Below are 66,899 nucleotides of genomic sequence, written 5' to 3' on the forward strand. Positions count from 1 at the left end.
ATTGTCGACCACCATGAGGATGTCAAAGAGTTGGTCTTCAAACATTTGTCCGAGTCATAGTGATGTCTTGCATGGCTTGCTAAATCCATTTTGTCTCACATGGGTACATGTGCATTGTAATGTAACGTCTTGTCAAGTGTAAGTTCAAGTGTTGATAATGGGATGTAAGAATCAAAAGCTAGATGAAGAGTCATGAGGGTAGATGAACTGTCACAAAGGGAAATGTAAAGGGCCACCCCAACCTTTGCTATAAATAGTCCCTCATAACTCATTGTATAGGAGTTTGGTCAGCCAAGCTTTCGATAGGAGTATCATAGAGAAAGTTTGGACAGTATGGTAAAGTTCCTTGGCTTCTCCACTGCGCAGAGCTAGTATATCTCTTTGGAGGAGGAGGCGGTTGTGGTTGTAACGTTCCACTATCAAAACTAGTGGTTGGACATGGATTTATTGTATGACTGGAACTTACACTTCTTAATATAATAGATCCAGCAAGTTTCATGCATATGTCGTATTGTATTCCAGCTATCCTGTTTACTCTAAATGTGATATGTATCTGTTTGCTTATGCATGCATGTATGGACTATTATGTATATGTATGTACGAATCTTACTGAAATGTGCTGATTGGTTTAACCATCACTTTTCATTATTAGCTAACTTTCTTTCTAGTTTGTAATGTATCTTTGCTCGTGTGTTCCCTTCCAAACCGCGTGCTATCATAGGTTTCCAAGGGACGCACTCACCCCACTCTCCATGTGTTAGAACCGTTAACGCACCCTCCTTGTCTTCCCATATACGTCACACTCTTGCTACCAACATGGAAATCTTACTTGCCTCTGTGCGAAACTGTGGTCAAGGCATTACCATACAACCCACAGTTGGGGCTCCTATACCAAATGGTCTGAGGTATAACTCGGACTTCTTTCTGGGGAGATCCCCTGACATGTTGGTAGGTCCAGCACCGTCAACATTTCTGGTGCTAGAAGGAGGACCAGATGACAAGTTTTATCCTCTCATCTTATTTTGAACCTTTTCATATCTATCATGGAGTCTTGCACTCTCCTCCCCCCACGATGTTTTCCGCATTCTAAATTTGTTACCATCACGAGGGAGTTTTTTGATCTCTTGTCGACATACACGTATGATGGTGAAGGAGAATTGGCTTGGCCTAAGTTCTTACATGACTTCCTTGCCATGCTTCATGAGGAAGATGGATGTTCTAACGAACAGGTCAGTCTGATGCTTGCATACACACTTTGCGAATCTCCACATTGGTGGCTATGTAGCCTACCAGGTGACAGCGTGCACTCACTTGAGCACTTATGTGATCTCATTGAAGACACTTTCTATCATTTCGATCTAGAACATCTTGATCAAAAACTGTCACAACAATGGAATGCTCTGCATGAATCGCCTATGTATTTTTGGCAGCACTTCCGTGATTTGCAATTTCAAGCTACGAAGACCAGATGAAATTTTCTATCTTTGGGACAAATTTGAGTACTGTCTTAAGAAATCTACTCATCCTAGGAAGAATTTTGAACTCAAGCCTCACTCGGTATTCTTTAGTGATGGAACACTGCAATCACAGAAAGATACGATCACTGTCACAAGTGATTGTTTGTCGTTCCCTCATCAAACAGCTCCACCACTACAGAGTGATGTGGGAGATCATGCTCACACCTCTGTTCAGATGTCACATCCTCCCAACATAACTTCGCTTAATTTTCACACATATTTGGTTGTGATTCCATCAAGTTGTCATATGTATTCTATACCACAACCTCTGTCTTCATATTCAGTTGTTCCTCCGGATGATACTTTCATGTGTTCTTCCATTCCGGACACTACACTTGTTGTGAGCAAGGATCAAGCAATCGACGGAGGTTGTGTTGCACAACCAACATGCATTGTCATTCATGAAGAGTATGACTAGGAGCTTGAGCGTAAACACTCGGAAAAGGATGACTCCCTTCCGTCGGAGCCTCCTCTATTCTTTCCTGACATATTTGGTGAACCTGTCATCCATGATTTCGCATGTGTATCTTCATCTATGGATACACCCATTTTTGATCACTTGCAGGACACATCGGATGTCAATCCATCATCTGAGAACGGAGAGGATAAGATATTCATTGAAAATCCACTTGACCTTTCATCTGCCTTTGTTGGAAACACAAAGGATGAATTTATCCACTTTTCGTCTACCCCTCTATTTGATTCATTAGATCACGAGGATGTCGATGAAATCATTGATTTTTCTGATCATGGGTGTCATGATCCATTTACTCCCATATTTGATCGCGATGATGATTCTATCGTAGTTGATTTTTTGAAGCCACCAGTTTATGATGATCTATCTGAAAACAAAGCAGAAACCCCCTAGACTATCGAGGCACTTCAGCCTAAGCTGATGGTTATGTCAAGCCCTTGCTATCTGAAAGTTCGTTTCACTTTTGATCAGGAAATTATTCAATCACCCGAGGCTCCTCATCACTCATCTGTATGCATGAAGATCAATCTCACATAAACCATGCTTCCTCCACTCGAACTGCATGATCCCATCACTCATGCATTGGAGGAATCTTACATTGCAAGCACATGTTCATGATGCAAGTTGTCTTTGTTTCTTTCGTTTTCTTTCATGTCACAGTCAAGAGTATGCGTATGCCTCAAAGTTGCACGCAGTTTCGCACAACACCATGACAAGGCCACAGACCGCATGTCATGTACTTGCACTCACTTATGTCCTGTGGACACTTTTAAACATGAAGTGTGTTGGTCTTCATTGTTATATGTTTCTTGTTTACTGATTCGTAAAATCGGGTTTCTCATAGACCAAGCTTCACCAACATGGGTCAACCAATGCACCAGTGGCTGCATTGGCAATATCACTTCACGTGATCAAGCCCATGCATCGTTAGCTTAGGAGTAGGAGTAGTGTTTTCTTGCATGCTTGTTTGCTTACTTGCTTTGCTTGTTTGTTTGTTTTATTGCTTGTTTGTTTACTCGCTTTGCATTTACTTCTTCTTCTTCTTTTCTTTGTCATTTGTTTGCTTGTTTTGTTCGTAGGTTAGTTTCGCATGAAACCATGTATGACCTTAAAACAAGTTGGGTAAAGTACAAGAGGCCTTGTATAGCTATCACTACTTGTTTATCTATCAAAATGCCTCAGTATGAAGAACATGTTACTTTTAGTCAATGATACGTTGATGGAAAATATGTACTATTCGAAGTGAACCTTGGTGAAAAAACAATGCTTGCATGCTAACTAGTGTCACCTACTCTAATCGGTTGTTTTTGGGTTAACCCTTTTCAGCTCAGTCAAGTAGAGTAAGGTGAGGGGGAAACCTTAACAGGCACATCAGAGGTATATAATAAACTACTTCTTTGAAGGAAAAACCTCTTCTGCTCTCAATAAGTTGGGATCCCTCTTCCGCCTCTTAAATGAATAAGTGTTATGCACAGTTATAAAAAAATAAAAATAAAATGATGAAAAAATGAAAAGTAATAAATAACAAATGAATAAGGCGACAGAAGAGAAAGGATTCCTACGTAGAGAGGTGATGCAAGTAACTCCAACGGGGTACTAATTAGACTCACTGGCAGCGAAGCGATGCTTTTGTTCCCGTGTGACTTCGTCGGGGTATTTTCCAGGCCTACTGGCAGCGGAGCAACACCAGAGATGAAACTAAGACACTGACGACTATACTGCTTGTGCACCCATATACCCCTCAGCCGAAATTGAAACAACTGTGTTAACTTGGCTTTGAATGTGTGTCGACTGACCGAGAGCTTGGCAAATGCTACACCTTACAATCAAGCTAGTGTAGAAACCATGACGAACTGAGAATTGAACAATACTTCCGGAGGTTTTAGACTTGCTTTTCACAAACAAGGTAAATTCAGAGAACTAGAGTTCTACCAGTGTGTCGCCAAGTGTTGTAGTGGCTACAACCACCCTCCATAATTTTTCCTTAGCTTCATTTTGGAGCCTCCCTACCAACCTTTTGCAGCAGCATGTCTTGCCTTTTCAAGTACACAAGCTTCAGTGATTTTCTTGCATAATGATAGCCTATCCATGAGAGCTTGTTTCATCCCCCTCGCAAGCTCTTTCTCCAGACTTGGTCTAGCTACAAGCTGAGCAACTCCCTCAAGAAATTGCATAATTTTGTCTAGAAGCCTTCTGGGCTCCAGAATTGTACAAATCTATCTATCACTATTCACTGGAAAAATTGTGTAATTCCTCCCAGCAGGACTGCTCAGCCCAAAATTTGCGTAATCCTGGGCAGCAGTCAGTTGCTCTGCCCATAAATTATGCAAATATTATAGCCAGCGAGCCCATCTCCCTCCCAAAAATGTGCATTTTCCCCTCCCAGCTGAGCAGATTGTTTCATGTGCAGTTGAGTTGACTAGTTCCACCTAGGACCAAGAAAACTTGACTTTCATGCATGGGTTGCTTTTTCCTGGAATAGCAAAAAGAAACATACAAAAAATATCCCTAGATTTTAGGGAGTTATTTTTAGCAGCTGGAGGTTACATGCAAAGATCGTTTTAGAATCTTTCCTAAAAGTGTCTCTTTTTCCTATATTTGTGGCATGCGCATCATGAGCCTCAAACTTATTTATTTGACACATCAGAGCTCTTTTATTCACATCGATATTGGAGCTCTAACATCCCAAAACACATCTAGGAGTCTTCAACACATCTAACTCAGCTATTCATGGGTAAGTCGACTTAACTTGTCTTTTGCAGCATTTATGTCTCTTTTTGTGTTTTCACTTGTGTGAGTGTTGGTTGCTTGATTTCTATGAACGCTTTTTGTCGTTTACATGCATAATAGCTTATACTAGCACAGTTTCATTTTTTGTTAGCATCTCACTATTGTCGCATGCATGAAATTGTTTTGTACGAATGGTCATCAATCTAGCGACTCGCTTCACCCACATGCATGTTGTTTCATTTTCTGAATCTTTCATTCAGTGTTTGCATACCCGATCATTCACTCATTCTTACACTTAGTATCTTCATGCATTCACAATCACATTTTCTTTCAGTTTCCCGTCGGCATGTCTGGGCAACCTTGGCCCAGACTTTGCCTCACCAAGATAGCATTGCGCAATCCTGAGAAGGAAGGATCTGTCTTCCCCTCAGGAAATGTGAATTTCTTCCCAATAACTATCCTTCAGTCTTGCATTATGAAATTTTGAGGGACAGTAACTGCTCGCCCAGAAAATTGTGCAATGCAGTCACTGGGCCTGCAACCAATGCCAGCTGAAATTGTGCATAGCCCAATTCCAGTAGCCAACAGGATTGCCTGGATTGTGCATTGCACAATTCTAGCAGCCATCCAGCCTCCTCAGACAACTCAGACTACCTTTTATGCAGTTTTGGTAGCCAATTCCCCAACCTCCCAGAAGAAATTGTGCAATCCTTTCCAGTCAATCCCCAGGTATGTTGCATGTCGTTCCTCAAGTTTTCTTTGGTTTTTTCTAAAAAATTTATTACCATGCATGTCGCTTTGTCTCCAGATCTAGCAAGTGTTCATCCACCTCTTAGCAGTTCAGGATCGATGGCCTCCAAGAAAGAAAGATCACAGGACACTAACAATAGTGAAACTAGAGCAGCAGTTGAGAAAGTGTCTGCAAGGCTACCGATCTATGAAGATACCAAAATGATTGTAGACAAGGACATCAAGCTGAAATGACAAGACGTCAATGATGCATTTTCAAGCACATTTGGGGAATACCTCGAAGACCACCAAGTCTATGTGAACATCCACAAGTCCAGTTTGTACCGGATTGCATGCAGGTATCTCGTGCTCCCATGCGCGGACATGATACATTGGATTGTCCCGCACACTGACCTTGAGACGATGACATTGAGTAGTATCAGCGGGACGGAGATTGCTACCTTCAGGGCACAGGATTACGATGAGATGTATCAGATGTCGGAGCCCGTGATCATCATGGAGACACCCTTCAGCTTACCCAACAACAATGCCAACTCCAGAGATACCTTAAAGAACTGGGTGAAGGAGCCAACTAAATTTAGGATGACACCCAACCAGATCTACAAGATGAAGATACTACGGAAGGCATATGAATACTTGGTCATATTTTCATGTCAATTGTATGGCCAAGAAGGCACAAAAAACCTTCCCACAGAGTTGCATGATCGCATTGGAGCAGCTGGCCAGAGAAGGCAAAGCATGCAATTGGTCTGACATGTTGGCTCATCAGCTGAAGGAAAGGGTAACAAGGGCTAGACAGCCGCCCAAAGTTATGCAAGAAGAAATCTACATGTCCACCTACATCTCAGATGCAATCGCTACCTGACAGGAATTCCCAGGATTGAAGTGGGCATGGACACCGATCGACACTGTTGTGAACACTTATTATAAGATGTTGTCTGAATGCAACTTTAGAGGAGTTATCATGCAACTGTTCGATCATTTTTTCACCTTGGTTTACAAGATGATATTCGAACAAGATCCACCCTGCATGTTGAAGGCACTCAATGGAGGCACTAATTGACATAGCTAATTGGTATGCCTCACCGTCTGGCACCTTCATACGGATGTACAGCACGGAGAAGCCTCCGCATGTTCTAACGAAGTTTTCCTTAGACAAACTAATCATGTTGGAAGTATCATATCACATCTCGGCAGGATTGAATGCTAGGCTTCATGAGAAGAAGAAGGCAACTTGACCTTCTCTTACATTGCAGATCAGGTTATATGAGATACAGAGTTTCAAGTATATGGATGTCGAAGCAAAGCAGATGAATAAATATCCATTTGACCTCCAAAGTTACAATCTGTATGGCCCGCATTGTCTTGTGAAATATCATTGCACGAGAGTATAGTTCAACTAGATCCACGAGGCATGTCATTGGGTGGAGGAGTACCCATGGATATATTGTTACAACTCCTCCAGACTCAATTAACCCATTGGCCTCGCTGTGGAATGGATAGTGAAGCAGCGTGAAGAAGCATCCCAGAGAGCACCAAAAGTAGCAGTAGCAAAGGTGAACATACCATTGTGCGACAAGGGCAAGAGGAAGATTTTCGACTGAATTAAGGAAGAGTAAAGCTCCAAGTTCAGAGCAGAGCCACTTCTGTAGAAAGGAGCTGTGGCAATAGAGGCAAAGAGGCAATAGTGTGACAAGAGAAACATGCAAAGGCAAAGAGAGAAATGGGGAATGGAGGAAACAGAGAAGGATTTGCATGAGTTGAAGGAGAAACTCCGTAAGGAAGAGGAGTTGCATAGACAGGAGAAGGAAGTGCAACAAGAACATGTACAGCAGGGGGTGCAACATGTACAGAGAGATGAAACTGCACCCATATAGGTACTAGACTCATCAGAATAGTTAGCATCAGGAAGACAGGATGAAACATTGCAGGAGCAGGACTTTTCTCAAGATATAAATAGAGCACTTGAACATATGGATACGGATATGGAGCAGCAGGAGTTAGAGTAAGACATCGACCTCATGCCTCACCACCAAGAGGTCAACCAACCAGCTTCACTACATCTAGAAGACGAGCAAGTCCCAAGCATCCAAGGAGACATTGAGATCCTTGGAGATCAACTAGGACAGATGCACAACATCTCATTCGACAAGTCTCAACATAGAGTTGTGCAATCTCACAGAATGTCGACTCCAAATGATCATACATATCTTGCGCAATTCAAGGAATGAGTGATCATGTCTGATGTGCACAAACATCTAGCAGTGTTGGCTGATGCTACCATAGCATATGCCAAAGCCACTAGCTTGAGTTTTTGCTTCCTGATAGTTGAGAATGAGCGAATGGCTAAGGAGCTACATACGGCCAAGCAAGGAGGAGTGTTAGTTACAACATCCACCTGAGAAGAATTGAAGAAGGCAATACTGGATGAAGTATTGTCCCTTGACACAGTCATGCTGGAGTTTTATTCCAAGTTTGGTACCATGCATAAGGTATTCGTCCATCTCAACAAATGGCAGCAGTGATGTGCTAGAAGAGCATGTATCTTGTCGAATGTGCATGTTGTTGTTGATTACATGAAAACATGGATGATGAGATACAAGGGATCCCTGCTTCACTCGCCTAAGATGATGAAGTCCAAAGCATTGAGCTGGAGGCACGCATTCGAAGTCAAATCCAAAGCTACAAAGAGCTCCATTAGCTCATCACTAGTCTACATGCTTCCCATGCACTTGTATTCAAGACTATGGATGTTGTTGTGCGCGCAAATGAGATCCCATCTATTGGGACTCTCACCCAGGCGAAGACAAAGGCACAGGCATGACTAGAGCTTGACTCATACTTTGACAAGTTGATGTGCATAGCCACCAGCCCAGACTAGTCAATCAGTACAGAGACCATGGACAAGTATGTTGTTGGTCCGGCCGCGTTGAAGACAATGATGCGCAAACTATCAGACGAGTTGGATAGAGGAGCCCGAGAAATGTACCCAGATGCTATGGAGGCAAGAGTTAGGTTCTAGAAAGATGTCACCTTGGAGTACACGGACACCATCGTAGACTACTGAGCTTGGCATTGGTTCACTACTATTAACCACCATGAGGATGTCAAAGAGCTGGTCTTCCAACAGTTGTCTAAGTCATAGTGATGTATATCATGGCTTACTCAAGCCATTTTGTCTCACATGGGTACATGTGCATTGTAATGTAACGTCTTGTCAAGTGTAAGTTCAAGTGTCGATAGTTGGATGTAATAGTCATAAAGTATATTAAGATTAATGAGGGTAGATGAACTGTCACAAAGGGGAATGTCAAGGGCCACCACAACCTTTGTTATAAATAGTCCATCATAACTCATTATATAGGCTTTTGGCTAGCCAAGCTTCTGATAGGAGTATCTTAGAGAAAGCTTGGATAGTATTGTAACGTTCCTTGGCTTCTCCACTACGCAGAGCAAGTATATCTCTTTGGAGGAGTAGGCGGTTGTTGCTGTAATGTTCCACTATCGAAACTAGTGGTTGGACATGGATGTATTGTATGACTAGAACTTACACTTCTTAATATAACAAAGCCAACATGTTTCATGCATATGTCGTATTGTATTCCATCTATCTTGTTTACTCTAAATGATATATGTATATGTTTTCTTACGCATGCATGTATGGACTATTCTGTATAAGTATGTATGAATCTTACTAAAATGTGACCATTACTTTAACCATCACTTTGGATTGTTATCTAACTTGCTTTCTAGTTTTTGATGTATCTTTGCTCGTGTGTTCCCTTCCAAGACACGTGATATCATAGGTTTCCAAGGGGCACACTCACCCCACTCTCCATGTGTTAGAACCATTCATGCACCTTCCTTGTCTTGTCACATTCATCACACCCTTGCTACCAACAAGGACATCTTACTTACCTCTATGCGAAACCGTGGTAAAGGCATTACCGTATGACCCATTGCTGCGACTCCTACACCAAACTGTCTAAGGTCTAATTAGGACTTCTTACTGGGGAGATCACCTAACATGTTGGTGGGTCCAGACTGTCAACAGGCTTCCAGTACTAGTAACTCAACCCACCAAATGATTCTAGATATTTTTTCCAACCAAGGCTTCTAGGACTAGTAACTCAACCCAAGGTATTATAGGGATTCCAGAGTGTTTTTCCTACCAAGGCTTCTAGGAACTAGTAACTCAACCCACATCCATAAGGAACATGAGAACAAATTAGAAAAAAAGAGGAAAGATGCCCACAACACCATCGTTATCCAGGAAATGGAAAGGCTAGGAAAATCCATCATCAATCTAGGAAATCCTCCATGCCAATGACAAATCATAACCAAGAAACCATGTGCATGTGTCATGGATTCCAAAACTAGCAAGGAAATCATACATGCAACTTGGTACCTACAAGCAGAAATCGTTGTAGTTGTTGATCACAATGTCCTCTTGAAATTTCCTACTCTTCCTTTTCCTTCTTACTCCAAATCCAATGTATGCCACACTCCTCCAAGAGTGCTCCAAGAAAACTCAAAGTTTTTAAGAGTATGGGAGAGAGAGAGTAGAAAATGAGAGCTCCAAAATTGAATTGACAAAAAGCTACAAAGTGATCCTCATATGTCTTTTTATTAATGAGGCCTCTATTTCTTCAATTTTCCATTATTTTCCTTCATCTTCCTCCTCACATGCCATTTCCATTGCCTTTGTCAATTTTCATAGCCATTAATTAATCACAAGTGATCCCCATCAATATGTTTTTGCCCAATATTTATCCTCAAGGAATACGTTTCCCATGACCATGGTTATTATTTTTTTCCTTTATTAACTTTATTACACAGTTTTTGACCAAGGTTGTTACAGAACCCCCCCCCCCCCCACCCTTGGGGGAACACTGTCTTTGGTATTCAGTGACACCTACAACTAGTAAGACTATTGAAAATAAAAACATACTACCCATGGATCTTTATAACTTAGCTCGTTGCAATATTTACAACCATCATCCTGCTAAGAATCAAACCAACATGAGAAACATAACCACATGACAACCATAACGACATGACACCCATACTGCTTATTGGAGCTTTATAAAATAGTTCATGGCAGTATTTACATCCATATACATATATACATATACCAAACATCACACCAAAACATATGCCAAAAAATTTTTATTAAACTAGCGAATAGAGAAGGATGCATAGCCAAAATCTTATCTATCATCTCCCATGTAGCTTCATCGCACCTAAAGTGCTTCCATCGCACTTTAACCTGCTTGATTGCTCGATTCTAAAGCATGAGCATCTTTCTCTACAAAATGCACTGAGGTTTTGGCTAGAATTCTCCTTCTAGTTCCACCTGCAATACAAACCATTCAATCACATGATCAACATATTTAACATACTTCTTATGCAAAGAAACATGGAAAACATCATGGACCTTCACTATCAGAGGTAGTGAAAATCGATAGGATAATATTCCAATCCTCTCAAGAATCTTGAAAGGTCCACAATATAGAGGTGACAACTTAGCACTTGATCCAATCCTCAAGGATATCTTCATGGGCTTAATGCGCAAGTACACATGTTCCCCAACCATAAAATCCTTAAAAAGCTTGTTCTGATATGCATAACTCTTTTGTCTATCTTGTGCTTCCTTTAGATTATTCTTTGTTCACCTGCATTTCATGTTCCATCTCTGCCAACCTCTATGGTCCAATCAACACCTTGTTCACTAGACCACTCCAACTGATAGGAGTATTACAACTCCACCCATATAATGTCTCAAACGGACTCATCCTCAAATATTCCCAATACCCAAACCTGCAAATAACTCTTTCTAGAATATAAAAGTGAACTTGGCATCCCTGTCTGACACAATTTTCTTCAGTGCACCATGCAACCTCACTACATCTATGATGAAGACATGTTCTACATCATTAGCTAAATTAAGCTTCACTAGAATGAAGTGTGCTAGGCTTTGTCAACATGTCCACCACAACCATGATAGATTCATATTGTCTAGATGTCCTTGAAAAACCTGTAATGAAGTCCATGGAAATGACCTCCCGTTTCCACTTTGGAATCAGAATTAGTTGTAGAAGACCACCTCGATGCTTACACTCTTCTTTTACCTGTTGACAATCCAAGTACCTAGCCACAAAATCTACCACTTATTTATTCAAACTCGGCCAATAATAGAACTTTTTCACTGCTGCCAATGTCTTCAGATATCCTGGGTGACTTGAATATGGCTTAGAATGAAATCCCTTCAAGATAAGCTTATTGAGCTCACTGTCATCTGGCACATACACCGTCCAGAAATTTGACCAAGACATCTATTGTGAGATGATATTCCACATATTAATCACATGTACCTTGTTTTAACCTATGCATAAGCTCCATATACCTATCATCTTGTTGTCTTGCCTGCAATCTCTGATCATGTAAATTTGTCACATAAGAACTCATAGTTGTTATGTGATTTACTTGTATGGACATGCTAAGAGCATCTACAACCCTATTCTATTTACCTTTAATGTACTTGATCTCAAAGTCAAACCCATTGATCATGGACAACCATCTATCTTGTCTGGAATTCAGATTTGGTTGGTCAAATAGATACCTCAATCCACTGTGATCACTCATCAAGATGAATTATCTACCAAGAAGATAGTGCATCCACATCGTCAAAGCATGGATGATCACTACCAACTCAAGATCATGTGTCAGATAATTCTGCTCGTACTCACTAAGTTTCTTTGATTCATAGCATACTACATGTCCTCCCTACATAACTACTCCACTGTAGAATTCTTGCAGAAACTCCGATAGATCTAGAATTCTAGTTAAATTAAACACAAGTAATTTGATGATATTCAAGAGAGGAGAAAGGATTTGCTCCATAAAATCAATGTATTAAATTAATGAAAAATAGTAATACATGAGCAACCAAACCTCTAATCCAAAAGGGAAGTGGTTATATAGAAATTCCTGAATCTAGAAAACTAGGAAAAGACTCGTAAAAAACTAGAAAAGGCTAAGAAAAGCTAAAGGGAGGTCTAAAATAGCAACAATGACTAAGACAACCTATGCCAACTATCAGACATGAGGAAAACATGAGGGGCACATTTCCCAAGGAAGGCAACTTTAAAACATGCTAAAATGGTATGGGGGACCAAATCCCTTTATTTAAGGGGGAATGTTAATGTGGGGTGTCAATCCTCAAATAACTCAAGTGGATGAGGTGTGGTTAGGTATGAACATGCACTTAGATGTCTAAATGGTTTAGGAAAGTGGTTGGACCAATATTTCCATAATATTAAGCCTTTAAAGGCAAAAAACAAGGGAAAGTTGGTCCACCGAGCTAGTTTACCAAAAACCAAGTGTGAACATGATTTTTAGTGCATTGGCTAAGTCAAGGATACTTAGGCTAAAAAATAAATGTAGATGTTAGGATTATATTCCAACACCCCTCCTTCACCCTAACTCACTTATCTAAACTGAGTCTCGACCAAGATGCCATGTTAGGTACTCAGGTAGAATAAATAAAATATCCTCATAAAAATGAAGAAAGAGGGAAAACCTCGTGGGAACCACCCCCCCCCCCCCCCAAATAAAAAAAAAGAGGAAAAAGGGCTAAGTGGCTAGAAGAGCCTACTCAGTTTTCTCCACCACTCCAAGCATAGCTCTCAATTCTGGAAATTTCTTTTCAGTGAAAGACTTGGTGAAGATGTCAACAACCTGCTACTCATTGGGGCAGTATGCAGTGATATGACTCGATCTCGGATCAGCTCGCAGATGTAATGCATGTGAATCTCGATGTGCTTGGTCCTCTACCTCTGAACTGGATCAATTGATATCTAAATGGAACCCTTATTGTCACAAAATATGACAGTCGGAAGGATACTGAATACCAAACTCGAAGAGAAGCCCCTGCAACCAAACAGCCTGTGTAGCTACATTTGTTGCACCTCTATACTCTGCCTCGGCTGTGGATAAATAAATCATGGATTGCTTCTTACTAGACCAGAAAAAGGTCCCTGAACCAAAGCTGAAAACATAACCAGAGGTGGACTTGGGGTCTGTACCATCGCTAGCCCAATCAAAATATGTGTACCCAATCAATGAAAGTGGGCAATCTGTAGCATAAAAGATACCAAAACTGGAAGTACCTTTAACATATCTAAGGATTCTCTTTGCAGATTTCTAGTGAAGCTCATGGGCCTCTTGCATATATCTGGAACAAACTCCTACTGCAAAAGATATATCAGGTCGAGCGTGAGTAAGATACAACAAACTTCCAACCAACTGTCGATACAGTGTACTGTACACCAAAGGTGTAGTACCTGCATCCTCAAATCTGATCCCCGAGAGAAAGGGAGATGTTGTTGGCTTGCATTATGTCATCTGAAAGTGGACAAGAAGATTTGATGCATACTTAGACTGTGCCATCTTGATCCCTGAAGTAGACTGAGAAACTTCAAGACTAATAAAGTAGTGTAACAACCCCAAATCTGTCATGGAAAATCGATCATGCAATGATGATTTTTCCGAATCAATAGCTGAGGTAAGGTTCCCTGTCATCAGTAAATCATCTACATAAAGTACTATCAGCAAAAGGGAATCATCATGTTGCAGAAAATAAACATTCGGATCAGATTTGTATCGAATGAATCAAATGGAAAGCAAGAAAGAATCCTTCTTTTCATACCAGACTCTGGGAGCCTGTTTTAGGCCATACACAGATTTCTTTAATCTGCAAAAGAAGGAAGAGTTATAAATGTGTCCCTGTGGTTGCACCATATATATATCCTCCTTGAGATCTCCATGAAGAAATGCACTCTTCACATCCATGTGATGAACTTCCCATCTGCAAGAAGCAGCAATGGCTAAAACTAGTCGAATGGAGTCCATTTTTGCAACAGGTGCAAATGTCTCTGTGTAGTCTATGCCATGTACCTGTGAGTATCCTTTTGCAACAAGTCGAGCTTTGTACTTGCTAATCTCACCATCTGTAGCAATCTTTGTTCGATAGATCCATCGGCATCGAACAAGCTTTCTTCCTTTCGGAAGTGGAACCAAGTCCCATGTGTTGTTTTCCATGAGAGCAGAGTACTCTTCATCCATGGCAGCCTCCCAAAGTGGGTTTCCAGCAGCCTCAGAGTGTGACTGTGGATCTAAACCAAGTGTCATATAGCAATGTATGGGAAGCAATGGTTCGATGGCAACCAGTGCTTGAGGAGCCCAAAAAAATTGTGATCTAGTCCTTCTCGCATCCGAAGGATCACTGACTAGTTCACCCGCATCTTGCAGGGTTTTCTCTACCCAAGTTGGCAGCTGAGTTGGAGCAGCCATGACCTACTCCTCATTCTTTGAATCAGACCCAAGAAGCTTCTCTGATGGCTGCTCTGAAGTCCTTGAATAAGTTTCGAACTCCTCATCAGTGGCAACAAACGGTTCCTCGGCAGGGTCTGCTGAAAAATCATGTAGTGATTCTTCTTCAAACTTTACACTTCAAGCTACAAGGAACTTTTGAGTGTGAGAGTCCAGCAATCTATATCCTTTGACACTGTTAGGATATCCAAAAAAGATACATTCAACACTTTGAGGCTCCAAATCCTTCCTCTTATTGTCGAATGTTATCCCATGCTCGTGAACCAAAAATGTGAAAGTGTGATACTTCCGGTTTCTTACCAGTCCAACATTCAAATGGAGTGGTGCCTTTGAGTGCTTTGTGAGGAATTTGGTTCTGATTGTATGTTGCAAAATTAATAGCTTCATTCCATAGCTTAGGAGCTAATGATTTGGATTGTAGCATACAATTGGCCATCTCTTTTAACGACCAGTTTTTCCTCTCCACGACACCATTCCGTTGTGGTGTATATGGCACTGTGTGTTGTAGCTGTATACCTGCATCAATACAAAGTTGTTGCACATATTTGTTGACATACTCCCCCCCCCCCCCCCAATTATCAGTATGGAGTATCTTAATCTTACACCCAGACTCATTCTCACCAAGTGCTTTAAATTCTATAAGGCATTCAAATACTTCCGATTTTAATTTCAGAAAAAATACCCAAGTAAAGTGAGAGAAATCATCTATGAAGGTGAGTACATATCGAGCCTTACTGATTGAAGGCTGCTAGAATGGGCCCATGATGTCACTGTGAATCAGCCTAAGAGGTGAAGAAGCTCTCTGTGCCTTCCCTTTGTCAAATTTTTGCTCTAGATGCTTGCCAAGAATACATCCTTGACATACACTTCTTGTGAATTTAATAGCGGGCAATCCCTCTACCATGTTTTCCTTGTTGAGTTTATGCAAGTACTTATAGTTTAGATGGCAAAATATTTCATGCCATAACCTACTCATATCATTATATTGTGACAGAAATATAGTGCTAACAGATTTAGGAATAAATTGTGAGAAGAAATACAAACGAGAACCATGATCTGCAATTCTATGTGCAAGATGTGAGCCCGTGGAAATGTCAGTAACCACTGCGGGGTCTGGAGTGAACATGAAGCACATTTGTGAAGCAGCCCCCTTCAAGGTCTACAATTCCTTCTCCCCACACCTTTGCGGGTGTGGCATCTCCCAAGTAAATTGGGGGTCTGGTGCTTTCTTCGATGGAGGAAAATTCATCTTTTGATGTATGGTTTGACGCACCTGAATCAAGGATCCAAGTTGATGGAGTGGATGTGACAGCCATTAAAGCATGACCATATTGTGCTCTCCCTCTCCCATCTCCTGTTCTGTTATAATCCTTATTCTTTGCATTCTCGGGCACAGTGAGATTGTGTTATTGCAATTGCTTGGCCATCTCATTGATTGTTTTGCTCATGCAATTTTCTTCAAGAAGAAAACCTTTGGAATAGTAGCTACAAAGTTTTCTTTCCTTCTTCTTCTTACCCTTAGGCAAAGAATATCTCTCTAAAGATTGTATGGGTCTCTCCTTCTTCAATTCATTAAATTTACCCTTCCCTTTTTGCTTGTCCCTTCCACTGCTCTTTGGAGCATCAGTAGCCACAAGTGCTTGGTTCTTTGAATGCTTGATGGCACCCATTTGGACTAACTTAGCTTGCTCTTGAGTCAATGCTACAATGAAGTCATTCAATGGAGGCATTTTCCATTTTTCCCGAGTCAATTTAGATGCTTGAAAAGACGATACAAATACAGAATATTCAGGGCCTAATTTCGAGAGAATCGAAAGGATGAGTTGATCTTCCTCTTTCTTGAATCCACAGGGATCAAGTTCAATGAGGAGAGATTTAAACCTGGAAGTATTCTTGCAGGTTGCTAAAATTAGTTGGACTGAGGGATATGAGTTCATTCTCTAGTTGATGCACTCTCATTTCATCCTGCTTGTCGAATAGTCCTTCCAATGTGGTCCAGACTGCATCAGGAGTAGTGGCTCCGCTGACATGAAAGAGGAGTTATCTGGAAACTGATAGGCATATCAGCCCAATTGCTTCATCTAATTTATTGAAATACTTGATCTTCTCCGCTGCAGAAGTCAGTTCAGTCTCCGTTCCCATTGTTACCCTGTAAAACCCTTTGCTTCGAAGGAGCAGAGTGATATCTGTCTTCCATTCGAAGTAATTGAAAGGATTTAGAACGAGTTTTGTGGGCTGAGAGATATTATCCATTGCTACTTGATGTGCCTCTTGATGATATATACCTACAAATAAAACCATGTACAATCCACTAGATTCGAACTAGCTCTGATACCATGTAGAATTCCTACAGAAACTCCGATAGATCTAGAATTGTAGTTAAATTAAACACAAGTAACTTGTTGATATTCAAGAGAGGAGAGAAATAATTTGATCCATAAAATAAATGTATTAAATTAATGAACAATAGTAAGACAGAGCAACCAAACCTCTAATCCCAAAGGGAGGTGGCTATATAGAAATTGTTGAATCTAGAAAACTAGGAAAAAACTAGTAAAAAACTAGAAAAAGATAAGAAAAGCTAAAGGGAGGCCTAAAATAGCAACAATGACTCAATACAACCTATTAAAACTATCAGCCATGAGGAAAGCATGAGGAGGGGCACATTTCCAAAGGAAGGCAACTTTAAAACAACTAAAATGGTCTAGGGGACCAAATCCCTTGATTTAAGGGGGAATCTTCATATGGGGCATGAATCCTCAAATAACTCAAGTGGATGAGGTGTGGTTAGGTGTGAACATGCACTTAGATGTCTAAATGGTTTAGGAAAGTGGTTAGACCAATATTTCCATAATATTAAGCCTTTAAAGGCAAAAAACAACGGAAAGTTGGTCCACAGAGCTAGTTTACCAAAACCCAAGTGTGAACATGATTTTTAGTGCATGTGGCTAAGTCAAGGATACTTAGGCTAAAAAATAAATGTAGATGTTAGTATTATAATCCAACAAGCACCAAGCCCTCACTTGCAAGCATTTGTATATACCACAAACTCTTTATTTGGATTTTCAATCTCTAGAACTGGAGCATTTGTCAACTACTACTTTAACTGCTCAAAATTGGTTGCACATTCCTCTGTTTATTCAAATTTCTTACATTTCCTTTAGGATAAACAAAATGTGAGAATTTCCTGATAAACCTCTAGTTGTAACTTGCTAACCCCATGAATGATTTTACCTCATCCACATTTCTAGGAGCTTCCCACTCCATGATAGCCCTTACCTTTTCTGAATCCACTGTTATTCCTTCCTTGGAAACCACATGTCCCAAGTAATGTACCTCTATCTGGAAGAAACTGCATTTATTGAGCTTAGCATACAATTGATGCTCTCTCAGCAATCTCAATACCGCTACTAAATGTTCGACATGTTCTTCCTCATTCTTATAATATACCAATATATCATCAATGTTACAATAACAAACTTGTCTAAATAAGGACGCAACACACTATTCATCAAGCACATAAAAGTAGTTGGAGCATTAGTCAAACCAAATGGAAATACAACAAACTTGTAATGCTCATACCTGGTCCGAAAAGCAGTCTTGTAGATGTCATCTTCCTTAATGCATACCTTATGATATATGGATCTCAAGTAAATCTTCGAGAACACCACTTCTCCCTTCAACTAGTCAAATAAGTCATCAATCCTCGGCAATGGATACCTTTTCCTAATGGTCACTTTTTTCAACTACTTATAATCAATGCATAACCTGGGATTACCATCCTTCTTCTTTACGAACAACACTAGTGCACCCCAGGGTGATACACTTAGCCTAATGTATCCCTTGTCAAGTATCTCCTTCCACTGCAACTTCAACTCCACCAACTTTGGTGTGCTCATCCTGTAAGGTATCTTTGATGCTGGTGTTGCCCCTAGTACCAACGCAATAGAAAATTTCACTTCCTTGTGAGGTGGAAACTCTGAAATATCTGTCAGAAACACATCCTGAAACTATTGTATAACTGAGTACCCGCTCAAGGAATCTACATCCTCAACTTCCTTACCTTTGTCACTAGAAATATTCACTACAAATAACACACACCATTTCTTGTGATTGCATTTCACTTGCATAGTTGTAACCATTCTAACTGATTTTGACTTCTTGTTACCCTGCAAGACTCTTTGTTCTCCATTTTCATCCAAGCACTCAATAGCCTTATCATAACAATCCACATTAGTTCTATGAAGATACAACCAATCCATACCCAACAACATACTGTGTGATCCTAATGGAAGTACATTCAAATGTGTTGAAGTAGACATACCATTCACCTCAAATGCATAAGCTCCTACCCAGTGATGAACTCTCTTCTTTGTAACTGTAGCCAACTTCACTAACAAAGATTCTACATGCACTTATTTATTCAAACCACACTTCACCAGTTCAGGATTAACATAATTATAATTAGATCCGGGGTCAATCAAAATAGAAACAACTTGATCACAAAATTTATCGTCCATCTTGATAATAGACGCTCGGTTATCTGTGTGCCTATTCTCCAATGCTACACAGATACAAGTAATATTATGTCCAAAATATCCCACTATTTGTGCCTCCTGAACACTGTAGATCTGCAGTCTACCACCTTGATGTTGTGGACAATCTCTCCTACAATGTTCTCATCCACAAGTCCACCACTGCAAAGGCTTCCAACTTGCACCCTCGTTCTTCTCCTCAGACTGAAATCCCTATCCTCTATGAAATGCATTGAACTTCTTATGCGGTGTCACATTCTCTTTGTTACTTGTATCTTGAGGTCGTGTTCACTTCTTGTCCCATTTTCCTTTATTATTTGCATTACCTTTCCAGTCTTCCTTCGTCTTATATTTGTACTTTGATTGCTCAAAAAAATGTTTTAGCTTCTGGATGGCCTCTTTCAATGATCTAGGCTCATCAAAATCAATCTTGTCCTTGAATGCTACTGGTAACCCACTGATGAATCGCTAGATCTTAGCCTTCTCCTCCTTGAGGTAAGGCACATACCTCAATAACTCCAAGAATCTGCTAGTGTACTCCTTATCAGTCATAGATCCCATGTTCATCTCATAGAACTATTTTTCCCTATCATCATAGTATCTCTCTGATAGATACTTCTTTCTAAATATTCCTTTCAAACTCACTCCAAGTCAACTCCTCTTTATGAATGCCTCTGACATTATTTACATCTTCCCACCAGATATTTGCTTTACCTTTAAGACTGAATTTCATTATCCTAGCCTTCATGTTTACTAAGTAATCGTGCAACCTGAATAACTTATTCATCCCAAGAAACCATGCTTCCGCATCCTGTGACTTATTCATTTCCCCATCAAATGTAGGTGGCTTTGCTTTCTTGAAATCATCCAGAAAATATCCCCTATCACTCATCTTGTAAGGATGATAACGATGATGACCATGATACATGTCTGAACCATAACAAGAGTAAATTCCATGTCCGTTGCCTCGTCTATCGGGTGTATCCAAGAATCTATCATCTCTGACCATGTCATCTCTATCCAACCTATGCCCACCTTGTGACCTGCTACTATATGCTCCATTAGTCTTATCCTCTTGTCCATGACTGATTCAAAGTGGTCCATATCTCTCCAAGTCATACAAGCTCTGAAAAATCATTGCATTTACCTCTACTTATTTCTCTTATGCCTTAGCATGTATCTCTTGTGATTGAATTATTTTGTCATTATCTTCTTTGCAACTTCTTATTTCTACCTTCAAACTTCTCAGAGTGTCTTCTATGTCAAGAGAATATCCATCACCATGATGCTCATTTGATCTATAAGGGGAATCTCATGAATTGCAGTCTACCATCTTGCTAGTCATCTTTGATCTTCTCTTCTTGCAAAGTATATCATGTCAGCTAAACCAAATCATAAACAAACCAATGTACCTTAGTTTAGTTCGAGGGAGGATATCTCATCTGCAAGACCAACCATATTAGCGCAATACATATATAAACATAATCATATCAACATTTAATCATCATTTCAATCATTATCTAATCATCAATGCATGGCCATACCAACCACATACCATGACCTCATGCACGAAAAATATCACCATGTCAATGTATTCATAACAGCATATAAACACTGACATGCATGACCAATGCACAACCAACATGCACTCATGACGACCACATCCAATAACAACACCATTAACTTTCTACATGGTGACACCATTGCAACTATGACCAATGTCATGCATATTGTCACACGGAATTTGTCAAGGGTGCGGACACGACTGACCTTCCTAGAAGTCTAAGACATTCTAATGACAAACAAGACAAAATGGAGTGATCTTTCTCTAAATACACCTTTTACAACATGAAAACTACAAGTGTTTAGGCTTACCTTATTCCAAAACGCTGTTGTTGAAGTCCGTTCTTGACGATCCGGATGAGCTCCTCCTTCAAGTCAATTCCTGCAACCACAAACAATCAAACAATTACCAAGCACTTGCATTTCATATAATAAAACATATATTCAACATGCAGACCAAGGAACACATGAAATAACTCATTAACACAAGCTATTGAGAAAAATAAACCAGTTTGTATTAATAACGAAACAAAGAAACTCTTACAACCTGGCCTTGGTGTTGTGCAAGTTCCTCCCAGGGTCCATCAAGGGTTTTCCTCTACTTTGACAAAGCTCACCCTCTCCCAAGTAGAATCAAGTGAAGACAATCTCTCCTCACAAAGGCTCTAATGGAAGACCTAAATCCTGCAGCATTTACCCAAAGAAAATGTATAGCTCCAACCTCTTCTCCTTCTGGCTCAATGCCTTTATTTATAGTGCTGTAAAGAGGTTATTCAGGTCCACTATCAATGGGATCATCCCCCTCTTTGGGTGGGATAGCTCCCTTATTGATGGGATAAGTTCCCCCTTAATAGAGATACATGAACCAACTGGAGGCGCATCCATTTCATCAAACCGACCTCTAGAATGTTCTAGAAGTAACCACAAGTAACTTTTTCAAGATAAAACTCGCGCATTTTGCCTTTTACAGAGGGACGCACCTGTCCCTTAACATACAGAGCGTCCATGGACGTAGATTTTGTGAACATGGTCAGCGTCCCCGCAGGTAAGGCTAGAGAGAACCTGCGACCCCAGAGATAAACATAGTTTTTACAAGACTTTCTCTCTTCTTTGAGTTTGAGATGGATAACAGAGGCATGAGACTTGCCTAAGAGGGTAGCATGACTGTTGATTTGAGCCATACTAACTGTAAGTAGTCAAGGTGACATTTTTTAGTGTAACAGATTGCCCCCTAAAGTGCGAAGCCTGGAATAGAGTAGGGTTTTGTAATTCTAGGAAGGGTGAAGCGCTTTATCATTTCAAGGATTGTCTTGTGGATGGCCTGGTTGGAACCTGCAATTTTCAACACAAAATACATGGATAAGATTATATCATCACTGAGGTAGGCATTCCCATACTCAGATTCAAAACTTTAACTAATGGACTAACTATTCTGATACAGGAATGATCTTGCAGTACATCATTTTAATAGACTTTTGTAGACACAGTATGGACGCAGCCATCTGTTTATGATTAGTCTACATAGATAATGAATACAAAACTCCTCGCAGCCTGGATGGTAGAAACTAGATCCAGGGTCTTCACTTCTACTTCCCGAATTGGTACGATTCTAGCCATGTGATTAAATGATTCGATGTCGAACATGTTAGAAACCACTTGATTACCAGTCGATGATGTAAACCGTTAACAAGCATGAGAGAGACCACCAGTAATGTCAATGGTCCTCAAAGTACCAAGCACAACCCGTGAAATGTGAATAGATGTTTTGATGTCGAACATTTCACGGAATCCTTTGATCGAAAGTCAATGATGTAAACTGACGTCAAAGGCGAGAAACCTGCCATTGATGCATGCAGACTTCAAGGTACTGTCGATTCCTAAGTCATCTTTCTAGATAATGTGTCGATGTCGATAGAAAGCGACCCGTTGCAGGCAAGCCCGCAACACAAAATCATTGTTCAAGTTGAAGAAATGTTGTTGAAAGGACTGACTCAGGGATGGTCAAATGGATGACAAGTATTTTGCAGATGAAAGTTTTGCTTGCAGACCTCTTGAACACATAACGACACAACAGATGGCTTGGTGACGAATAACTCAAAGTTAATCCCCGAAACCCGGTTAAAGACTTTCAAAGTGATTTGGTCAACTGTGAGGTAAAAGATTTCCCAACCCAGGTGAATGAAAAGTGTCGTGTTCAAGAGTGGTAATAAAGTTTCTTCTGAGACAAAAGGTGACAAACAGGTTCATTCTTCTCTCTTTTCCCCCACCATTTTTGGCAAGTACCTCTTTATTTTTAACAAGCTTGAGGAGGATAACATATGCTTGATTATAAGCTCATCCTTCGGACGAGTCCAACCTAGTTTAAATTCGAACCCTAGGAAGGAGTGGTTCGTTCCTGTTTGTAATTGAACAGGTCCTCTACTGTAAAAGTTTAACGAGCCCAGTATAGGAGAAACTCGGCGTTTTTCAATTTTAGAGAGTCTGAAAAAACTAAAGGAGACTCCACGTTGAACTTTTTCGTATATTTGTGTCCCTCAAGCCCGAAAAAGTATAAAATAATACCTGGGGGAACCGCTTGATCTTGCGATCAAGGAGTACTTTCATAATAGTGTTGTTGACCTGAAAAGTAAAAAGCGATCAATGACACATCGTTTTATTTCCTTATCGAGTTTGAAACGACAAAAACCCGGCAATCTTTTCCTGATTTTACGGTCAGAAAAGAGCTAAAAGGGGACCGTCTTTTAATTCCGTTTTAACGAGTGAAAAAGAAACACTCGGCGATCTTTTCATGTTTTAGGAGTCAGAAAAGGGCTTAAAAGATGACTCTGATATTTTTGTTTGTGAAAAATTACAATTTCCCTCGAAATCCCTTTGTCCTGCACAAAAGCGACACATTACTCATACCTGTTTAAAATAGGCAAAAATACATTCAAAAACATCTTTTCATGGTAAAAAATGAACTAATTCATCCAAAAAACCTATAAAAAGACCTTTTACCATGTCATTTTTACCGTTTCACTGTTGAGGTTGAAAAAGGAGCTTTTGACAAGAAACTTCCCGTGGTTGCTGCGGAAAATCTGACCGTTGGAATCGAACGCCGTCTCATCCAGGTATTTTACACATCCTACTCTGCATTTCTATCCGTTTAGAATCAATTTTTAGGTTTTAGTTTCATTTTTTGGGGGGGTTTGGTTTTGGAATGCGCCTCTCGGCGGACGCAGGTGCCCTTCGGGTGACCTGCGTCCCCCGACTTTTTCTCATACGGGAAAACGGTCGGAAGACGCAGTCCGCCTTCAGGCCAGCTGCGTCCGGGCGCCCTGTGCTACAAAGCCGGGGTGCGTCCTCCAAGAAACACGCATTTCAAAACCCCAACTCTCTCAAAAAACCACCAAAAATTCCCAAATCAATTTCTAATTGCTATTTTTGATATGCAGGGCATTAATCATGTTAGACTGGAGAGAAAGAGAGCATGTAGAGGAAGATGAAGCTGCAATAAATCATCAACCTTCCCTGGATGCCCTAAGAGCATGCGGATTATACAAATATTGGACCATACCGGGCATGAGGGGCCAGGTAAGATTCTTGGAATGGCTGGTTGAGCGATGGAACGTACAAGAACAATGCTTTTACATAGGAGGGCACCAGCTCGAGATAGAGCCCTCGGATGTATACTTTCTCACTGGCTTGCCAAACAGAGGTGAGCAACTTAGTCTTGCGGGGACTAGGCCGGGTGGCCAATCCCTTGATAGTCTCCGCGAGGATTGGTGCACACGTGGGGCTCACCATTCAAAAGGCATAGAGATAAAACACATCACTCTACCGGAACTCAAAGTCATAGCGTTCACGGTTACCAGAATTTGCGGCGCGGCCGCTTTACACATTGCTTCCGGATCCCAAATGCGGATGGCAATTGACTGTTACCAAGGCACCATTTTCAACTGGTGTGAAGCTGTGTCGGCTCATATGAAGAGCCAACTGACCAAGGCAAAGAACGGACGACTAAAGACTTTTGGATATGGGCCTATAGTCGTGAGCTTTGCCTTGGAGAGAATTCCAATGCTGATCCCTCAGCAACTCACTGTTGATATCTTAGGTCCTCGGCAGCCAAAGCTGATACGATGGGTTGCGGTGATGGCCCGGCATCCTGACGAGGGCGCGACAGTAGTTCGATTCTCAGATAGTTATTTTGACTGGTTAGAGGGCCAGCTTTTTGTGATACAGGACTTTCCGTATGCCGGAATGGATTTCAGAGGTGATCCGGACATGGTTCTTCCACAGGGAGAACAATGGGACGACAGAGGTACTTTTTATTTTCACAAGTTTTCTAGTTATGTATTTTTTGTATTTTTTATATATATCGTCTCAAAATTAATAGTAAACTTTTTTCAAAATGCAGATGTTGGTCCACAGCGTCCAGCCAACCTCCGGCCTTATGATAGACTACATCCAGCTGCACCGGTACCGGCCCCACAGGATGCGACAGCAGAAGTACTAGCTGAGTTGGAGCATGATCTAGAGCGTCTCACGGCAGATATACCTGAGACTACTATGGACGACATTCCTATCAGGCTTCAGCGCTTCGTAGTCGCGGTCCCTGGACCGTTTAGGAGATTTTTGCGTAAGGTAGCCCGCGCAGTGGTGTCGTACAGAGAGCACCACCAGTGATTGACTAGTCACTTTTGTAGTCACATGTGACATTTTTGACTTTGTGTACTATCATTTTGCCGATCATAAGGTGTTTTAAACCTATGATCGAAGACGATGTATATATTTTTTGACACACTTCTATCTATATATATCACTATTACCGGCTTATCTTGTTTAACATATGTGATGAAATGTTTTTAAATTTACTTGCATGATTATCGTAAATGTCTGTCCAACATTCGAGAAGCAATTGCATCTGCTAATGTATTCAAAGACCTTGGAATATGTTGATATTCAATGTAATCAAATTCACGTTCCAAGAGACGCACTCTCAAAAACAACCTTAATAACACAGGATTTCTAATGGCATAAACTCTATTAAGCTGTAATACAACAAGTTCAGAATCTAACCTCACTATCAAACGTCGAATTCCAAATGAAATAGATTCGGATAATAATTCAACCACCGCACTGTATTCTGCAATGTTATTCGTTGTTTGACCGAGGCTTACCCCATGCATAGAAACTAACTCGTCAGAGGGCGAATAGATAACCCAAGCTGCGGAAGAGATATTCCGTGTATTACGACAAGCACCATCAGCAAATCCAATGTATGTTTGGAGAGGCGTCGACATCTACAATATCAAGAGTAAAACCAAGATAAGCCAGAATAATGACGAAAAACCACACTCACTAAGCTAAGCACACTGACTAAACTAACACACTTGCTAGCTAGAAAGGAAATCTAACCTATCTAAAAAATTCTCCATACCCATCATTTTAAGCATAATACCTCTTTAGGTAAAGTCCATTTCTGGGTTTACCCAAAGAGTCCCCATCAAAATCAACTAACTCATAAGCCCCTTTTGCTAGCTTTCGCTTTACAATGTAGGGCCCATGCCACATGGGAACGAATTTTCCGGCACCTAGCTTATCATTAGCTTGATCATATAATAGTACTAGGTCTCCTTCCGAAAAACTTCGAGGGGTTACATTTTTATCGTACTGAGCTTTCATTCGTTTCGCGTGAGTCTCGATAGCTAAAGTAGCGTCACGTCGAGTCTCATCTAATTTAGCCAAGTATAATAACCGTTTCTCCTCTTCGGAAGTAGCTGGAAGTAATTCGACAGCCATTTGAAGTGATGGGATTTCGCATTCAATAGGTAACACAGCTTCTAAGCCATAAACTAGCTGGAAAGGGGTGAAACCTGTTGAATTTTTCACTGAAGTTCGATATGCCCATAGCGCCGAAAATAACATGTTATGCCAATTCGTTCGATGGATACCAATGATCCGTCGAATCATGATGACTAGAACTTTGTTGATTGACTCAACCAAACCGTTGGCTTGCGGATAATAAGGAGTAGAGCTATCGTGGCGCAAACCAAGCTGGCTTGTAAGCTCAGTCATCATGACGTTTCGAAAATGGCTCCCATGGTCAGTAATGATTGCTTGTGGGACACCAAACCTAGTTATGATATGATTGAATACGAAAACTGCAGCTGTCTTGCCGCTTGCGTCGAATGTAGGCATCGCCTCGGCCCATTTTGTAAAATAATCAACCGCGAGGATGATATACGCATGCCCCCCGGCCGAGTGAGGGTTACAAGTAATAAAGTCAATGCCCCATTTGGCGAATGGACCAGCGGAAATTATAGGGTGGAGAGGAGCAGGCGGAGCGCGCATCTTTCGATCAAACACTTGACAGTTGTGGCATGTTCTGACGGCAAGGATACAATCTTTAAACATAGACGGCCAGAAATAGCCAGCGCGCAACACCTTCTGAGCTGTGGCATACCCAGACATATGACCGCCACATGCTCCAGAGTGACAATCATTCAAAACTCTCTCAGCCTCTTCATGAGTTAAACAACGTCGAAAAACTAAGTCTGCCCCCTGGCGATAAAGTGTATCTCCAATAATTCTGTATTGCTGGGATCGAAACCGAATTTTTCGACGGTCTTCCTTGGAAGCTTCAGGCCGAAAGGTTTGGGTTTGGAGATAGATGATTATATCCCCATACCACGGATCTAAAGTGCTAATAAGAAACAAAGATTCGTCCGCAATGGACTCTTCTGCCACAGTCTCTGTGTCAGCACTCGGGAAATCACACATCAACTCCGCAAAAACTAAAGATTTCTTAGACTTGGACTTTTCGAACTCCAAGTCGAACTCTTGCAGGATAACAATCCATTTAGAGTACTTGCCCCCTAGCAGTTGTTTTGTCAAAATATAAATCATAGGGTTGCAATCCGAAATAACCGTAGTTTTGCGAAGAAGAATGTAGTGACGAAAACGCTGGACAGCTTGAACGGCTGCCAGGGCCAATTTCTCCACATGCGAATATTTTAACTCAGTGGGATTTAAGGTTCTACTAAGATAATATATCACATGCTCTGCTTTGAATTCATCTTCTTGAACTAACACCATTCCAATGGTGGAATGCGAAGCTGCGAGGTATAAGAAGTAGTCCTGGTTGTAGTTGGGAGGATGCAATAACGGTGCATGGGTCAACGCGTGTTTAAGTGCATCAAAAGATTGTTGGGAAATCTCATCCCAAAAGAATTGTGCGTTCTGTTTCAACAACCGTGTAAAACCTTTAGTGACCTCGGCGTAGTTTGGGATGAATCGGCGTAAAAAGTTCGCTTTCCCTTGCAAACTTTGGAGTTGGCGCAAACTCGAAGGAGGAGGCAATTTGATGATAGCCTCGACTTTCGAGGGATCGACGCGAATGCCGGCTTTTGAAACAACAAATCCCAGCAATCGACCTGTTTCTATACAGAAAACACACTTGTGGGGATTCAACCGAATTCGATAATGCCTACACCTCATAAAGATTGCTCGTAGGTGGACAAGGTGATCAGCTCGACGTAAAGAATGAGCAGGCAAATCATCGAGATAGGGTTGCACAATGTGCTTGATGTCATGAAATGCATAGGACATCGCCCGTTGAAAAGTGGCCCCGGCATTCTTAAGTCCAAAAGGTAATTTGCAATAAGCAAATGTCCCCCATGGACAAATGAATGTCGTTTTTGGTTGATCGGCAGGTAGAATATTGATTTGATTATAGCCTGAGAAACCATCCATGAAGGAAAACATCTCACTTCCGGCACAATCATCAATTATTTGATCGATATAAGGCGTAGGATAGTTGTCTTTTGGACAAGCTCGATTGATATCCCTATAGTCGATACAGATTCTTATTGTTCCTTGTTTTTTGTTGACGGGAACAATATTCGATACCCAATCCGTTAACGGGATCGGATAAATGAAACCTGCTTTCAACAGCTTTTCGACTTCTGCTTTAATCGCAGCTCCTTTTCGAGGGTGAATCTGACGCAACCGTTGCCGAATGGGTTTAGCATCCGGGTAGGTCTTTATTTCATGAACAACAATGGCAGGATCAATTCCCGGCATTTCCTCGTAAGACCAGGCAAACACGTCGCGGAATTCTTGGAATAGGGCCTTGTAAGTTTGGATTTCTTCTTCAGTACATGCGGCACCTATATGAATGTTCTCCTCGATTCCGGGCTTCACTGAAATATCAATGGGAATAGTACGAGAAATATTCCCTAAATTCAGCTCTGAATCAGAATGTTTCGTTGGATCCTGAGCGTCTTTGACATATTCAGCGGTAAAGATAGATGAAAAATCATTTTCAAATGCATCATCCTTAGGTAAAAACGAAGATCTGTGATGGAGATCTTCCCATGGTAGATCGTCTACACTTAGGATTTCGCGAAGTTGTTCGTCAGATGACACTTCTTCGGGAAACGTTATCCATTCTAAGGGTGAGGTGAAAAGTGACTCTTCACTGACCACATTCATTTGGTCGACTTCAGTTGAATGAAAATCGGTAAAAGACATAAGAGCTTCATAAGCAATCTCATACGGACTCAACGGCATAACATCACCGAGTGAGTCTAGCTCAGAGTCAGATGGAACATACCAAGGATCATCATAAATAATGTTTTCTGACGTGATCATATGAATCGTTGCAAACGAAGGGTCTGCATTGAGTGGAGGGAGAGGAAAAGTTCCCAGTAAACCGGAATCCTTAACTAAACCTACACCAATGTCCCTATAAGGGATTGTCGTTTTACCAACATGTTGAATACTCTCTGAAGAGGCTGGATCGGATGAAAAGTATGTCAGCTGATCAATAGTCACGATCTTACCGTTATGTGGAAACTTAATGACTCTGAAGACCGATGAAACGACCGCTGTCATAGCATATGACCAACTTCGACCCAAAAGAAGGTTGTAGTCTAGAGGGGCATCAACCACTTCCACATCCAGACTAACGGTTTTACCTTCGACCCCTATAGGCAATTCTTGTAGAATACCAAACGGACGGAACCCACGGCCATCAAAGGCCTTAAGGATGGTGGGGGATTGGTTCAACGAAGGAGAACCAAGCGATCTCCAACATTGAATTGACATAATACACGTAGAAGCTCCCTCATCAATCACAGTCCGATGAATAGGCCTGTTTTTTACTATCACTGGAATTTGGAAAGCCATTTGATGGGGGAGACGCGGTGTACTATTTTCTAGATCAAAGATCATTAGGTTCGGGTCCTGAACATCGACAGCTCCGATAGCCGACAAAAGCAATTTTCGTTGCGCTGGACATGATTGCAGCACTTCGAGTGCCGACATTGCTGAAGGTGAAACAGCTAAGTCTTCAACAATGTTGTAATTCTGGGCTGCTCTCGCATGTGGATTGAAAGCAGACCTTCGAAGTACACCCTTGGCGGGCGACTTAATCACTAAGTCTGGGTTAGGTTTTTCGATCTGTAGTGGATCGGAACCAGGAGCTGAGGTTGATGGGTTAGAGTGAGAAGATTCTGCTTCCTTACCATCAACAGGAGCCTTACTACCATAATCTTGCGATCGAGTCGCAATCCTGACATGAGACATCATCAAAATGGGTTCTTCACTGGCATTCGAAGAAGAACCTATCATCTTATTCTCCTGCTCTGGAAATGGATTTTTTAACACAGCAGGAGTGGGAGAACCTTTGACTATTTTCACTACCTCGGCCCGATGAGGGCAGTCTCTCGTAAAATGATCTTCTTCACAAATAAGACAAGGATATCGAGGTTTGCGCTTTTCGTCATTGGTTTCCGACTTTTCCGTTTTCTCCTTTGGAGCCTTGTCTGCTTTGGCCTTCTTCTTTCCTTTCTTCTTTCCACCGTTTTTTGATTTGGCCGTAGATGACTCTACAGCGTGAATGTCGGCGGTAAGTTCAGGAGGAGAAGACTCTCCTGTCGGAGAATCAGGCAAAGTGATAATTGGAGTATTGGAGGCCTTGGAAGACTTCTTCTTACTCTTCGTAGTCACGATACCAATCATACCATCAGCGGCATGAGATCCCGAAGGAGCAGCAGCGATTTGGTTTGACTTTGGAAGATCCGGAATTTTCTCATGTAACGTACCCGACTGAGTGTAAACTAAGTCAAGGTATTGTGCCTGAGCAATGACTTGCTCCTCAGTAACTACTCCGGCCTTAGCTACATCTTCAGTAATTCTTGGTAATAATGATTTGACAAACCATTCAGCTAAGATTTGGTCCGGGATAAAAACTTTCACTAATCTTCTTCGACGTCTCCACTCATGGATGTGATCAGAAATGTACGTGGATGTCGATTGTTTTAGCGAAGTTAATAATTCTGTACCATTATCGTATCTGACTGGTAACTGAAAATGAGTTAAGAACGAGGTAGCTAACTGGCTAAAGTTGTAAAAAGAGGCCCGTGGTAACTCAATGTACCACTTGGCTGCGAGACCAATGAGTGTACGCTGGAAAAGACGTAAGCGGATGGAATCATCTGAGATGGAATTTGATGCACACCAGAGGTGGTAAGTCATCACGTGATTAGACGGATCCTCTCCAGACTTACCTTCGAACTTGGGTATATCGCTGGGCAACTTATTTGGCATTGGCGGCCAGAACTGAAGATATTGAATTGGATCGTTCGTTAGGCGCGTCAAGTCGGGTAAATCTAAAGTTGCAATAAACGGTAACTGCTGGTTAGGATCTCTAAAACTCTGAGTCACAATACCAGCCCCAGGAGGAGGATATCCAGGATAACTAGGAACAGGAGTCGCATTTGGGATATTATATCCTCCTGGAAAACCAGGATTAACCGGACCGTACTGGGGTTGCTGAGGTTGTTGATAAGTGTACCCAGGATACGGTTGATACTGGTAAACCGGTTGTTGGGCAGCTTGCCCAGGTTGATACTGTCCCTGGTACGGAGGTTGAACAAATTGAGGTTGAGTAGTAACAACCGTACTTGTACCAGGTTGGCCTGCAGGCATCTGGACTGTGGTTTGAACCGTGGGTCCAGACAACGGTACAGATGTCTGAGGAGTGGTTACAGGGACAGTAGAAACCGGAGCTGCCGATACTCCAGAAGTAAGCATGGTAGATGAAGCGGTAGTTGCTGCAGCCGTGTGAGGTGGAGTACCAGGTGAAATTGGCGGCTGAGTAACTACGGAAGTTACAGGGGTCTGAACACTTGACTGGACAGGTTGCGGTTGCTGGGGTGGACCAGGAACTGCAGGTTGTCCTGCTTGAGGTACCGACTGTATACTTGGTTGCGACATCTGTTGACCCTGTGACGGATCCCATGTTAACATTCCAGGGTATTGACTCGTTACAGGTTGAGGATACTGAGATCCATAGCCGTATTGAGGATAGGGTTGATAATTGTAAGGTGTAGTCCCATATGATTGCCCTTGAGGTGGTTGATAACCTTGACCAGGGTATTGACCCGTAGGTTGATAACCTTGAGGTAAATACGAATACTGGGGTTGACCTTGACCTTGAGGTTGGTATCCTTGAGGTTGATACCCTTGGGGTTGATACCCTTGGGGTTGCCATCCTTGAGGTTGCCATCCTTGAGGTTGATATTGATACTGAGGTTGACTTTGGGGTACATATTGAGGCTGGGGTTGATACCCTTGGGGTTGATACCCTTGAGGTTGCCCCCCAGTCACGAATGAAGTACCTTGAGGTTGCCCCCCATGCATTAACGAAGGTTGCCCCCCAGGCGGTAATTGGCCACCTTGAGGTTGGTTAATGGGAGTTGAACCTGACATCATATAAACGTCACCTATACTCAATGGTACATTACCACTGTTTCCAACTAATAACCCATGATCAACGGGTTGAGGAGATGCTCCCGCAAAGGTACCAGAAAGTGATTGATACCCAGTAGGAACAGAAGGACCGCCATGTAAAAATGATTCAGGACTTTGTGAAAACACAGATGACTGACCAGACATATTTACAGGAGAATGAATTCCTCTAGGTGGAACCGGAGTACGAGGTGTAGAAAAACCTACTGAGTTGTCTAAAAAATTGGTTAATGCAAGGTACCAAGATTCACTTCTAGGAGGACTGTAAAAGATGGATTCACGCTCCCTTAGATCAAGGGTAATTAGATCTTCAGAATCAGAAACGCCTATTTCTTCCTCTGGAACAAGTTCTTCTATAGCAATTAATCCAACAAGAAGATTTTCGGTGATAATTCTTTCTATTCTTGGTGAATCAGGAACACTAGGAGTTGGAGTAATAGGTTCGGAAATTTCAGGTTCTTCGCCTGTTTCACTGGCAGATGAAAAACTACCAGCAAGCTCGGAAACTGTAACAGCTTCGGGATTGTAACCTGTTTCTAAACTTTGGTAATCTGGATGGACTACCAAGGAAAACTCTCCTTCTTCAGGTGATCCTACTCTACTGCCACTAGGAGGAGTTACAAGGACCTTTAACCCTTCTAAATGACCCGGAATGTCTTCAGGAGATTCACCCCGCGATTTACGGAGTTTTCTTAACAAATCTATTCCGGTAACAATCTCAGGAGACTTGCCCCGAAGTCTACGGGACTGTCTCGGTAATTCCGCCACAATTAAAGATTTTAACTACAACACACGAAAACAAAGTAAAAAATTTCAAATCAAACCACCTAAAGTCTTCTAAAGAACCAAACAAATTTGAAGCACACGCCTAAATAATCTAGAGCGTCAAACCACACACAAACAGTAGTCTTCCGGACCAAAAGCGCTAGTTGGTGATTAGGCCCAACCTCGCAGGATTCAGTACAGAAATGGTGGGTGGAACAGTTACCCCGGCAACCTGCTTAATGAATAGACTGGACCAAGTTCCTCCACTTTAACCGTCTCGAAGTGAAGCGAACCCCCCAGAAAATCCAAGTGAGTATAACCGACGTCTGCTCCAGGTACAGTGGGACCTTCCCTCCACCGTCACCTTGGGTAGAATCCTAGATATTATGGCCGCTAAGGTTACCAATCACAACAATTACACCTGGGGGAACAGTCTAAACTCCGACAGCACGCAAGGGCAGAGTAGCAAGCTCCAATCCCCTTACCGGCTCCTTGACAACAATCCAAGGTTTACCGATAAGTGACCCCTGGCTCCTCGACAATGGTTAATCCGAGGTTTACCATTTGTAATACGTACTGCCTGGCGTCGTTCCCAACGAGGGAGGAATGATCCCCTCACTGGTTCAGACACGAGCTCGTGCTTCTCCTTTAAGAGGAGCTTTCCCAGAATGTAACTGAAACAATTGGATTTGTTCTACTCAAGATAGACTATCTGTTTGGTTTTGTAGTCTTGGAGAGTTAAGTACTCACCTACTCCAAGACCCTAGCCTAAGCTATGTTGGTGCTTCAGAGCCCTAGAAAAATAAAAATTACTAGATTGATTTTAATTTAAGCGTTACTTTTAAGGTTGTTTCTTAAGTCAAAAGGTGATGGAAGTGAAACCAATGGTGTGTTGACTCGACTCGAAACCACTACAAAATGCACCTAGAATGATTTATCCACTACTTTACTTTTTCGATGAATTGCTTAACTAAAAAGTTGAGAGAATGCAATCTTTATAAAAGCAACTTCTTAATTGAAGACAATCAAAGAAACAATTCGTTTTTCTTTTCCAAGTATAAAAACATAACTTCTCTTTACATGCACGAAAAAACTCTTTTCTTCTTTCAAAAACAACAAGCTACTTGAAACAAGACTTTTTAAGAAGATGTTTTTGTATTTTTCTTTTAATAAAGCAAATAAATCTAATATAACCAAAAATCAATCTTAACGACTATTAAAATCTATGAAAATGCACTCATAAGCAAACTAAAGGCAAATTTATTCTAAGCAATCTTAACGAGGCCAAAACTAACAATGATTATTTCTAAGGTGTTTTACTTGATCACAATCAAATCAAGGACTAGCTTATTGCAGAACCAAAAACTAGTCAAAACAAAATTCTAATCTTTTTGTTCTTTTTGTAAAATGGAAATCAATACTTTATAAACAAGCAAATCGAAATTTGACCCAAAACAACTCAAATGGCAAGTTGCTCACACAAGGAGACTTTACGACAGGCCCGACTTCTAAGAAGGTTGACTAACCAGAGAGATCTAAGGCTGGACAACTTTCTACTATCAAAGTCACTACAAAACCTATCCAAAAATCAAACCCTAGGTCTAAACTTCGTTGAAAACCACTAAAACACTCAAAGCTCACAAAACAAGTTCAGGTGAAAATTCTTGACAGGGTACTAAAGGATCTGGGCAGAAAACACTAAGGAAAAACAAAATCTAAAGCAATTTAAAGCAAAAATGGAATTTTCTTAAAGTTTACAGGAAGACGCAGGCAACCCGTTGTCACAGGTGCGGCCCCGCTCTGTGCAGATGGCAACAGCGCGTCCAAAGACGCACTGTGCAGTACTCAGAGGGTGCGTCCTTCTGGAAAAATGAAGAAAAACCAAATCTAACTAAATCTAAAGCTAAGCCACCCAAATACTAATTCTCACAGTCAAAAACCAGAAAATAAAATGATTTTCTCAAAGCAAAGTTCATATAAAGGAAAAGACTCTCTCATTAATGGATTCCCCAGCGGAGTCGCCAATTTGTCACACGGAATTGGTCAAGGGTGCGGACACGACTGACCTTCCTAGAAGTCTAAGACATTCTAATGACAAACAAGACAAAATGGAGTGATCTTTCTCTAAATACACCTTTTACAACATGAAAACTACAAGTGTTTAGGCTTACCTTATTCCAAAACGCTGTTGTTGAAGTCCGTTCTTGACGATCCGGATGAGCTCCTCCTTCAAGTCAATTCCTGCAACCACAAACAATCAAACAATTACCAAGCACTTGCATTTCATATAATAAAACATATATTCAACATGCAGACCAAGGAACACATGAAATAACTCATTAACACAAGCTATTGAGAAAAATAAACCAGTTTGTATTAATAACGAAACAAAGAAACTCTTACAACCTGGCCTTGGTGTTGTGCAAGTTCCTCCCAGGGTCCATCAAGGGTTTTCCTCTACTTTGACAAAGCTCACCCTCTCCCAAGTAGAATCAAGTGAAGACAATCTCTCCTCACAAAGGCTCTAATGGAAGACCTAAATCCTGCAGCATTTACCCAAAGAAAATGTATAGCTCCAACCTCTTCTCCTTCTGGCTCAATGCCTTTATTTATAGTGCTGTAAAGAGGTTATTCAGGTCCACTATCAATGGGATCATCCCCCTCTTTGGGTGGGATAGCTCCCTTATTGATGGGATAAGTTCCCCCTTAATAGAGATACATGAACCAACTGGAGGCGCATCCATTTCATCAAACTGACCTCTAGAATGTTCTAGAAGTAACCACAAGTAACTTTTTCAAGATAAAACTCGCGCATTTTGCCTTTTACAGAGGGACGCACCTGTCCCTTAACATACAGAGCGTCCATGGACGCAGATTTTGTGAACATGGTCAGCGTCCCCGCAGGTAAGGCTAGAGAGAACCTGCGACCCCAGAGATAAACATAGTTTTTACAAGACTTTCTCTCTTCTTTGAGTTTGAGATGGATAACAGAGGCATGAGACTTGCCTAAGAGGGTAGCATGACTGTTGATTTGAGCCATACTAACTGTAAGTAGTCAAGGTGACATTTTTTAGTGTAACACATATGCAACAAGCACATAGACCACAAGCATAAGGAACACATATGTAATTGACATGTATCCATGACCAACACACATCACCCATCCAATCCAAGGGGTGAACTTAGCTTTGATACCACTCTGCAATATCCTCCTCCCACATTTACCCAAGTTAACCAGTTCATTGGGGAACATGTGACAAGATTCTACTATGATGTGATTCAACTCCCCATGTATAGTTAAGGAAGTGGAACCGATAAAACAAAACCATTCTAACCTTCCACACATGCTACAGAACCTTCAGGAACCAACCAATCCTTCCAGGTGACCAACCCTTGAGACAACTTGACATTTCAATGATCTCAACCCTCAATCACTCTTATGACAAGCCATGCATGTGACTGATACCTTCTAGCTGCTCCCATAGCAAAGCATGCCAGCAACTGTGGACTTTTTCATCCAGTTCTAAGCTAGTGACCCTGGATTCTGTGCCACTTTTTCAGGGCCAGGGCTCAGGCCACTACCCAGAACTTCATGAAACTTTCAGAAATGATAAATAACAATGGAATAAGGCTACTAATGCAATCATTGGTACAAGTACTTGATCTGACCCCTACTATCCATGACAGGCATTTCGTCAAACATGTCACAAATATGAAATCTACAAGTCATAACAATGGATCTGAGCATAGGGGTCTCATACTTATCTGAGATTCATAAGGAAGCATTGATGCCTTATCACAATAGTTGCATTATCATCTATTAGGTCATATATTCATTGTTCATTTTTTTGCTAATCAAAACATGATGAAAGCCATACATCAAAACTATCATAAAACATCCTCTTAACTAGCATATATTCAAAAGAAATAACAAAGATATAACAGCTATAAAAACCGCATATGAACAAGTATATTTACCCATAAAATACAAGAGGAAATGAGCTCTTAATAATATATGCAAAATGCAACCAGGTCTGGGACTTCCACGTACCACCCAACCATAGATTGGTTTAACCAAATCTTTCTTTCAACTAATCACCCCCATGCCATATTCCAAGCATGAATGTGGGATCTCATGGAATAAATCAAGAATAATGAAACCAGGGCTTCCATAGGCCAAGCCACCTCAACCCTCAACCAGTGATTCCACCTCACAGTCAGACATCACTAACCATCACCAGATTGGGCTCTACCCAAGTTTTCCAAGGCTCCAGAGTGTTTGCTCCAACGAGGGATTTCAGGACTAGTAACTCAACCCACAGTTGTTGTTTGGCTTCCAGAGCATTTTTCCAACTAGGGCTTCCATATCATTTGTCTAACCAAGGCTTCCATGTTAGTAACTCAACCCAAGTTGTTACAAGGCTTCCAGGAACTAGTAACACAACGCACAACCATAAGGAACATGAGAACCAACCAGAAAACAAAAGGAAAGACACCCACAACACCATGGTTATCCAAGAAATGGCAAGGCTAGGTAAATCCACCATCAATCGAGACAATCATCCATGTCAATGATGGATCATAACCAAGAAACCGCATGCATGTGCCGTGCATACCAAAAACTAACAAGGGAATCATACATGCAACTTGGTACCTACAAGAAAAGCCCATTGTAGCTACTGATCTGGATGTCCTCTTTCACTTTTCTGATCTTCCTTTGCCTTCTTGCTCCAAATCCCAAGTATGTCATACTCCTCCAAGAGTATTTCAAGAAAATTCAAAGTGTCTAAGAGTATGAGAGAGAGAGAGAGTAGAGTATGAGAGAGAGAGTAGAAAATGAGAGCTCGAAAACTGAACAGACAAAAAACTACAAACTGATCCTCATAAGCCTTTTTATTAATAAGGCCTCTATTTTATTCAATTTTCCATTATTTTCCTTCATTTTTCTCCTCACATGCAACCTGTGACCTTTCACTTTCATTTTTTCCTAATTTCCATTATTTTCATAAATAAAATATCAATTTGTGTCACTTTGACTTTCCAAAGTCTTTGTCATTGCCTTTGCCAATTTCCATAGCCATTAATTAATCACAAGTGATCCCCATCAATATGTTTTTGCCCAACATTCAACTTGGAATACATGTCCCATGACCATGGTTTTTATTTTTGTCTTTATTAACTTTATTACATGGATTTCAATCACGGTTGTTACATCAAAAGTTTAAAAACGATAGTATTTTTTTTTCATTTTTGCTTAATTTAGTATTATGTGCTTTTCAGACCAAGTAGTTGATTTGTAAAGGGAGTACTATAAATTAGAAGTTAAAAGATGACTATGTATTTTCTTTGCATTTTTGCTCATTGATTTAGTATTTGGTGATTTTCATTGTAGAAACAAAGAAATATTACTCACTTTATGAAATTTATTTCAACACAAAATCATTAATTAGGGATTAGCACATGTTGATTCAAAAAAGGAGTTGCAATCTTTTTTAATATTTTAGTGCATATTATGTTTTTTTGTTTTTGTTTTTTTAATAATAATTGGAAAATTTATGTTAATAAAAAATTTGTGTTCGAAGCATGCTGTTCAAGTACATTGGAAAAAGTGGTACAAGGTATGTTTGCATCAAACCTTATAAAAGGGAAAGACCATCAAAACAAAAAACAATCCTCCTTTCGACAAAATGATAAAGGGTGTAGATCCAACACTTAACATTCTATCACATGATCTTATTGTTTTGGGAGTACAATAGTAGAATCTTACAAATTGATACAAAAACAAAACATGACTAATATTAGACTGAAACCAGCACCCTACTAAATCTAAAGGAGTCAAGAGATTGTTGGGAATCAAATTTTAGAGATCTCTTTCTACGATTTTCCTACCTCTTGTTGTTAGAAAATCAGAAAGGCAGAAATATTTTCTTATCTTGATAATTACTTGTGATTTATTTGAATTCTTATTATCTTCTTCTTATATGTTCTTTTATCTTCTTATCATCAAGCAACTGCCAAAACATAAATGCATGAATATCAAAACAAGAAGGGAACAGAATGTAGGCTCTTAGTGAGGGCAAAAGCCCTCTTCTAGGGGAAAACCAAAAAAAGTCTCTCTTCTTCAAGAACCAAATCAAATGAGACAACCAATACCCTTTGACCAAGACATATACCTCCTCCAATCCACCAAGTCAACCTCCCAACAAAGTCCTTCCAAAATGACAAAAATTCTGATTCAAGTCAACGAAAGTCAACTTTCGTCAAAATTGCTTTAATCACAAATTTTGGCCCTCCTGCATCATATTTTTGGCTTCTACTACAAATCTGTAATTTTCAGCCCCTCCTCCAACTCAAAATCTTTCACATGTGAGGGAAAGACAATAAAAATTGAGCTTCTATTCTTCATTAGGGTTCCCCTTAATCTGGCTAGGGTATTTCCTTCTTCTTTAAGCCTGATTCACTTCTTTGCACCTCCTTTTGATTGCAGATCGAACTTTATTGGTGAGTGTACAAATGAGGTTGAGTAACTTCTTATTTATAGTGGTTGGATCACCCCTTGTTAGGCCTACTTGAAGCAAGGGTTGGCCGACTTGATGGAGGAGGTTTTACATGACCATTTTACATTGAAAAATAATAATAATAATAATAATAATAATAATCTTTCTTTGACATAATAAGCCCACGAAAGGTCTAGAACATAATGAAAATGATGATGACTCATGACACAACCCTATAAGCACTCAATGGGTGCTTTGACCTAGAAACAAAATAAATAAAGCATGAAACTCATGCTTATAAATAATTTTCTTTTACACTAATTTTTATTTTTCTTTTGCATTTGAAAAATACATAATAATTACAATCAATTATGAAGACGGATACTAATTACATTTCTCAACACTCCCTCTTAACTAGGGAGGTATTCATAGTTATTCAACTAGTACAAGGTTGACCTCAATTTGAAATGTTCCAAGAAGAGTACAACTGCATACGCAATGCTAGGGATACCAAACTATCAAGGAATCCTCCCAATATGGACTAAGGTGTCACCAAGGAAACTTGTCACTATATGTACCATCAGGCTATAACCCTAGTATCAATCCAACTGGATATAGATACCATTTAAGCCTCCATGCCAAGATACCAACCCTTACAGGGATCTAGGTATCATCAAGGTCAAACACTAAAAAGGAGCTCCATCAGACCAAGATACCCACCCACGCCGGAATCTAGACATCGTCAAGGCCAAATTATAATTGATATCTCAAAACCAACCAGGCCAAGATGTCCTCCCAAGCACCATCATACAAGCAGTTTATGGTACTCATCTCTCCCTCTCAATTAAATTAGAGATAGCCACCAATCCAAGCATGATTTATCAAATATTCAAACTTCTCAAGGAGAGATCAACTCATCAACTACTTGTTTATCCATCTGAACATACTATAGCCTCACGACCCCAATCACTTCCAATATATTGGTTCTTATTATCAATATGCTAGCACAATCTTTGGGGTCCTCAACCATTTTGATGTTGCTTAGGTCATCACAATATCCAAACAAATCTTGACAAAAGCTTCATTTTCCAATCTTCTCAAGCAGAACCAAACTCAGTCTCAGCGCTTCTCAAAACAACCAAATTTTGCTCACGACCTCATCAAACACGAATAACCATCAATACTGCTTCAAACATTCTTCGATTATTTTCCTTATCGATATTTTCCAAGATCATGTTCTTTCTCTTAACTATGGTGGATTTACACTTTTGTTCATTCAAGCTCCCTCTCAACTTAGGGAGATCAACAACTTTATTCTTCCAACTACACAGGATCTTTCTTTTGCATCATCATATCATCAAAGAACTTTGACCTTCCAAAACTTCATTCCTTCATATGGAAACAAGGTCATCATTCAATCATTAATGTAAACTTCAAAGTCATCAAGGTTCTTGCAACTCCCTCTTTCCATCATGCTCATCATCATCATAAGGTCATCATCAAGTATGATGTAGGCATATCATTTTACAACTATGTCCCTGCAAGTCTCAACAACAAGTACAACGGGGTACACAAATATATATGTACAAGAACATAAAATTAATTTTATCAATAGCATGTTATCAATATGACAGGATGTAGGGTTATCAGAACTTCAAACAAGAAAATAAACCTTAAAAATTCAAAACCTAAACCTTGTTAGGGTTTCAATTGTATGGAAGCATTCACATCTAGGGTTACACTTTTATGCCCTATACTCTTACGACAACCATTACTAGGGTGTTGTCACAAACCTTAGATATCCAACAAATAAACCATGTAAGGATTTTAGCCATAATGAAAGCATCTAGGATTTCATTTTCAAGTCCTATAATCTTATTTCAACTTTTACTAGGGTTTTTATCATAAACCCTAGATAATATCATCAAACCCTTGTATGCCCTAACAAACCCTAAAAATAAAAAAGGCTAGGGTTTCACCAAAAATAGCGAAATATAGTTATTACAAGGGTTTATTTAATCTAAACACCTTAGCAAAAGAATCTTTATGATTCTATAGCAAAACTCTAGAGATGAGAGAGTAATTTTAAAGACAAAATGATCATACCTTTTTATATGATGGAGACTTGTTATCAATCTGAAAACATACCTTGAATTGCTTCTTCTACAAACCTTTAAGGGCTCCCTCTCACCAAGACAAACTTTTTTAACAAAACATCAACATCCTCATGGTCAATGTGATTCTTCTTTTATCAGAGTGCCCAATGATCCAACTCGATTACCAAGCTACCATTCTTTCTGTTCATCATGCTCTTCATGACATAAGATCAACATATCTTTCTTTTTTTTTATTCCTTCATTAAATACCTGCAACAATCACTAACAAGTACCACCAATCAAAATATACAAGTCAAGAGTATCATTGTGGTTAGGTATTCCATGGAATCTTTAGGGAGGGGGAATTCCTAGGGTTTCCGTATCCAAAGCTTAAGTCTCATGATGTTATCTTTCGAAACGTTAACTCTAGGATTTGAATCTCAAATCCAATTCTACCATCACTACGCTTTGCCTTTTCACCTTAGACTATCTACAAACCCTAGAGACCAAGAACTAAGGTTTCTATGAGGGAATATAATTTGGTTAGGGTTTTTCCCTAGGGTTTCCAAATACCAACTAGGGTTTACAAAAACTTAGATGCCACAACCTCCAACGATATGAAAATTACACACCCTAAAAGAAATCCTAACATCCTAATCCAATTTAGGTTAGATCTTATATAAATAAAAACAATTATACATACCTCAAGAACTACATATGTTAGTCCCCCAAGATCACAAAAAGAATCCACTACAAAGATGTCATGATCTTCTTGCTGCTTTCAAGATGTTCTTATAATATCTTCAAAGATGACTCTTCAAACTAAGATTCCTTCTTTTATGTTGTTATCTTCATAGTTCCCTTAAGAGATTATTCCCTTGATTTGTTGTCCTTAATAATGTATTTGGTACCTTTTATATTTTGCATCTTCAGTCCTTTAGTTAGGGCATTGTAATATACTTCCTTCAAGGGTACAACAATTTTCATTGATGTTAAGAGTAATTATCTACACAAGGTGTCATAGCCTTGTACCTATTTCTTACAACGAAGCATAATTTCTTCATCAATTTGAATATGAATGTAAATATGGGTGCAGTCTGTCTTCTTCCTATTATACTTATGAATTTCTGAAGATAAAAAAAAAATTCAGGTTCCTTTTTGTTGGACTACAAGTTCTGAAATGTTATTGTGGAATTTTCGGATGGGTGACTTTTTACTATAATCTGATCCACCTGAAGTTTTCGGGCTTCCTGAGATCATTGAATCTTTGGCCTAATGAATCATTGTTAATGTCTTCAAATACTTCGGTCAGGATTTTCTATAGGAGGGCTTCTTCTTTTCCTTTTAGAATTACTTCAAGCCCACAAGAGATGCTTAAACAAGAGATTGTAGGCTTCTCAGATCTTTGAAAAGATAATGTGGATGCTTCTTAAAACTTTGGATCTCCTTCAAAATGATAATGTGAATATCTTTTGGAGAAGTGTACAAAACTTTAAGTTCATTGATGTTATTTGTTAATGCTACCTTAGATGAGGTCTAGATCTTCTTGAAACCTTCAATAGGTCCTAGATTATAATGAACCAAGACCTCTATATGATACTTTACCAAGACTTCCTTATTTTCAAGAAGATGAATAGATCTTTGTAACGACCAAAAGTCGTATACCCAACGGAAATATTTAAAATACTTCATAGACAAAGACATCCATCGTAGGATAGTAATTGTAAATTGTATATTATATAAAGAATTGATATAGGATGATTACAAATGAGAATGAAGGTCCTGTATATATAGCCAAGTAATACCCTTTCACGAACAAGCATGTCTCTCAAACATGCCTTTTCATTATTAACTAACTAACTATTAGTTAATTTACTTATTACTTATTATTATATTTATATTATTATGATTATTATTTATTATCTATTTTTACATCATTTATGTTCATAACAATCTTCAAACTCCCTTTTTTCTTTCTTCACCATAGCTCTGAAACCATGTTAGAAAATTAGAAAGGTAAAAAGATTTTCTTATCTTGATAATTACTTGTGATTTTTTCATATTCTTATTATCTTATTTTATCTTCTTATCATAAACAAACTACCAAAACATAAATGCATGAAGATCAAAACAACAAGGGCACAAGATGTAGGCTCTCAACCAAGGCAAAACCCCTCAAGGGCACAAGATGTAGGCTCTCAACCAAGGCAAAACCCCTCTTCTAGGGGAAAACCCAAAAAAGATTATCTTCTCTTCTTCAAGAACCAAATCAAATGAGACAACCAAGACCCTTTGACCAAGACATAAACCTTCTCCAATCCACCAAGTCAACCTCCCAATAAAGTCCTTCCAAGATGACAAAAAGTCTACTTCAAGTCAACGAAAGTCGACTTTCTTCAAAACTATATTAATCATAAATTCCAACCCTCCTACATCATATTTTAGCCTCTACTGTAGACTTGAAATTTTCGGCCTCTCCTACAACTAAAATTCTCACACGTGTGAGGGAAATACAAGAAAAATTGAGCTTCTCTTCTTCGCTAGGGTTCCTCTTATCCTCGCTAGGGTTTTTCCTTCTTCTTTAAGCCTTCTTCACTTCTTTGCGCTTCCTTTTGATTGCAAATCGAAATTTCTTAGTGAGTGTACAAATGAGGTCAAGTTCCTTCTTATTTATAGTGGTTGGATCACCCCTTTTAGGCCAACTTGATTGAGGAGGTTTACATGACCATTTTACATAAAATAAATTTTCTTTCTTTGACATAATAAGCCCAAGAATGGTGTAGAACATAATGAAAATGACACGAGACACAAGCCCTAAAAGCACTCAATGGGTGTTTTGACCTAGAAACAAAATAAATAAAGCATGAAACCCATGCTTTAAATAATTTTCTTTTACAATAATTTGTATTTTTATTTTCTTTTTAAAAAGACAAAAGACTTACAATCAATTATGAAGACCGATACTAGTTACATTTCTCAACACTTGTTAACAGAGGAGAGGAATGCAGATTTTTTTTAAACATTGGCAAAGGAAAGAGAGTTAGAGGTATGATTTCCCTCCTCTTTCTCCTTTTCATCTTCTAAATCCTCCATTTCTAAAATTGGGTCCTTATCTTCTGAAGGTTCCATATTTTCCCTAGATGAGATTTCATCCTCACTATGAGGAATGATATTCTCTAGTTGCACTTGATCTAATGCTAGCAAGTTAGAATGGAGGACTTGATGGGGTTGAGCGATTCTTTTTCTCTTGTCCAATCATCATCTTCTTCCTTTGGGGATTGCAGTGCTCCAAATATGTTATTGGAGGGAGTAAAAGAGTGACTTAGGTCTGATGTCAAGTTGATCCCTCCTAGTTTTTTCTTTCTTTTTATTTCTTGAAACTTGTTTGAATGATCCTTGCTCATAATTATTCTAAGAAGTTGAAGTTGGCTTAGAAATAGTTGAGTTACTTCAACATTAAGATAACTTTTGGCAAAGTGCTCATACTCATGGCAAGAGTTGCATTTAAAAGGAACCTGTGCATAATCAAAGGTTTGAAGATGGCTCCAACCCTCTAAGTCAAGCAGAATTGCTTTTGGAAATCCCTTTGTAAAATCTGTTTCCACACCAATTGTGGCATATGTGAAAATATTGCCCTTATGCTCTACATGAGTGATATAATGACATGCCTTGTCTCCAATAGCCCTAAGAATATTATCACCCCAAAAAATAATGGGTAGATGTAGCAATCTAATCCAAACAAGGGCAAAAGAAATTTCCATGTTAGGGTTAAAGTGTCAAGTCTAGTGGGTAAGAAACATTCCCTTGGAGTCAATGAAGTAGGGGCCAGATTTGAAGATTAGATCCATGTCCTCAAAATCCTTTCCACAATATAATGCAACAATCTACTAATGATCTCCCCAACTTTTAGAAATCCAATCCATGATGGAGTTAGGACTGGGCCAAAAGGCATGTAACTTACCAAGTCCCTTTCCTGCAAACTAATGATGTTCCTTTTCGTCATAGAAAGCCCCAAGTCAAGATTGGGAATGGCTTCCACCACTTTTGCAAATCTGCATTTCTCAAAACATTTCTAACCAACTGAAAAAAACCCATTGAGAAAAGAAACACAAGCTTCCACATCGGAATAGGAGGACCACCATTTAAGAGGCCAACTAATGGAACCACCAATAAAAGCAAGACACCAACCAATCTATGTGCGGGCATAGAGATCCTCTATAGCTAGTGAACAAATCATGTCATAGAGCACAAGAAAGACAAGGCATTTGACAACAAACTTGCAAACAAGGTCAGCCAGAATATCCACAGGCTTCAACTGAAGAGATTTGTACTCCAGAAAACTCCACTGCTCCATATTGAAGTAATGTGGCAAAAGCTAGGGAAACCCTAGCCGCTACAAAAGTGATTCCTTAAAAGCCATTCTCAACTTTCGCACGTCTTGTCCCAGAAGTGTTAATCATCGCAGATCACGTTCTTTATTGCAAATTTAAGGCATCATATTTCCCGAGAGTTTATAATTGAAACCTTGAATCATTGAGTGATACCACCATGTGCTTAGCAAAGCTCTAACTCCAAGCCTAAATACCACCATCATCCATCTACTTAGCAAAGCACTAACTCCAAGAGAGAGGCATTGTCTGATGTGCAATGGCACTTTCCTTAAAGTTAACTAGACACCTTTGGGTTCTTTCAATGAAGATATTCTTGGGTGCTAACTAATGGAATGATATATTTCGCAGGGGGTCAATTTCCCTTACCAACTTAAGAGCTTATTTTTTATCCATCTCTGAACTAAGCAACACACTTCTCTTAGCAATTCAAGGTTAGTAGATTCTTTGGGTGTTGTTGTTTTAATTTAACGTTTAATACATTGTATTGTTGTATATAGCTTATGTATACATATGTTAATGAGTAATAACACATAATAATAAGATGTTAAAAATTAGAGATCTTGAATTGAGTTTCATTAAATGATGCAAAATGGATCCTAGAAACCCTCCAAGTCTTCAAAAATTGAAAACTATCGCAAAGGATGATCCTTTAGAAATGGCGGATTACACTATCGGGAGTGAAAAATAGAGCTATCCGAGGTCAAAAGAATGGTGCACAGGAGCCGTCGGTTCTGGCCGATCAACGGTCCAGATCCGATCGGCATATCGCAATCGGCAAGGGCAAGTAGAGGCTATCGGAGGCTACCATATGAAAGTTGCGACCGCGATCAGTGCGAGTCAATAAAGACTGTCGATCAAGCGCGCAAATTGACGGCCCAGGTTAACCCACAATATCGCATCAGCAAAATACAAGGGAGTGCTTATACAAAGGCCCGGGGACTATGCGATATGTGATTGCGATATCACAGTATCGCATCGGAGTAGCGGGGCCGATACATATGTGACTTGTGATAAAGCCAGACCCGACGGGTCTTATGGGTAGAAATATATATCTTTTGAGTTACGTAAAAAGGCGTTTTTTAATGTAAATTTGCGTTTTCGTTAAATAAACGAAAAACAAAGGAAATGCGAATTGGGTGATATAATGGACTCGAAAGGGTTTTAGATACAGAGATATGTGTTTTGAGTTCGGAAACGAGTGGGATTTCGGGCGGGCCTTAGGCGGTAAGTGGTATTGGCCGGACTCCGCCTGAGCCCATACACTGGTCGCCATGTGGCTAGGCACCGGAGAGAGAAAACCACCCTTTTCGGTTAGGTAATCTCCGGGTGCATAAGCCAACCAAAATCAATGATAATCGTTGGATCAATGATCACTTGAGATAGTGCCTAGAGACGGATCCGAAGGAATTATGGGGCAGAATTGATAACATTTCAGGTCCGATAGATCGCGTTTGGGTGGGTTTTCCCGTGTTTTGTGTATTTCTCTGTGTAAACAAAGAATGACTGTTTTGGGGATTTCTAAAGTGCTAATGGTTCCTTCCGATGCAGAACACGTAGCCACCATCCCTGAAGACGTTACGCCATGATTGGTTAATGCTCATAGGGGGTTTGAACGAATAGAGGCCAGAAGCCAGAGAGCCTAGAAGATGAAACGAACAAACAGCGCCAATTGGCTTAAAAGCCACTAAGAGACAGAGACAGAAGCAAGCAATGCTGAGACAAAGAGAATTAGAGACAGAGAAGGAGATGGAGAGTCTGTGTACTCATAGAGACTTGAAAGATTCAAGTAAACTCCTGCAGTTTTATATCTGTTGTGTTGAGACTCAAATTCAGCTCACTTTTGTAAAACTCTCCTTTTGAAGACATAATAAAGAGGTTACCACTGAAGGCTGGACTAGGAGATGTAGCCCAAGAGTTTTGGGTGAACTCGTTGATTATCTTGTTGTGTTATGTGTGTGTATCTATTATGCGTCTTTAACTGCTTCATTGTCTATATTATTCGCAATCTTATCAATCCATTGCACTAAGTATTATAGGCAAATCTTGCACATGAGTCTGTAATTACCTTAATATTAGTCTAAGATCTAATTTTCAGATCAAGTGGTATCAGAGCTTTAGGTTTGCTAAGGTTAGACAAGCTTGTGCTAGATTTTTGAATGCTAACTAGGTCAAAGCTCAAACTAAGAGAAGGAGAGCTTGTTGACGATAATCCACAAATTGGAAGAGTCTATCCTAGGAGGAGAATAGCAGAACAAGTCCCATTGGAATCAGAATTTCAGTTCATAGACAGTTTCATGACCATGACAGCAATGGTGGAAGAGATGTATCGAGAATTCAAGAAGGGTCGAGGTGAAAGCACTTCGACACCCAAACCAAACAAGGGAGCAGAGGAACCTTCTCTAGATGCCCCAGAGGGCAAAGGGGAAAAGCTTCATCCATCATCTCCTCCACCATCACCTCCATCATCCTCATCTCCTAGCCCTGAAAAGAAAAAGAAGAAAACATCTTTGATTAAATTAGATGTAAAGTTTGATTTGTTAATCTATGATGGAGAATTAAATGCAGAAAAGCTAGATAACTGGATTAGACAGATTGATGTATATTGCAGGGTGTAGAACATCGATTCAGAGAGGAGAAAGATTCAACTGGCTAGCCTTCGCCTTGGAGGAACTGCACTAGTGTGGTGGGAAGGCAAGACACAAGCTGATTTAAAGAAGCATGGTAAAATTCTTTATACCTGGAATGAATTTGTTTCTGCCATTAAAAAACAATTCTATCCACTAGCTTATATGCAGCAAGCAATGATGAGTTGGCAAACACTTCGCCAATTAAAGGGGCAAAGTGTACAGAGCTATACCTAGGAATTTAAAAAAAGAGCTTTAACTCTAGGCATTTCTCTAGACTCACTGGAAACTTTGTTGAAGTACATAGGTGGTCTACATAGCTATTTGAAGCACACCATTCTCATGTTTAACCCCACTAGCGTAGATGATGTATCAGTCCAGGCTACACATCTAGAGGCTAGAGGCAAAAATGTGAACCTAGAGATTGGGGGATCATCAAAACCCTCTGCAAGCAAGAACAAGGAAAAGAAGAAGCAGAAATGGAAGGAGAGGAAGACAAACACTGTACAAAAAGGCAAACCTTCATGCACTCACTACAAGAAGGATGGACACGATGATGAACACTGTTGGTATTTGCATCCAGCGCTGAAACCCAAGAAATTTGGTGGTAAGAAGAAGAAGATTGTTGCTACTATTCAGAAAGACTTGGGGTCAGACTCAGGTGATGAAACAACAGTCACAACCACAGGTATAAAAGGTTATCTGCTTTAAAGAATGCAGAGATCAAGAAGCAGGTACAGGAGCTGCTCTATAAAGGGTTCATAAGACCAAGCACATTACCATGTGGATCTCCAATTGTGTTGGTGAGAAATAAAGATGGTTTGTGGAGGATGTGCATTGATTACAGGCACTGAATAAAATAACGATCAAGAATCATTATCCTCTTCCTCGCATTGATGATCTATTAGATCAGCTAAAGGACGCAGTTTACTTTTCCAAGTTGGACTTGCGTAGTGGCTATCATCAGGTCAGAGTTGTAGAACAAGATGCATGGAAGATTTTTTTCAAGACAAAGCAAGGGTTGTATGAATGGCTAGTTATGTCATTTGGCTTAACTAATGCTCCTGCCACTTTCATGAGAGTTCTGAATGATGTACTCAGGCCTTTTATTGATGGTTTTGTAATTGTATATTTAGATGACATTCTTGTTTTCAGTGAAACATAGGAAGAACATTTGAAGCATGTAAAACAGACTTTAGTTGTTTTGAAAAGAGAACATCTCCATGTGAAGTTATCAAAATGTGAATTTGGGAAAACATCTTTAAATTATTTGGGTCATATTGTAGGGGGTGGTGAATTGAAGATAGATCCCTCTAAGGTTGAAGTCATTGTGAACTGGCCTAAACCCAAATCTGCTACAGAAGTTAGGAGTTTCCTAGGAGCGGCACAATATTGGAGAAAGTTTATTGCTAACTTTTCCTTGATTGTAGCTTCTTTACATGCTTTAATAGGATTGAACAAGGTGTTTCAGTGGGGAGGAAAACAGCAGAAAGTCTTCGACACCTTCAAAGAAAAAATTAGTACAGCACTAGTATTAGCACTGCCAGATCTTCAACGACAATTCGAGATTGAAACAGATGCAGTGACTATGCCATGGGAGCAGTGTTGATGCAACACGGTAAAACCATATGTTATCATTCTGAGACATTTACTTCTACAGTAGTTAATTATCCCACATATGATAAAGAATTGTATGCATTAGTACAAAGTGTGAAAAAGTGGAAACATTACCTAACAGGCAAAGAAACAATTATACATACAGATCATCACCCACTTCAATATTTACACTCACAAACTAAATTGCAGCAATCAAGACACTATAGGTGGATGGGTTTTCTACAACAGTTTCATCTTGTCATCATATATAAGGAGGGCATACACAATAAGGTTGTAGATATGTTATCAAGACCAATCATAAATGCATCTACTATACTTAAGCATAACTTAGTATTGCATGAAAGCTACAGTGAACAATATGCCCAAGATGTAGATTTTAAAGATGTATATGCAACTTTAAGTCATGGAAAACATGTAGAAGAATTGGATTATCATGTTAAAGACCAACTCTTATATCATCTGGGAAAGTTATGCATTCCTCAAACTGAAAGAGTTAACACAATCCGAGAAGCACATACTTCTATAATATCAGGTCATTTTGGTGTAAGTAAAATAGTTGCACAGCTGCAAAGGCTCTGTTATTAGCCAAAAATGCACGAAACAGTTTCTAGATATATTAAAGGGTGTACCATGTGTGCTAAAAGCAAGCCCAGTAATAGAAAATTAGGCTTGTACACTCCACTTTCAATTCATTTTCATCTTTGGGAAAGTGTTTCCATGGACTTTGTTGGGGGATTGCCAAAATCTAGAAAAGTCATGATTATTTATATGTTATTGTGGATAGGTTCAGCAAAATGTGTATTTTATACCTTGTAACAAGCAGATTATAGCTCAACAAACAAGAAAGTTGTTCTTTCAGCATCTATGGGTTCATTACCCACTTCTATTGTATATGATCAAGATTCCCGATTTGTTGGGAAGTTTTGGTAAGGTCTATGGGAGTTGATGGACACCAGATTGAAGAAGAGCACGACATTTCATCCACAAACAGATGGCCAAACAGAGGTGGTCAACATGACAGTGATCCAGTTGCTCAAGGGCTATTGCAGTAAGCATCCCAAGCTTTGAGATGAACATTTGTGTTATGTGCAACATGCTTACAACTGTGCCAAGCACTCTTCTACATAGAGATCTCCTTTTGAAACTTGTTTTAGTTTTACACCAAAGTCTCCCTTGGATTTTGTCTTTAGTAAAGACATAGTAGTTGTTGGACACAGTGATATGGACAAAGCAATCAAGTTTATTGAAAAAATCCAAGAAATTCACTAGACAGTGCAAGAACAATGGGAGAGAAGCCAAGCCAAGTACAAGGCAGGACATGACAAGCATCGAATTGAGCATAGCTTCCAAGTTGGTGATCAAGTCTAGTTGTACATCAGTAAAAACAAAATGCAAGGTGAAGGTAAGAAGCTGAAGCCAATAAGGTATGGGCCTTTCAAGATACTTGAAAAAATTGGTGAAAATGCTTTTCGCCTTGATTTGCCAGCCTATATGCATATCTATTCAGTCATTAATGTAGAGAACTTGAGACTATATGGACCTTCATTGATTGAAGATCCCGAAGAGCAAAGTTAGTTGCCTTCTATTGATGATCTGTTGCCTGAATATCTCAATGAGTTACTAGAAGACACAGTTCTGGACAGGAAGGTGAGAACTACGTGCAGAGGAGATGTTGAGTACCTGAAAATTGGACTCAAAGGTTCAAAACCAAGCAGTGCAAGATGGATAGAGAGCGGACAAGTGATGAAGCTATATCCTCACTTAATTGATGCTTAAAAACCAACTTTTGGTGGTCCAAAAGCTTTTTTAGTGGGAAGACGTGATCCAAAATGAATTCTAGAAACCCTCTAAGTCTTCAAAAATCGAAAGCTATCGCAAAGGATGATCCTCTAGAAATGGCGGATTACACTATCGGGAGCGAAAAACATGAAGAAACAGTGAAAAACAGAGATATCTGAGGTCAAAAGACGATGCACAGAAGTCGTCGGATCTGGCTGATCAACGGTCTAAATCCGATCGGCATATCGCAATCGGCAAGGGCAAGCGGAGGCTACCATATGAAAGTTGTGATTGCAATTAGCGCGAGTCAACGAGGACCATCGATCAAGCACGCAGATCGATGGCCCAGGTTAACCGTGATATCGCATCGGCAAAATACAAGGGAGCGCTTATACAAAGGCCCGAGGACTATGCGATATACGATTGCGATATCGTAGTGTCGCATCGGAGTAGCGGTGCTAATACATACGTGACTTGCAATAAAGCCGGACCCGACAGGTCTTATGGGTAGAAATATATATCTTTTGAGTTCCGTAAAAAGGCATTTTTTAATGTAAATTAGTGTTTTCGTTAAATAAACGAAAAACAAAGGAAATGCAAATTGGGCGATATAATGGACTCGAAAGAGTTTTTAGACACAGCGAGATGTGTTTTGAGTTCTGAAATGAGTGGGATTTCGGGCGGGCCTTAGGCGATAAGTGGTATTGGCCGGGTTCGCCCAAGCCCATACGCTGGCCGCCACGTGGCCAAGCGTCGGAGAGAGAAAACCAACCTTTTCGGGTGGGTAATTTTCGAGCGCATAAGCCACCTGAAATCAATGATAACCATTGGATCAACGATCACTTACGATAGCGCCCAGAGATGGATCCGAAGGGATTATGGGACAGAATTGATAACATTTCAGGTCTGATAGACCGCGTTTGGGTGGATTTTCCCGTGTTTTGTGTATTTCTCTGTGTAAACAGAGAACCACTGTTTTGGGGATTTCTAAAGCGCCGATGGTTCCTTCCATTGCAGAACAGGTGACCACCGTCCTTGAAGACGTCACGCCGTGATTGGTTAACGCTCAGAGGGGGTTTGAACGGACAGAGGCTGGAAGCCAGAGAGTCCAGAAGATGAAACAAACAGACAACGCTAATTGGCTTAAACGCCACTGAAAGACAGAGACAGAGGCAAGCAATGCTGAGACAGAGAGAAATAGAGATAGAGAAGGAGAGGGAGAGTCTGTGTACTCAGGGAGACTTGAGGAATTCAAGTAAACTCTTGTTGTTTTATATATGTTGTGTTGAAACTCAAATTGAGCTCACTTTTGTAAAACTTTGCTCTTGAAGACATAATAGAGAGGTCACCAATGAAGGTTGGACCAAGAGATGTAGCTCGGGAGTTTTTGGTGAACTCCTTGATTATCTTGTTGTGTTATGTGTGTGTGTCTGTTATGCATCTTTAACTACTTCATTGTCTATATTATTCGCAATCTTATCGATCTATTGCACTAAGTAATGTAGGCAAACCCTGCACATGAGTCTATAATTACCTTAATATTAGTCTAAGATCTCATTTTCAAATCATTAAATGTTGTTTGTATATATATAGGCGTAGGTGTGTCTACAGCCCAATGGATTAGTTCAGCCCAGTGTTGCGAGGGAGCGCCCCTGCTCCCCCCTCTCGATCCTTTTCCCAATCTGCGCTCTGGGCGGGAGCGACTCGGGAGTGGGTTGGGAGCGCGCTCCCAAAATCGCTCCCGAAAAGGGAGCGATTTCGGGAGCGCGTTCCCTAAAAAAATTTCACTCCCTGCCTTTTCGAGACGTTTTCGGAAGCGTTTTGCCTTTTTTGCAAAAAAAAATTGTAGTAATGTTCGAAATGCAATTTTTTTTTAAAGAAACAAATAATTTTTGAGTGGGACAGCTTAATGATCAAGTCTATGTCCCTAGTATTGATATGCTATTCATGGTAATGTTATATTCTTAAAGTAAAAGTGGCATTCTCCTTAATCTTCATTTTCATCTTTTTACTTCAATTTTTAACATTACCATGAAATAACTCAGGATGTTTGAGAGTGGTTCCGGCCTCATTGGATTTCATAGGGAGAAAGTAGAATTTTATATTTCATTCAAAATCCAACAAACTTATCAGTTTTTCAGGATTTCAGGATTGGGGGATTGCAACGTTTCTATTGAATTTTGTCATGTATTAGGGTATGAAACTCGTATTTAATCAAGAGCACCAATCCCTCTATGTACCTTGATGTTAGTGACATTGGTTATCGAACTCCTCTATCATGACCCTCCTTAAAATGTACGCATCACTCAAACAAAATCTTGACTTGACATGCTATGCTTTTTCTATCTTATGTTAATGCTTAGAGGGTGATATTAATGACAAAAATCCCTATACAAATACAGGGGTAATGACAAAGATACCTCTGGATATTAATGCTTAGAGGGTGATATTAATGACAAAGATCATGATTTTCCAACAAGACTAAAAAATTAGACATTTCTCATGGTAGCAAGAGGCCCAAGCATAAGAAATAGATAATAGATTTACTTCCCTTTTCTAGTTTCTAGTAGTTTTTATAACTATTGACTCTTTCATATTAATTATGATATTTTTTTAAACAATATATGACAATTTAAGTTTGAAATTGGCAATTATAACTCATTAGTAATGAATTATGAATATGACGCTTCATGAAAGTTGAAAGTTGTTTCATTTCATTTCATTTTATAACATTTCATTTCATGTTAGATATTATTTGTTGTAATGGTTACACTTAGCTTCCAAGTACAACTTTGGTGATCAATGATGATAAATGTTATATTGTGAATTTTGAAAGCTTGAAACTTTAAGATTGATAAATCATGAGACTCAATATGTTGTATGTTACTATGTTAATAACTTGTGGACATGGTTGATGAAGATTATAACTTCTAGATGATTGTTGTTATATGGTTCAATCTATGTTTTTTTATGTTTTTTATATTTAATTCGTTATTCTACATGTTTTGGTTGACATATATGTATCAAAATATAAAAAAAATAAAAATATATATATATTATATTTAAAACGCTCCAAGATTTGCTTCCAAACTGGGAGCTTCTGAAAATGTTGATCCCACTCCCGTTTTCGCTCCCACTCCCCGCTTTCACTCCCTCTCCCAAGTAACACTGGTTCAGCCAGTTGTCACCAATGTTGCTAAACATTTCACTTGTTCAGCAACAAAAAGTCCTTGGTTGAATCCCCTTCTGTGAGACACACTACTCTACACCAACGGATTTACTAGAAATGCCCATCCATGAATGTGAACAAGCATCCCATAGATATCCCACAATGTTTTGTCTGGAAGGAAAAAGTCCACACCAAGAAATAGCTGGGCCAACATTCAAAATTACTCTCAAGCCTTATGCTTGTTTGAAAATCGATGTCCGTACCATGTGAACTTAGAATTTCTCTAAGACGTTCAAACTTCTGCTCAATATTCTGCAATCAAAATCCTACAGCTTGTTTCATCCCTGCTATACCTGATCCACTCTTCCCCTCAACATCTGCGAATCACACATTTATGCAGAGTCCTATTGAATCAAAAATTGAGATCTATGATAGTTACTGCTTGCGTTTTGAAAACTGCAGATCTTCTCAGCTTGCATTTGAAGATAATTGGGCACTAACAAACATTCGGTGGCTCCCCCTGTAGTTTGTGGATCTATATACATATATACAAAATTCCATATATTTTCATACCTAAAATGGAGTCAACATCGTTTTCCGTATGTTTTTGCTCTGAATCTCCGACACCTGGTTGCATTGATGCAAATCACCATTCACTTTGTTCTTACGGTGCCTTGACATGATAAATCATAAAATGGACCACGTTGCCTGACATACAAAAATGCACTTTAAAAATAAGGACTCCACGCTTTAACTGGATACTATCAAGGACATGTATGCTGCTGTCCAGTTCCTGACTTTAGCTCTGACTGGAATATAATGCTATTAATCACCCAGTCCGTCTAAAGATGTCCTCTTGCATTACTGAATTATTACTCCATATCTCCATACGCTACAGTATGCCTTAAGTCTCTGAACTGGAGAACATTGCCAGACAAGCAATATGAATATAATATAGTCGTACAAGGTTATGTTTTTTTTATCTGCTTTTAGTGCCATCACCAGTAATCCCCACAAGAACACAATCCATCATTGAAATGATGGAAACGGTGTGCATCCCTCAAAATAATCTCTCGATCCACAATCTTAGAAATGAACTTTGTTGCATTGTGGCAGTCATCACAGACACGAAGATTTTTGGTGATTCGGACAGGGGTCCCAGAACTTGTGTTGATAAGCCCAAAAGCAATAGCGAGTTTCTCACTGTGACTCATCAGCATTCGTTCTTTTACATCATCGTCAACATTGTGTAGCACAGAGTCCATGTCTGGTACATATCCTGCCTCCTTCATCTTCCCATCCAAGGACTCCAACATTGCATACATTTCCTGAGATTGAGGGTGTGACCTGTCTTCCATGTGAAATTTATAAACATTGTTATTTAATTCAATGAAGCTGCATCCTGCCATTTTTCTCAATCCCCTTTCATTCATCAATGTTCTCACCTTGGCTACATCATTCCACCTTCTTGTTGCTGCATAAATGTTCGACAGAAGCACATAATATCCAACATTATCAGGTTCTAATTTGAAAAGGTATTCTGCCACACGTTCTGCAAGCTCGATGCTGCGATGAATTTTACAGGCTCCAAGTAATGCCCCCCAAACTCGAGCATCTGGCTCTAATGGCATCTTACTGATAAAGTCATGTGCTTCATCCAAACATCCAACGCGGCCAAGAAGGTCAACCATGCATGCATAATGCCTCAACCTAGGCTTGATGCCATAATCTCGACTCATGGAATGGAAATATTTCCAACCCTCATCAACTAACCCTGCATGGCTACAAGCAGACAAAACAGAAACAAAGGTCACATGATTTGGCTTTATTTCTGTTTGTTGCATCTGCGTAAAAAGTGCAAGGGCATCCTCTCCACGCCCATGTGTCCCATATCCTGCAATCATTGCACTCCATGAAACCACATTTCTTTCTGACATTCTGTCAAATAACCAATGAGCAATCTCTAAACTCCCACATTTTGCATACATGTCTATCAGGGCAGTTTCCACAGAAACATCCAACTCAAAACCATTGCTAATCAAATAATCATGCACCCGCTTTCCTTGTTCCAAAGCTCCGAACTGAGCACATGCTGAGATCACGCTCAACATGGTGACCAAGTTGGGTTTCACACCTGCTCGTTGCATTTCACTGAAAATAGTCAAAGCCTCAATTGCAAGCTCATTTTGTTCATACCCTGCAATCATTGCACTCCATGAGACCACATTTCTGACGGTCATTTTGTCAAACAATTGACGTGCCATCTCCATAATCCCACATTTGGCATACATATCTACAAGGGCAGTCCCTACAAAAACATCTGAGTCTAATCCGCTCTTAACTATGAAACCATGGATACACTTCCCTTGTCGTACGGCTCCCACCTGAGAACATGCGAGTAACACATTTGTCATGGTAACCAAGTTGGGTTTTATGGCTGCATTCCTCATTTGATTAATAAATTTGAGGACCTTGTCCAAGTGCCCACTTTGGGCATACCCTGAGATGATTGTATTCCATGAGACCACATCTCTTTTAGACATCTTGTCAAACACTAAAGCTGAATCTTCCAAACCTCCACACTTGGTGTATAAAGCTATAAGCGAATTTCCCACATATAAATTACACTCAAATCCTTTCTTAATTACACAACCATGAATGCACTTACCTTGTTGCAACGCATCTAGATGTGAAATTGCGGATAGAATGCTCACCACCGTGACTGGGTCAGCTGACATCTCTGCAGCTTGCATTTGCCGAAACAGCATCAAGGCCTCACTGGCACATCCATTCTGGGCGTACCCTGCAATTATTCCAGTCCACGAAACCACATCTCTTACGGACATTCTGTCAAACACCTGGCGTGCATCCTTCATGCTCCCACATTTTGAATACATGTCTACCAGAGCAGCGTCCACAAAAACATCCCCGCCAATCCCACCCCTCAAAATGTGATAATGAATCACACTGCCCTCTTGCAGAGACGATAATGCAGCACATGCCTTGAGCACATACGGAAATGTAAACCTGTTTGGCTCTATACCACTACGCTGCATTTCATAATAAAGTGCTATAGTGTCTTCGAAAAGGCCATTTCTGGCATATGCTTTAATCATTGCATTGAATAAGCAAATATTTGGTTGGGGTATTCTATCAAACACTTGGCGCGCATTCTCGACAGTTCTTCGCGTGGAGTACACGTCAACAAGTTTGGAACCTAAAAATGTATCTTTTTCAAATCCATCTGTGATCATACGGGCATGAACTTGCCCCACTGCTTCGATATTTGTATAAATTTCTAACACAGAAGCGTAGACTGCAGCGTTGGAATCCACATTAATGCCTCTGTGTCGTGTTCGATTCATCGGCTTTGTTCTCAATTTTTGTGGGTAGTGTTGCTTAAGATGATGAAATAAGCGCGTAACGATATGAATTTGCATGCCATGACGTCTACAGGTTTGAAAAGAGCACGCTAACGACATTGCAGAAGCAATGATAATCTGATATTATGGATAACAGTGTGGCAAGCCATGTGGGGTTTCAAGATATGTCTTCCTATTTAGTGGCATTCCAGAAGAGTTGAATAAAATAATCAATAAACGCCAGGCTTTCAAAACTGTGCTGGTAATACCGATCATTAAAATTACTGAAACGGCAATGGCTATTGGAGTGTAAATATCTTTGTCGAATTCAAAGTCTCAGTCTCAGTGTCGATGCTATGAGAGTGAATATACTTGAAATTACTCTCAAATTCACTCAACGCCAGTCTCAAAGGCCCCTCAAACTTTGAACACTGTTCCATCAAAACATTGGGTTTTTCAATTTTACTTTCTCTCAAGCTCACAAAACTTCACATAATTTGGTGTTAAAACAGCAATGTCCTATTATTCATGGTTATCGTGTCATTTAAAATGATTGGTTACTAGTTTATGTCGGAGCAAATTTCACCTTTTGTCAAATGTTTTCACCTTTATATCTAAATCCAACTACCTTGTAATATACCTCTATTATCACCCATAGTTACCATTATGGTAGAAAGAAATGTCACTAAGCTAACACAATTTTTAAGGTTTTGGTTACGGAAATGAGGTCTAAATTTTTCTTTAACTCTTTAAAACTTAAAATGGACAATACCATTGTGTTTGTCTCGTGTGGACCTTTCCAACGGTAGAAGTTTCAATTCGATCTGACCTACAAATCAAAAGATAGAAGTCTTCAAAGACTCAACCAATAGCCACATGCCATGTCATCGAGACTGGCCACATGTCTCCCATGTGGTCCCCACATGGTGCTCGCATGGCCCTCCAAGTCATAATTGTGTTTGTTGTTGACTCGTTCATCATAATGCGTAAGCATGCATTGATGGCACGACCTTCCTTTCCAATGGCTCGTATATAATATATACAAAGGTGAACCTCGCCCTTTCGGTCCTTCCATCAGTCGTGTGGGCCCCCCCTGTTCAACCTCATCCCAGAAAAATAATCTTAGAGATTTCCTTTGCAGTCCCTATTGAAACTGTCGGGGAAGAACCTCTAGGGTTACGTGCAACCCCACTTTACCAAACCACCACGCCAATCTATTGGGGAGCGTTCAACCAATCACATGAGTTCTGACCTCCATCGTGGACCCTTCCTCCTACGTGTTCATCGCTTACCCACACATCTGTGTGCTTGGGCTCCACCACTGCCACATCACCTTTGGAATCATATCCCGACAGGATTGAACTGAGCTCCTCGATAATTCACCAAGGTAGAAGCATTGAGGTGACATCACAGTCTCTAATCGTCGAGGTGACTTCATAGTCTCAAATTGTTGAAGTGGCGTAGAGGTTGTGGGGTCTTTGTTTCATCGCAAGGGTTCACGCATGAATGGGCCCACAAGCCACGTCATCCTGGGGATTTAATCCCAGAACTTCCTCCTCGAGCTCCCTTTGAAACCTTTGTTGTCATCCAATGGTGCAAACTCTACTATGAGATCGATGGCTCTAAAACCACATCAATCTAGCCTTTGGTCATGGTGCCCGGCCACATGGGCGTACGAGGCTCAAGGCCCAATTTCCTCTAAGACTTAGGGTTTTAAGCTCCCGCACGTTTGACAATTTCAAAGCTTGTGTATATATAAATGACAGAGCCTTTGCCTCAGGCCTCCAAAGCCATAACATATGTGAATATGTTTGTGCCTCGTCTAGCTACCCCTTTTGAGTTTTTATGGAGACTCATCATGACCCTCATTTTTGTATGCAAGGGTTTACATAGATGTGTAGGTGCATATATGTATATATGCTTTGTTCCATCTCTTCAGTTCTTTTACAAAGCCTCAACCCATCATACCCTATTGTGGCCTATACATATATGGATTCATCTATATATATGTATTTTTGTGTGTGTGTGTGTGTGAATGAAAACAAGGCTATTCGTCCTTAGCTTGTAGTTTTATAAAATAAGGCCTGATGGCCAAATTGTTTTAATATAGGCATTCAATTTCCCTTTAACAAAGATTGTATTTCTTTCCATACATAGGTATTTGGACTAATTTGTAGGCTCAGAATAAACACAAGAATGAACGCATTCCTTAGAAAAATATTTTGGGAATCAGACTCTCATTTCCTCATAGGAAAAAGAGCATCCCTTGCTATAAATGTAGGCACATTAACAACACTACAAACATAAACATGATACCCACATGCAATACAGTGAAAGACTTTAGGCATTTAGCTATAGATGCATGACAAAAATTTATAAAAAAAAAACCATAAGCATTTAGGAATTTCATTCAATAAGTTCATGCACCAGCATTACACAACGATGTAACATCATTTAAAGCTACATATCAATTTCCACAAGGAAATTCTTTAATTCCACATCTCGCAACTTAGTGCACCTTATTTACAATACAAGAAAAGGGAAAATTGAAGGTGGGACTTCAATTTTCCACCCAACCATAGACCCACTGTAGCCACAATCACTTACAAAAGTCACCCAAGAGCCAAATCCACGATCTCAGGGGAATTTCATTTTAGTAGATTTAGCATGAAGCCAGATTCAACCCACAGAGGATAGGAAATGCATATGACAATAGGTGGTTTATCAGCTAGTCAAGCACAGTATAAGTCACAACAATGGGTGGTTTATCAAATTATCAGTTGTTTCAAGCACTCTAAGAGGCTTATTAGCCCACAACACGCGCTCTGGGTAGTTTATAAACTCTCTTAGCAAGCACCCATTTGTTTATGGTTTATCAACGCTAGCTAGCACCCTGAGTGCTTTCTTAGCCAGTCTTTGGCAAGCACTCATTCCCATTTTGTCTTAATCCTCCTGCACTCTAGTCACAATTTCCTCTTTCAAGGAATGTCATTCCCTCAACTCATAACTCTTTCCATCTTTCCTTGTGAGCTTCACCAAGAAAATGTCCAACCCCCATAATTGTGTATTTCTTTTTTTATTATTTCCTCAAGGTTTATCTTCATGTTCCCCTGGACCTCTTCTTCTTTTTCTTATTATTTGCACCAAAAAATTAATTAAAGGTGTCAGTTAACCCCACTTGGGTTTATCTTTCCTCTTCCCTCTTAGATCATGGATATGTGGTTCCACTCTTTAGGCCAATATACAAAAATACATTATTTTATTGTATCAAGTATCACTATATTGCAAAATTAGGGGAAAAGCATGTCAAGGGTGTCACAAACCTCACCCCCTTAAAGGGAACATCATCCTTGGTGTTCTTATCAATGAAGAACAAACAAAATTGAACTTCACATAGAGTACTTAGATCCACTTATTCAACAAACAAATATAGGCACTACACCCTTATTTGCTCAGTCATCTCCTAGGTGGCTTCATCAGGTCCAAAGTGCTTTTGTTTCACCTTGACTTGGTCTATTGTTCTATTCTTAAAGAGTGATTTACCCCCAATCTAGGATGCATAGTGGTTCTTGCTGGAATTCTCCCTCAAGTTCCACCTATATCACATACCAATCAACAACATGATTAGTGTCATAAACATATTTCTTAAGTAGGGAAACATGAAAAATATTGTGTGCTTTCATTGTGGGTGGCAAGGCTAATATGTAGGCCATTGGCCCCACTCTCTCCAAGATCTGAAATGGTCCACTATATCTGGGTGCCAACTTGGCACATGAACCCATTTTTAATGAGCTTTTCTTTGGCTTAATACAGAGATAAACATGCTCTCCCACTTGAAACTATTTATGTAGTCTTTGTTGATCTGCATAATTTTCCTGCCTATCCTAGGTTGCTTTTAAATTTTTCTTGATTTTTATCATCTCTTGCTCCATTTATTTTAGCAAATCTAGCCTAACAGTTACTCTATTTAGTGGATCATCCCAATTGATAAGAATATTGCATTTCTTGCCATAAAGTGCCTCAAAGGGACTCATTCCCAATAACTCTTGATAGTCATTGTTGTATGAAAATTCTACCAATTGAAGGTAGTATTCCCACTTTCTTGGTTGATGCATCACATACATCCTAAACATATCTTCCAATATTCTATTTACTTTCTCTATTTGACATTCGATTCAAGGATGATAAGTTGTGCTAAAGGCTAGTTGGTTTCCAAAACTAGCAAATAGTGACTTCCAAAATTTTGAAGTAAGCTTGGTATCTTTGTTTGATATTATATTTTTGGGTACTCCATGCAACCTGATTATATCTTTTATGAAGATATGGGCTATATCTATTGCTTCATGAGTAGACTTAAATACTATAAGGTGAGTTGTCTTGCTCAAATTATCCACCACCACCATGATAACATCATGTTGTCTATATGTCTTGGGCAATCCTGTAATGAAGTCCATGGATATGGCCTCCCATTTCCATTCTGGAATTGGAATTGGTTGTAGCAGTCCAACTAGATTTCTACTCTCCACCTTCACTCATTGACATTCCAAACATTTTGCAAGGTATTTTACAATATATTTCTTCATTCCTAGCCAAAAATATGTCCTCTTCATGGCTTTCATCATCTTTTGATATCTAGTATGACATGAGTAACGTCTTTTAGGGAATTCATCCATGATAAGCTTCCTTAAATCCATAGCATTGGGCACATATTTCCTATTCTTGAATATTAGTATTCCATCATCATTGAGCTGGAATTTTCCTTTTATTGATCCATCTGGTTGTTCTTGCCAACACTTCTCCACATATTGGTAGTGTTCATCATCTTCATTCCTTCTTTAATCTAGTCCTTGATGTCAAATAAGCATGTGCTCAGGGCTGCTAGTTGAACCTCTTGCAAAATTTTGCTCAGTTCATCTACCACCTTATTTCCCTTTCCTTTGATGTGCTTAATTTTGAAATCAAATTCATTGATCAAAGCCAACCACCTAGCTTGTATGGCATTCAGCTTAAGTTGGTCAAACAAGTATTTCAAACCATTGTGATCTATCATCAACACAAACCTCCTTCTCAATAGGTAATGCCTCCACATCTTTAATGTGTGCACAATGGTTGCCAACTCCAAGTCACGAGTGACATAATTCCTTTTATGCTTATTCAGCTTCCTAGATTCACAGAAAATTACATGTCCTTCTTGCACCAGGACTCCACGAAGCCCCTCCTTACGAGCATCAATGCAAACTACAAATTGCTTTTCTCGATTAGTTATTCTCAAGATAGGTGCACAAGTGAGTACATTTTTTAGTTTTTTAAAACTAGTTGCACATTCAAGTGCCCATTGACACCTTCACTCCTTTTCTTTGCAAAGCAATGATGGGATGCCCAATCTTTGAGAAGTTTTGAACAAATCTTTGATGGTAACCGTCCAACCCCATAAATGATCTGACCTTTGTCACATTCTAAGGCATGGCCATTCCATTATCACTTTGATCTTTCCTGGATCCACAACCACTACTTTCTTTGATATTACATGACCCAAGTAGTGAACTTGAGTTTGAAATAACTCACACTTACTAAGTTTGGCGTACAATTTATGCTCTTTGAGCAGTTGTATAAAAACTCTCAAGTGATCCTAATGCTCCTTTTCATTCTTTGAATACACCAGGATGTCATCCACAAATACTAGCACAAATTTGTCCATTCATCAGACACATAAAGGTTGTTGGGGCATTTGTGATCCTGAATAGCACTATTGTAAACTCATATTGACCATACCTTGTCCTAGATGCAGTCTCGTGAATGTTTTCCTCTTTGATTCTGACTTGATGGTAGCTGGTTCTTAAATCAATTTTGGAAAATTTAGCTTCCCCTCTCAGTTGATTAAATAGATCATCAATTTGGGGCAGCGGATAATTGTTTTTCATAGTCGCCTTATTTAGCTGCCTGTAATTGATGGATAGACACAACATTATATCCTTATTTTTAACAAAAAGTGTTGGGGCTCCCCACAATGAGATGTTGGGTCCTATATACCCTTTTTCCATTAATTCCTTCAACTACAGTTTTAATTCTACGAGCTTAGGCATGCTCATCCAATAAGGGTCTTTGTTGTAGGTGATGTTCCTAGAATCAATTTGATTGTGAAGTCAATGTCTCTGTTGGGCAGAAGTCCTAGCAATTTAGATGGGAACACATCGCTATATTGATTTAATACTAGATAATTCGCAAAGGGGTTTGTGTTTGTTTCTTTCTCCTCTATGATTTGAATGGCATAAAGGGCACAACCTTTTCTATTGCAACACTTTACTTGCATTGCTAAAATCATTTCGAGTGCTATCAACCTCTTAATACCTTGAAGTATTATTGGGTTGCCTTCATCATTGAGGCACTCCAGTACTTTGTCATAACAATCCACCTTCACCCTATGGGTTTCCAGCCAATCCATATCTATTAAGACATCGTATGATCCCAAAGGAAACAAATTCAATTTTATTGTAGTAGTCATTCCCTCGATTTCCATAGGGAAAGACTCAACCATATACATTATCTCTCTCTTTACCCCAGTAGCTAGTTGAACAAGCTATGGTTCTTCATTGGTTTTCTTTGGCAATTTCATTTTTCTACAATCTTAAGGATAATATAGTTAAAATTAGATCCCGGGTCAATTAAAATTGAGACTAGTGAGCTTTTGACCATGCCTTCAGTTTGAATGATCGATGCTTGATTCTCTACCTATTTATTATCCAATGCAGCGTATATCATCCTACTTAAGTTAGTGTCTTCTCTCCAATATCTTTGATCTTCTTGAAATCCTCCAACCATATATTAGTTTTTCCCTTTAAGCTGAAGACATTCACTATGGCCTTCATGTTCTCAGAATAATCATGCATTCTAAAGTACTTATTTATTCCCAAGAGCCAAGCCTCTACATATTCTTCTTTCTTTACTTCTCCATCAAAGGTAAGGGTTTTTTCTTTCTTGAACTCTTCTTGAATGGGAATCCTCTTACTCTTCCTTTGATTATAATGTCTCTTGTCTGCACAGTCTTATGATATTTTAGGTATGCTTAATTCTCTTTATGGGGTGTTGAGCATAATTGTTCCTCCTTCTACATGTTTATGCCTCTTTCTTGATTGGTTTTTGTCTGCCTTCCTACTATACAACTCATGCTTTTGGATCTCTAGTGAACTATCCTTAGGCCTATTACCAATCTTATGATGTCTTTGCCTTTGCAAGTTTGGCAAACTCTTGAATAATATGGTGTTCACTTTTGCTTGCTTTCTAACAATATTTTTGTTATCTTCCTTGCAACTTCCTATTCCAACTCTTAGGCTTATAAGAGTGTCCATCAATTCAATATTGTCCTCTTCTTTCATCCTCCCACTAACTCTTCATCAAGACCTTGTTGGGTTTTATTTACAACAAACTGTTCTAATTTGCTACTCATTCTTTCTCTTTCTTACTTTATCTTGATGTATGGCGATATTCTTTTACACACACACAGATGTTAGTCAACCAGAAAGGAAAATAAAAATAACACAGATCCTCATCCCCTTAGTCTATTTTGGTCTGAAACACTCAATTTCAGCTAGCACATAAATAATATTCCATCAATAGTTACATAAGACCATACATTTCAGCAGAAAGGAAATTAAGCATTCATCTAGGGTATGTATATGAGCCTTTTAAAATTTAATGCTTGAACCTAGAGCTCTAATACCACTTTGTAACATACCCCCTACCACACATAGTCCCCACTATGGTATAAAGAGATAATTATCATGTTGACCTAAGCTCCAAGATTCTAGTTATGGAAATGAGGTCTAAATTTTTTGATTTTTTT

The 66,899-nt window shown here is 39.7% G+C and overlaps 1 pseudogene; it reads right to left on the reverse strand.

Annotated features, from left to right (window-relative positions):
- Window positions 1-55,930: 55,930 nt before the first annotated feature.
- LOC149228707 (pentatricopeptide repeat-containing protein At3g12770 pseudogene) lies at window positions 55,931-59,525 on the reverse strand (annotated as a pseudogene).
- Window positions 59,526-66,899: the final 7,374 nt, after the last annotated feature.

Source organism: Pinus tabuliformis, chromosome J (genome assembly GCF_031772625.1).
Source record: "Pinus tabuliformis cultivar Carrire ecotype Pingquan chromosome J, CPIR1, whole genome shotgun sequence".
Taxonomy (NCBI): Eukaryota; Viridiplantae; Streptophyta; class Pinopsida; order Pinales; family Pinaceae; genus Pinus; species Pinus tabuliformis.